Consider the following 57,317-nt stretch of genomic DNA (forward strand, 5'->3'; position numbering starts at 1 on the left):
TATGTTATCAGTGTGTAGTCAGCTGGTTTTTGTTAATAGTTAATATTGTACAGGGGAATTCAGAAATCCTATTTTTTTTATACATGCGGTTTTAAATAAAAATGAGTTACTTGATCTAACTGGAGGCCTTGCTTCTTTGGAGTGGAATAGAGCTGACGGCTTCACAGCGCACTAAACAGAAGAGCACGCTGAGCCTGGGAGGTTCTTGCTACGTGATACCGACTCCAAGAGCACTCCCAAAGTGAATGTCTTGCTCAAAACGGAAGATGAATAGCTGCAGTTAGAAAGGGCAGCCAAGCCTCCAGGTCTGGATTTGGCTTTTCTCAAGCCTGACTTCTGCAGGTGCTTTGGTTTCAAAGGAGCCAGCTGTATTGCCCACATCCAGAGAGTTTGGTTCTGGCTGTTCCCGGATGCATGCTTGGGAGAGCTCAGATGTGGGTGGGTGGGTGGGTGGGTGAGGCATGTATTGTTTCACCCTTGCTCCATACCAGAGGCACAATGCCTGCATGTAATTGGGAGTGTGCGTGAGAGCAAAGCAGGTAAACATCAAAGCTCAAATGGTGGCGAAATGCATTGCACACAACACGCTGGCTGTTAACACCCTGTTGGGGAACCCAGTAACACCGGTCCTGTGTCTCCAGCTGTAATACCTCATCATGTGTCCATTTTGGGAAATGCTGCTAAGTGTGGGCTCATAAATCTGACTCATCCAAAAGGCTACACCGTCTTCAGACACTAATCGGAGCACAGGTACAGGGGCATTTGCTCTCTAGTGTTGAAAGAGCTCCGCTGTCTTCCATCCTTCACGCTATAGTTTGACTATATGGGGTTTTCTTTTATTCTCCCATTGTTAGATGGAAGCCTCCCTCAGGGCACCAGCGGCAGGTGAGTTCCCCAACATGAATCGTAGCTTTGTTCAGCACTGACATACCAGCAACTTTGTGCGTGCCCTAACTGGAGATCCTGTCCCTCCAAACGAGTTCTTTGCCAGCCAGTGCATGGTTCTTCAGCATCTTTGACTCATTTTAAAACCCTTCTTTCCTTGTCTATCGTGGAGCTGGGATCTCTCCTGCCCATCTCATGCTGCCAGTTGCAGTGAAACACACTAGTAGGTTCTTGGGCTGCGTGCATGGCTTCTTGCCCCATCACCTCTTCCTCTTAATAATCACTGTCCAAGATCCGCTGGAAGTACTGTGTCTGGGCTGAGAGGTTTCAGGGAAGGCGGTGAGGTATTTCTAGGGCTGAGAAGGATATGCGAGACCAGGCAGAAACCTGAAAGCATCTGAACCATCACTACTTCCATGCACCTGCCTGTGTGCTAGTGCTGTCTTCAGAGAGGTGTTATTGGAACTGGTCCATTATTTGCAAAGCTCTTTCTCTCTTGGAAGACACTTCAAAGGCAGAGTTATGGAGAGTGAGCTCCAACAAGAGAAAATGATGAGTCATTAGACAGATACTCAACTGGGGTGGCTGAGTCAGGGCTGATCCTGCCTTGAGCATGGGGCTGGACTAGATAACCTTGTGAGGTCCCTTTCCTTTTCCTACGATCCCACGAACCATGCATCTTGCAAGGGTTCTTTTTAGCTTCCTGATGAACAGTGCAACACATCCGCCCCGTCTTTCAGTTCTAGAAATCTTCGATGCCTGCTCTCGAGGGAGTGTGGGGAGGTCTAGAGCACTAAGAATTGGCTCGCTCTGCTATGTGGGTCGTGTATGTGTGTGTGTGTTGGGGAGGGGGGGTTCCCCTTTCTCTTCCTCTTCCCTTTCCCCTTCCCTTTGCTTCTTATCCTGGCAAGAGGCTTTTATGACTTTACTGTTTCTTTTCCTTCCTGAGTTTCACCCTGCACATTTTGCTGTTGAGATTTGATCTTGAGCAAAGGATCAGAGCCGTGAGCTCTTTGCACAGTGCATCTCTAAAAACCTGCCAACTAGTACTGTGCCAAGCCATTTTACTTTCTCACTTCACTACCGGCCCAAACCTTAATTCAGGAGTTCATCTCCAGCAAGGTACCTACCACCCCATAAGAATTGGCAGTGCCCTGAGACTTGGACAGTAGGGCAGGTGAGTGCTATTCTTGCTCTGTCGGCTATTTGCTGTGTGACCCAAGCTAGCTAGCTTCGTCCGTGCCTTGTTTTCCTCATCTACAAAATGCCATCTTTAAAGGGTGTCTAAAGCTCTCTGAGGTTATTAACCCAAGTTACTTTCCAGGTACATCTCTGCCTTCTCGCTCGGCGGGGGCACTGAATAAAGAAATTTGGATCCAAATGTTTTCATGGCTTGGGGTTATTTTGATATGTGGTTAGGTTTTTTTTTCTCTCTTGGCTGTGTCTTCTCACCGGATGGTCTGTAAACCTCTTTGTGCTAAACCGAAACCCCCTTTGTAGCTTTGAGAAGAAAGGCTATGACCCCTTGCATTGACATATTCTTTCATAGCTGCTGAAGGAGAGCTGTGCTCGGTTGCAGTATCACAGCACGCTGCCCCGCATTTTCGGGCTGACTGGGTCCCACCCTTCCAGTAAACACTCCTCAACTGCTGCTCCACTTCTTAGAAACCTCACCACAAAAAGGACAAGTCAGACCAGAGCATAGGGCCTGATGGGCTGATAGTCACTTTTAGCTTCCTGCGGTAGCTTATTGGCCTAGAAGCCTGCTGGGCTAGATCACTATGGGGAAAAGGGCCAGTTGGGTCATGGAGACGCAATAGTCTCATTTCACAGAATACCAAAGAAAGCACGAAGTCCAGTTGTGTCCTTGCTCGGATCAGCATAACTCCTGCTGACCGCGGGGGCGAGATCAAGTTATGGCTTAGCTTCAGACAAGTGTCCACATGTACACGCAGACACTGTGCATGTGCACTTACGCATCAGAGCAGAGTGGGGGACAGTAGCATCCTTGGGCTAGTGTTAATCCATCCAGCTCAGGCACCCATAGCTGCAAAGAGACAGGAACACAGCCTAGCAACCAGGAGATGTACCCAGGCCCCATGAAGGCCTTGTACTCTGATTCACTGTCTTCACTGCTATCGATGCCCGAGCTCGCTGGAGTACAACTAACAAGAGGCCAGATCATGCTATACCCACATCTTTGTTTTGCTTGGCACACCTACCCAACGGGGCTTTAACAGGCGTTTTCCTGAACTAAAGGCCAAGGATGGGAATACATCCCAGGATCAGATTGAGGCAGACATGCCCCTGATCAGCCAAGGCACAGAGACGCGTTCAGCAGGTCCATAGGCTGAACTCTGCTGAGCATGTCAGACTTGCATGGAGAGCCAGGCGAACCTCCCAAAGTCTTATCCCAGCATATCCTGGGACAGGGCCTTTGGAGTTGGGTCTCTATATAGAGTCATGGAAGATGAGGATTGGAAGGGACCTCAGGAGATCACATCTAGTCTAACCCCTTGCTCCAAGCAGGGCCATCCCCAACTAGAGCATCCCAGCCAAGGCTTTGTCTAGTCGAGTCTTAAAAACCTTGAAGGATGGAGATCCCGCCACGTCTCTGGGTAACCTGTTCCAGTGTTTTACTACCTTCCTATTGAGAGAGTTTTTTCCTAATACCAACCTAAACTTCCCCTGATGCAACTTGAGCCCATTGCTCCTTGTTCTGTCATCTGCCACCACTGAGAAGAGTCCAGCTCCATCCTCTTTCGACCCTTCAGGTACTTAAAGGCTCCTATCGAATCCCCTCTCAGTCTTCTCTTCTCCAGACTAAATAAGCCCAGTTCCTTCAGCCTCTCCTCAGATGTTGTGTGCCTCAGACCCCCAACCGTTTTCATTGCCCGCCACTGGACTCTCTCCAACTTGTCCACATCCTTTTGGGGGCCTAAAACAGCTTTTCCTCCTCTGCTCCAAAGTAGTTGGTCAGATGCCTGGTGGGGCTGCCCACAGCGCAGTACATGTACTGCTAATAAGTACCAGAGGTTGCTCTGGTCCCTCAGGAAGTGCTTTAATCAAGGTACGGTGGATCTCTAGGCTGGGCTTGCTCTTATGTTCTACAGAGCTCCAGCTCCCAGCTCTTCCCCGCTGTGAATATATGTACGGTTTTCTAGGTAGCCATGAAAACCCCTTTGCAGGGGCCTGTGCCCTGTATACGGGCAATGCTGCAGTCGAGTCAGTGCTCTGGGACTGTATTTGTTGATTTTTGCGTGGCAACTGCTGCCAAGATTTAGCCCAGCTGGATGCTGGGGCGTGTGGGGGACAACATACATCAGAAAGTCTATGGGGCTGCCGTTGTAGTTGGAGAAAACGGTCCCAATGTTTCTTCCTTCAGTTGGAGGGTGGGCAGAGGTGATTAGCACTGCCCTGACTGTGCTGGCGGAGGGGTCATCTGCTTGAGTACATCCACTCATCCATCATACGGCTGCCCCTACCTATCTCTTAGTGGAAATCTTAAAAGGCAGAGGTAATGCTGCCAATCCCCTCTTGAGAGGGAATCCCAGGCATGGGGTGGGGGGCACCAAACCAGTGCCCACAGCTGTAGTTTATATCTGCCAGCACCAGCTTGCTAGGCTCAGCCCTTCTGCCATCATCATGGGCACTGGCAAGGCACTGGCCGCAGGTTTCTTGTCTCTGGAGTACAGCTTGCCTTTCCCGGAGGCCTTTCAGGGTTTCACGCCAACACTGCACATCACCTCCTTTGCAGGAAACACAACCTTATTTTACCTCTACCATTTCCTGGCTCCCCCAGCCACAAAAAACAAAAAAAAAGAGCAGCAAGTATTTTTATTTTTTGAGCTTCTAGCTGCTAGAAATTTGTACTGCGGTTAGTTGTTTCCTTGACTATTTACCTGCTTCTTATTCTTTCTTTCCGCTTCCTGGTTTTCTCATTCTTTCTTCTTTTCTCTTCTAATGAGCCATGGAGCCCGTCATTTCTCCCCAGGAAAAAGGTTAACCCATCTACACAAAGTTGCACCAGCAAAATGCTCCTCAGCAAGTGGGTCATTGGGTTCCTTGTATCTCATGGTGAGCAGCTGGGAGAACCAGCTCCCTCAGGAGGCTGGTATGTGATCCCACATCAGGAAGGATGGAATAACTGAACTGGATTCAGTGCCCAGATGGCTGGTGATGATGCATCAAAGTGCTCTTACACCCTCCCCAGAGCAGGTGGCAAATCCTAAGGATTAGTGTTTGGGTTTCTAATGTTTCTTTCAGTACCATCAAGGTGTCATATATGAAGCAGAAATAACACAAAATCTAGTTTCATTGGCGTATTTCAATCCCAAGGTGGGTACAAGTGCTGCGAAGGGATCTGTTTTCATACCACTTTAGCCTCCAAGTAAGAAAACCTAACAATGTCAATACTTTGCATTTATACCTGGCCTTTTATCTATCTGTCTCGCAGTACTTACAGATGTATCGTTGTGATGGTGCCATGAGATTTTGCAGCAAACTAACTATTGAAACCAGGCTTTTCATCAGCCAGTCCCCAAGACCCACATAACTATCATGTATGTCAATATTATCACCCCCATTTTAGAGATGGGAAAACCAAGGCACAGAGCAATGAAATGGCTTGCTCAGGGGGAGTCTGTTGCAGATCTGAGAATAGGACAAAAGGATTCTTGGTTTCCAGTGGGATGGGTGCCCAATGCAAAATGAAAGCCTAGAAAACACCATTTACACCAACAAAAAATATTTTCTATTTATTTTGGGACTCAAATTGGAAGACAGAACAAGAGAAACATCACATTGAACAACGGGGGAAAGAAACCTCCAAAATGGCCTGATGTCTCCAGGCTCTTGCCGATGGAACCCAGTCTCAAACTCCGGTTTATGGATGCTTCCGGATCTCATTGCTCAACCTAAACCTGGGCGGTTCTGCCACGCTTCTAGAGATGCGCCGGCCCTTAAACGATATCCGGTGCTGCGTCTTGCTGTCCATAATGATCAGGGCATACGTGACAACAAAGGAGAGCCAGAAGCAATCCATGAGGAGCCTCATTGCCAGCCCAAACCACTCCAAATGGCTTATAGAGAACAGAAGCTCCTGCACGGTCTTGTGTGTGAGAGGCACAAGAATGCAGTTGACCACGTCATAAAAGATGATCCAGCCCACATAGACGAACATCCCTCTGTGAAGCCGCTTGATAACTGAGTAGATAAGGAGGATGCACACTGGATAAGTTATGATGGCCAGGGCAATAGCTATGTAGTAGAAATATGGAATCATCAGCACCCGGCCTACTAAGACCACGCTTTTTTCCATTTCATTTCTAGCTCGCGCTAGATGGCCAGTCTCAAAGATCAGGTACATGTTTGTCATTAGGATCATGTAGATGGCAGCTAGAGAGGTGCCTGTTCTGGGGGTCATGCCACAGAACCCACCAGGGCACAAGAGATTCATGGTGTCTGTCTTCTTCGTAGGCACCTTCGCAAGCAAAGCAAATGGACTGAACAGCTCGGAGTGAAAAGGGAGGCTGGGAAAGAAGGCGTCGGGTCTTGTATTAGGAATGAACTCCAGTGAGCTGAAACCTGCATTGGACAAGAGAAAGATTAGGCACAAGCATTCTCAGGGTGGGGGTGAGAAATGGTAACGGGGGGGGGGGGGCTGACAAAGGAATGTGACAACAATTAATTGCACCCTTAGTTTTAGAGTATCATCAAAGCTCTTTACAGGGAACAAAGAGGGAGAAGTGAGAGAGGGTGTGTAAATGCGTATGAGAAAGACGTGTCTCATTTCACTGTAACTTGGCTATGTCCTTCGTTAGCCTTTCCAATGAAGCCTGCATTCCCTAACTTCAGAGTGCATTGAAGAGGTCTCTGGACAGGCAGCGGCTGGCTGGCTCATGGGATACATAGCTGAATTCCTTGGGCACCGGGTTGGGACTGAAGGGAATTGTATCACTGCATAATCACTGTTTGCGAACCTGGAGAGGAGTCTTTACTGTGTGACTACATAAATAATGGATACTTCAAAGAAGCCGTGTCCATAGCAGAGCTGGTGGCCCTCTCAGTGTGCACTAAGGGGATGAGGCATTGGCTTCTACTCTCAGCTCTGCCACTGGTCTCCTGGCTGGCCTTGAATACATTATTTGACTGCCCAGCCCATAGAAAAAGAGGTCCTGATTGTGACTTCCTTTGTAAAACTCTTTGTGGACATCTATGGAGGAAAAGTCCACATTTGCACGAACAGTCACCATAAGTGTCTGTTGCACCAGTTTTCTGCTCTGACAGAGACCGGATCTTTTATTTGCTGTGATGTAATCCCTTGGCTTGGGACTCAGGCTTCAGGCTGATGATCAGGCATCTTGGGAGAACCATACATTCACATACCATGTTTTAAAGTATTACAGACATAGGCGGGGCAAACCCTAGGGGGCCTGAGCACTGCACCTCTCATGGTACTCCGTGATCCAAAACTTCACCAAGGACCTGACATCCAGGAGCCCGGCCACCAGCATCAGCACTGGAGTTTCAAATTAGCTCAGTGTCCTTGTGACACCACGGTAGGCAGAGCTCAGCCCTCAACCTTCCAAAATAAGAGTGGAGCTTTGAAAATCCAGCCCTGATTGCAGGTCCTTTCTGGAAAACTTGAACTTAGAATGCAATCAGCTCCTGCTGAAATCAGCTGGCCAAATCCTGACCCTTTACTTGCCATCAGCTTCAGTTTTGCTTGGATGGAGTTTGCAACCCTATGCTTCAAGCTTTCCAACCCTGGAGAGGAACTTTTGTGATGGAGACGAAGGAGCTGGGCTGATGAGGATGGAGGGTGGATGAGGGTGACAGCGATGGAGCCATCAGCCCCTTTGCTCCGGCTATAGAAGAGAACATCAGTTACAGCCCTTTGTATTTTGTCTCCATCCTTCATTCCCAAAAAGTGGTAGTATTTCCCCCCACACCTCACAGGTTTGCCAAAGAGATCACATCAATGCTAACTTACCTCCTTTTCCAGCAGGAAATGGCGTGACCTCCTGATGAGGGGGTCCCTCTGCAGTGTCCTAAGACCAGGTGGATAGGACACTGTATACGCAGCTGCTAAAGTGCTGAGGGGGATAGCACAGGGGATCCTCTCACTGTCTGGATGAACAAGTTAGTCCTCCAATGCTCTGCTTAGCCAGGACCCTAAGAAACAAAGACAGAACTTAGGAACTTCCCGCCCGGGTCAGATCCATGGTCCGTTTAGCCCAATCTCCTTCTCTGACAGCGCTCACATGTGGGACAATCCAACACAGTTACAATCACCTGGGGTCAAACAGAGGCATCTCATCCTGACTAGGCCAGAAACCAACTGGGCGAACCAGAAAAAGGGGTTGCCTTGCTTTGCTAAAGGCCAGCACCTCAGAAAAGGACCAGAGGCAAGCTTTTTCTCTAGTGACAGGATACCACTGGCATCTCCCAGCTCTGTTCTAGTAAGCGAAATCCCTGTGAAGTGCTCCCATTTCTGATCCCATCTGAAAGGGAAACACTTATGGGCAACCCCAGACCCTGGGCTTGCGATGGGGTTGGATTCTATTTCGCCTTTTCACTTAGAAGAGTCTCTGTGCCATAAAGATTTCAAGCAGCTGTGCTCAAACTCTTAAACAGGTCCAATGCTACCAAACCTGAGGCTTTCACTGAAAATCCCTCAATGGTAGGGACATCATTATTGTCAACTTCCATTATTGTATTGCTATCCTCATGACATTGGGTGCTGTTCTGAAAGCCTCAGCACCTGGAGACATGTGATTTGGTGAGACTCTCAGCTGTGTAAGCCATGTGCGGTTTCTAGTCCTCATTTTTGTCAAGAAAAGCCTGAAAAGGCTCTGGAATAAGAAAGCAAAGGAAAAGAGCCCCCATTTATTATTTAAATAAAAATCTCTTGATTGTTGATGTTTTGTGTATTGGAGACTGATGCATGATTTTTTAATGCTCGGGGTTGACGGTGCTAGAACTTCCCTTGGACAGTGCCTAGCACAGAAGAAATCACAGAATCATAGAAAATGAGGGACCTCAGGAGGTCACATCCAGTCCAACCCCTGCTCAAAGCACGACCAGCCCCAGCTAGATCATCCCAGCCAGGGCTTTGTCCAGCTGGGTCTTAAAAAACTCCAAGGATGGAGCTGCCACCATCTCTCTAGGTAACCTGTTCAAGTGTCTTACTACCTTCCTAGTAAGAAAATTCTTCCTAATACCTAACCTAAACTTCCCTTGCTGCAACTTAAGCCCGTCGCTCCTTGTACCATCATCTACCACCACTGAGAACAGTCCAGCTCCATCCTCTTTCGAACTAGTGTTGCCAACTGTTTAAATCTATCCCAGGAGGTTTCTGAAACACCAATGTGTCCGTGACACACAACACAAATGTGCCCATGTGCTAGCACATATCACTTACGGATTATGGTGCGTAGACTTGACATGAGGAAGGCCAACGCACATTACTATTACATTTTTAAAACCTACTGGATTACTGTGTAAATCAGATTCAACATTTAATATTTATTTTTAATGAATGCCTTCTTATTTATCTGTTGGGTACCTCTAAGCAATCTCCTGGAGATTTCTTTCTAATTCCTGCAGACTCCAGGGCAATCCTGGAGGGTTGGCAACCCTATTTCGAACTCCCCTTCAGGTAGTCGAAGGTTGCTATTACATCCCCTCTCAGTCTCCTCTTCACTAGATTAAATAAGCCCAGTTCCCCAGCCCTTCCTCATAAATGTAACCATTAGCAGAGCCCAAGATCACTCAAAATCGAGAACACTTTAAACATCCCATTTGCTTTGCACCGGTGTTGTGTTTGCAACTACTGCAGCTTGGACACTTCCACTTATCTAGCCATTTTCACTTCCTGTTTCTTAGCCGGCAGCTGCAATGTTTAGGTTGCAGATTCAAAGGGGAATAGGTGACGCCCACATGATCACGGCTTTCATTGTAGCTTTGAAAAAAACAAGTGTTTGCTATTGAAAACCTGACATGATGAATTTTTGGTTCCTCTCACAAACACTTTTATATTATCAACAAACAAAATGTAGGGACTAGCCTAGGTTGTGTATGGGGATTCCTCCCCAAAGGGACTCAAATGAATGGCAATCTATTAGCGAATTCATTAATGCATGAATTAATTCATTGCCTGATAACACCAAGTAGCTGCAGTCTGGACCAAATGCTTGCATGTGTGTGTATGTTTTTGTCTGTTGGGTAGATACTATTTTTATTATTTTTATTTATTCCTGTTTGCATTTACAGGAATACCACCAGATGGGACTCCATTGTGTCAGGTGCTCTACATATATAAAAATAACAGCAGATAATCCCTACCCCAAAGAGCTCACAAACAAATGAGATAGAAAAAGCATGGGAGAAAACAAGACTATCATTGTGCCCGTTTTACAGATGAGGAACCAAAGACTTTGTTTTACAAAGACACTGTTCACCTTGGGGAGGTTTGGGGGGAGCTGATATCATAAGAAAGACGGCCACTTTGTGGCATTGCCAACCTATAAAGCATGGTATATCATAAAGAGTACTGATTGGAGCCGTATACCAGCATAGTAAATGGCTTCTTCAGGCTTTAAAAAGAGGATGTGGGAAACAGTGCAGTAGTGAGTAGTGTTACAGTAGATTGCTTCCAACAAGAGGCTCTAAAATAGCATATTGGTATGTGTCAGATGATATCTAGGAATTTAGATAGCTTTACTGTCTGAAAGCACCTTGTGAGGGAGGACAGTACATCTGGAGGAAGGAACAGTGCCCTGTTCTCTCACTTTATGCTGAACAGTAACCGGGGAGCACTGGTTTGAGCCAAGGAGCACTCTTTTGCTCTGTTTGTACAGCCCCTAGCACCATGTGCCTCACACCTGATCTAGCTCAACGGGGCTCTGAGCATGGTGCTACCTTAAATCAGATGATGAATAATAGCAAGAATAGAGTCCACATAAACAGGCCCCTGCTCACTCACACACATGGTCACGGTTCCCAGATGGTATCTTGTCAACACAGAGTCTTTCTAAATGCAAACTCTGCCCAGATGTGGCTTTCAGCTACACTGGCCTGAGTCCAACATGACTGTACACACTTCGCTGGAATCTCCATGTGCCGGCTGCTTCTTCCCCTCACGCCCATTTTAGACCAGAGAGTTATACCCTCAGTCACTTGCGGTTTACATATTTGCATCACTGAGAACAGAATCTGGCCTGATACCTATATGAGATGCACTGAGAAAAAGCCAGAAATTCCCCTAAATTTTAGAGGTGGGCGGGTTTTGTTTTGTTTTGCTTTTTTATTTTTTTTTTAAGCTAATGGTTCAGTCACCAGGGGGGGAAAAAGGCAGTTTGAGGGAATCAAAATGATCTGGGAACTGGGAGCAAAATCAACCAGGAGCTTGGACTGCAAAAAAAAGACAAATGAAAAGAAAAAAAAAAAAAAAAGGAAAAGCCCAAACATTTAATTTCAACATGCTCATCGCAAAACACGTGGATGTTGTGTTTTGAAGGCATGGTTTCATTTCAAAGGCCCAGGAGACTTCTTTTTACCCAGGGTTCAAGTACCCCCCAAACTGAAACAAACCTTCTCATTTCGAGTGGAACAAAAGATTGCAGTTGATCTGAAGTGAAACCGTTCTGCCTTGCTTTCTCACCATGATGAGAAACCTAACAAGTTCTCATTTTGATCAACACAGGCCCACATTTTATACTTATTTTTCAGTTAAACCAGCAAACTGAAAAACACCTCTCTGTATATTGGTGCCAAACAGTTGTGCTTTCAGCCCTTGTGAGCATCCCCAGGGCAGAGTGCCCCAGCGCCAACTTCTACCTGCCCTTTTATTCTGTTATGGGACGTGGAACCAAAGGCATTGGACCTACCATAAACTCGGTAGTGCTCACTCCCTGGCTCTTTGCTGACTGAAGGGAGGCCTGGGACACATGCAAACAGCCTTGTGACCCTGGGAGGGTTCGGATCTAAGGCCTGCATTACTTTCTAGTTGTTTTAGAGAGATCCTCTTCCCTTCTGTCTGGCTCTGCCCCAGGCAGCGGCTAGGTGCCTTGCCAATGAGCATCCCCACCTGCTTTGCCAATGAGCCCAATGAGCCTGGGCCCAAGAGGGATGTTCAGTCTCAATAACCCCTTTTGGTCTTTGGTTGACGCACCCAACAGAATGGCCTGAGTTAATCAGTTGTGCTGCTTTGGGTGACTGGCTGCTGCAAACTGGGATCACATTAGGAACAGGAGCTGCCCTCCGACGATGGATCCTGGCTTGCTCTGCTGATTTGTGATTGTTAAGCGATATCCTACATGCAGCAAGAAAGATGGCACCCCCTTCCTCTGAATTGTTTCCCTCCTTGTCTCCTGCCCTCCATTATAGATATCACTAGGGCAAAGACTCCCATTTTGAGTGCTGAGCCCCAAGTGGTTGAATGTTCAGCCCTGTGTGAGCTGGCCCAGGGCTGTGAATTCACCTGTTTGTGGTAAAACCAGGAGTCAGGCTAAATAAATTCTTAAGATGCTCAGTGTTTCTTTGCTTTCCACCTGATCTGGCAGGCTAGATCTTAAAAACCAAGCACTATCTCCCTTTGGGGGAGGTGGCTGAGCTCTTCTGTTATCACATAATTTTTTTTATATCATTAAAATAGATCTATATCTATATATATTTAGGTATATATATGCATCCTCTATCATAGGCTTCCACTGCACCTTTTCTTATCCAACTACCTTAATAAACCCGCGCACCCCTTACAATAACCACACCCGTTCCACTGGGAGGAAGGGAATGGCTTGTAGACATTCCCATTCCCATGGGACGTTCCCATACACATTCCCAGATGGACTCGAGGAGGAAAGCCTGAGGGGCCTGTGAGCTGAAATGGAGGAAGCTGACATAAAATTCCCGAAGAGAGGGATTGCTGCCTGTCTTCCTGTGCATGCAGCTCTGATGGGACAGAAAGGCCAGGCCTCCTGTCCCTAGATAGAGGGACTGTTCAGATGAACAGTTTTTCCACTGAACAGACTCTAGGTACGTAGAGCTGGTTTTTGAAGGTGTCCCTTAAGTGGAGGTGACTCAGTTCCTATCTGCATGTTACGTAGACCTGAATTGCAGAAGTGCGGAGCAACCGCCCCCTTGACATCAGAGGAACTTTCACATGCTCAGCACATCGGAAAACCCAGCTCCAAAGCGTCATAGATCTGAAAGTGGCCCCAGGTAGGGGCTGCTTTAGCCAAGGTTGTGTTTAAACTCTATGCCTGCACTTTCTAGTTCTTTGAATTGGGAAGAGTGGCACTGGCCTGGCTTCCCAGAGATCGTGAACTTGGGAGGTTTCATTCATTCAGGTATGTCGAGGGCTAGAAAGTGCTATCGGTATAGCCTGGCAGTGTCCCTCATGTGGGGTGTCATGCCCAGTGAGTTTGTTAAACATGTGGGGGAGAGAGATGAGATCCAGGTGCAGATGCAGATTTTGACTCTGATAGGGTTTCAGCAGGCAGTGTTTGAAACATGAGTCCTTCTCAGCTCATTATTAAGAGCAGGGCCATTTACAAATTCCAGCTGCAGAATTTCAGCCCTTCCAGCCATAGGGGTGCCAGTGCGTGACTCAGGCCCTTTTTGTCCAAGACCTCGTATGACGATGGTGACCAGAAGGCAATCATCCTCCATTGCACGAGCTTGCCAAAGGTGATGATAGTAGCTCCTAGAAACCCCAGGGCCCCACTTAGTACAGAACAGAGTTGGCCTCAGCCCCAAGGAGCAAACAGTGACTCTGACTCAGCAAAACACTTAAGCATACGCCCAAGAACCGTGATGACTCAGGGGTTATAGATGCCACATCAGCATGACTCATCATGTTTACAGAGAAAAACTTCAACAAGTAAAAATAAATGGAATTTTTAGCCCATCATGAAGAAGACCAAGGAGTGACTCAGGCACAGTGTATAAATGCTTTCATGGGGAGAAAATACCACATAATGATGAGCCCATTAATCCAGCATGGAAAGGCATAACAAGAGTCTATAGCTGGAAGCAAAATGCAGGCACACTCAAGTTACAACTTAAGCAGTGTTTTTAACAGTGAGAGCGATGAATCCAAGAAAACACTACTGCGGGAAGTAAGGGATTCCTCATCACTTTGTATCCAGACTGGATGTCTTTGTGCATGATGTGTTTCAACCAAATATACTTTCCCCCTGCCTGGGAGCTCCTACACTAACTTTCCATTTCTTGCTTGGTTTTAAGTTTCCTTTCCTCTCCTTAGCCTTGAGGGGAAGAGGGAAGTGATTCTTGCCTCTCCACTTGCATTCTTGCTCAGAATCGAAAGCTGGCCTTTGTCTTCAGGCCACTTCTGCCTTGGGAAATATTCTCTGATGTCCATTGCCCACAGAATGATTCATTCAGATACAATGGAGGTGTTGCTACATGGGGCTTGGGACTGACCAACACTGATGAACAGCAGAATCATACTGCCCTCTAGTGTCAGCCAAGCCAGCTGCCTCCATTATCCTTTACTATCAAAGGTGAGATGTTCAAAAGACATCAGAAAGTTGAGTGCTTGGTCTTTGGAAATTTGGCCAGACCTGGGGGACCTGGGCCCTAGACACAAAGGTCTGTAGAAACCTATAAAAAAGTCTCCTCCTTAAGCATTTCACTTGAATGTTAAGCTGAAAGGCAGAGTCCCATTCTCCTTAGCCTGGCCCTCGTTTTGCTGGGTGATTAGCGACCATGCATGGTGCAGACTGTGAGAGACTCAGACCTGTTCTAGGAAGGAAGGAAGGAAGGAAGAAAGGAGTTGCAAACAATCATACGTTGCCCTTCTCAAGCATCTGACTTCTGAGGGGCTCAAAGTGCAGCAGGCATTCTGGGAGAAACCTTCATGGTTATTCTGGGATATGGGGCCATAAAATTCTCCCTATCTTCCAGAGGAGGCAACTGAGGCACAAAGAGAGAGAGGCAGTGACTTGTCTACGTTCATAAGAATATGCTCTCACTTGAGTCATTTTACCCTGAGCAGGTTGATTTTTAGTTGACAGGAGGCAAATGATGCACCTGTAAAGCTTTATTTGATGAAGCAGGCCACCGTTTACACCAGCATATGCATCTTGGATTTAGTTAGTCTATAAGGTGGAAATCTACCCTGCCTTCAAGCTTACTTTGGACATTCTACGTGACTGGTTCAGGATACAAATGCCTGATCTACACTGGCATATTTGTGTAGCCTGGGACAAAATGTCTAGAAAGTGTCTAGATAGGCCTCTACAAAGGCCCTAACTATCTTGATTACCTCAAAGTAAAAAATATGCATGTAGACCAGCCCACTGAGAAAGGCTGTCAGAAAGACACAGAGTGTTCAAACCTCCAGCACTTTGCTTCAGCACGCTCCATCCCTCTCCATGTATTTGTGAAATAGCGTAAGAGAAATAAACCAAGCTCAACTGAGAGAGAGAGAGAGAGATGTTGGCCCTGAATTTGAGAGGTTCTGAGCCAGTAGAATGGGACCATAGCATTAAATCTTCAATCCCTGGGCTGGTTTTCAAAAGAACTCAGCCCCTACCCAGACACTTGGATGACCAAGGTTTTCAGGGAGAGGAGCTAAGTGTTCAGTATTTCCAAAGCTTCATCCACTTCATTTAAGTGGCTAAAGGGAGCAGGATGTGGGGGATGAGTTCTTGAAAACAGAACACTCAACATTTTTTCAAATCTGACTAGTAATGAGGCAAAGGACTAATTTAGCTGGCTTGTGCAACTGTGAATGTTGGTATTTTGTGTCTTCAAGAGCTTTGCTTTGTACCTTTGATGTCCTCTTGAGTGGAGAAGTATTTGCTAATGTGCTTTTAAGGTGTTGCTATTTATTTCAAGGACGAAAATCCATACCCAGAACTAGTTATGTGCAAGAATAATGTATCGTGACTAGCAACACTGGCCTGATCCAAAGCCCTGAGGTCCCACTGGAGAAGACCAGTGATCTGGTGGACTTAGCCTAGGACTTGGGAGTTGTAAAGTCAAGTCTCTACTCTGACACAGACCTCCTAGATGATTCCAGACAAATCACTTTCTGAGCTCCAAAATGACTGCACTGCTCTACCTCACCAGGAGGGTGTGAGGTGCTCAGAGGCCACACTAATAGGAGCTTTCTAAATAACTGAATGAGCTGGTTGGGGGATACAGTGTAAGCACATGGACAGACGGAGTACATGCAAAGTGCTTCAGATCCCACCCTGATCTGAGACTCTTCAGTTCCATGTGAACATACTGACTTTTCCCAGCTGAAGTGGCTCATAAGTGCCAGAGTCAATGCTGCTGAGACACTATGGCCACAGGGGCTAGTGAGCAAGCGTCTTAACGTGGGTGTCCTGAGGGAAGGCCCAGCACACTACTTCCAGCCAGCCAGACCAGGCTGTGGGGCAGGAGCAGGGCTCCATCCAGTAAAGCCCAGCCAGAATAAAAGACAGTGTGTTAATTTGTTTTTAAGCTACAAAAGCTTTGTATTAAAACTTCAAAGGCTGGGTGCTGTACCTTTGGAACACAGCACACCAAGGAAGCTTGGTGAAAGAAACTACGCGCTGTGAGGGAATCCTACATGAGATCTAGCCCTGCCAGCAAGGGGTCACTTTGTCCCTTAGGAAGGAATGAGAATGTCTAACAGCCCCCTCCAGGCTTTACACTGGCCCTTTTCCAGCCCTCCTCTTGAAACTGTCTCTCTGCAACTTGCGCTGAATAGTCTGGGAAGGTGTCTGCCCCTCTGGGAGCAAAGAGCCAGGCCAGCATCCATCTCACTGAGGCAGAGCCTCTAGCTTGCTCCTTTCCTCCTGGCCCCATATACCTCCCACTCTCAACTGTTCAGGGGGCCAGCTTCAAAGGGAGCACTGGAGAAAGACCTAGTTAATGCCTGATGTGCAGCATGGTGATTGGAGCCCTGTGCTAGAAACTGGAGAGAGGCAGCTCCAAGCCCCTCCTGAGTGAGGTGGGGTCTCTTACTTCCTGGGCAAGTGGCCTAACTACTTGTCTCCTGGGGCCCTCCTGCACCCACTAGTCATGGGCTTTTGCCAGGTAGAATGTCATGATTTCTGCTTACCCAGCATACACGTGTATGTACCGATCTAATTGCATCCCTGCCTAGACAATCAGTGTGTAGCCTACTGTGTATGGTCAGTAACATGTGTGTGTCCCCAGTGTATGAAAAGCAGGATCACAAAGTATGCATCAATGCCAAAAATGGCAGCTACATGGCTGGAAAACTGTAAGGTGAAACAGGATTCTGCCCTAAACCCACAGATTTTCAAATACAAGTGCTTCAGACCTGGAATCCAAACCCACCCTTAAGCCCTGATCTTTTACATTCTGCAAGAGGGTTCTGTGCGTGATTTCAGAAAAGCAGATTACTCACAGATCTCACCAGAACCATAGGAGCTGCGGCTTTCAGTGCCTCTCAGAAATCAGCTTGACCACTTAGGTGCCTACATACCATTTGGATGCTTAATGCTCAACACACCAGACTCCAGAAACATATGTGCTTAACTTTATGCACTGTAAATTGACTCTGCGACTTTGGTGGGAGCACTCAGACTGAATGGAGTCATTTTGTAAGGTAAGCACCTTAGTTTGAAAATGATAGCCCTGTTCACTACCAAATTTAATCAGGTTTAATATTAATATTAAATTAATAGCATCCCATTCTCTCAGTCATTATTAAGCTCTGATAGTCTTCTATTATTGTCATTATGGTAAGAGTCACCAGATGGCACTGTTATACACATAGTCTCATGTCATGAGTTCCTTTTACTGGTGTGTAAGCAGTGCAGTCTTGGGAAAAATGTTCTGTTGTTAGATTTGTAGTGATATTTCTTTTTGGTGGTGCTGTTGCTAACAGTAGTAGAATTTGCACTTACTCTTCCTAGAGTCGATGTTTATGCCAGCGTTGTCTTCAGGGAAGTGGGTTTTGATTTTCTTGTTCAGATTCCTGAAGCAGTGGATTAGCTTGCATGGCGTTTGGTCATCTTTGTACAGGGACAGTCATACATAGACACCTGTTGGAAAGTATTTGTTGAAAGAAACTTTAGTGGGACATTGCTCTTTTTCAAAAAGAAAAAAGGTAGAGATCTCCAAGTGTCAGACACATTTCATTGAAACCATTTTTTAAAATAAGTTTGCTTTTTCTTTTTTTCCACAAAAACCAAACTATTCAGAGGAAATTTCAGTGAGAAAGAAAAAAAACACAACATTTTTTAAAACATCTCCAAAAACTATTGATATATTAGACTAGCTCCAGTGCAGAGCGTAAACCAAAAAACATCCCTGAATCTGCATCACTGATTTCTTTTTCACAGTGAAACCAAACTGTAAGGCCCTGCTTTGTTACCATTTCACAGAGAGCCAATGCTATTCAGAAACATTTCTATTATGACTTAAAAGCCTCACCTGAGATCAGGACTTAGTGATGCCAGGGGCTGTACAAAGAGCAAGAAACACTCCCTACCGCAAAGAGTTTGTATTAAAACTAAATAAGACAAAAGGTTATAAAGAAAACCAAAGCAGAGATGGGTGAAGCAACGTTTTTTACCAGGGAAACTGGCAGAACCAGGAATATCACCCACATGGGTGGATCTAAAATTTTTAAAAGGGGAGTGCAGATGGTGCAGTGCATCATCACATCTAACCCAACAACATATTTTTTTCCAGTTAAAGAGAAACTAGAAGCTTTATTAATATGACAGGGGCTAACACTATATTATTTGGTTTAAGACCAAGCAAAAAACAAATACAGCTCTTGGAATGTGCATTAATTTGCTAGAGTATATATAAAGTTTAAAACTCCAAGGGCTATCAGATCCCAGTATAAAGATTCATGTCTATCCAGAATTGGAGGAAAAGTTCCCAGCAAAGCATCTTGATGCCCATGTTGCTGGGGTCATCTGACCCCAGTGGCTTTTCCTGCCCAAGTGCAGGGGGCTGGACCCGATGATCTGTAAGGTCCCTTCCAGCCCCTACCATCTATGACACTAGGCAAAAAAATAGTCACAGGATACTGTATTGTCAGTCCTGTAGTCATTACAGTTAAATGCGTGTCTTTTATTCAGATACATTACAAAAAATAAAAATCTAGCCTTCTTGAGCGCCTTGACAATGCCTCCAATACTTCACTGTCATTCGTTTTTCTACCTCCGTGTCCATATTACCTCACCTGAGTTCAGGTTTTTAGCTAGAGCTGAAAACAGGCTGCGGGGCTGTAAAATAGGAGAGACATTACCACAGATCCTGGTTTCCTCTGATTTAAGATAATCCCCAATTTTCAGTTAAAGAAAGTAACCCCACATGCCCATTTTTCCGTGAGTTTAACAAAACACCATCTATATAGAGATATAGATATATATAGAGAGAGAGAGAGGTGTGTGCACATATATATGTGTATATGTATATATATGTGTGTGTATATATATATAGATGTGTGTGCATGTATGTGTGTGTGTGTAATGGTGTTTTGTTTTAATCATAGAAAAATGTGGATTTGGGAGTTACTGTTTTTTAACCGAAAATTGGGGATTTTTTAACTCAGAGAAGCCCAGGGTCCCTGGACATTGCCAGGAAGTTAGGCAGCTCGCAAAGGGAAGACGTTCTTCCTCAGGTGTGAAGACCGGAAGCGGGGCGCAGCTGCCCAGCTTGCTGAGGAACCACGTCTGCCATTCGGACGCTCGTCCAGCTTTCTCCCAGCGACGTAGCTGGTGCAGTAACAGAGAAGGCCCTAAGAAATCCTTGCCCCCCGTGTCGTTTCGGGCCCACCAGGGCTACAACGTCTCTATTTCACTCCCATTACCCGGACGGGATAACAGACAGCAAAAGCGCAGAGGAACGGGTAGCTGTGTTGGTGGGACGTCAGGACCATTGAAAGGGACGGAGGTTGTTCACCCCGGCGGAGTGGAGAGATTAACAGGAACCGGGAGAGGACAGAGTCAAGGGGCTCTCTCAGCCCCTCTCAACAGAAACGCGGCGGTGGCTCCTGCCGGGCGCTTGGTTTTAAACATTTGGGTGGAGCAGAAATCAAAGGGGGGCCACGCAGCTCCCGATCACCCGCACAGGCTCCTGCGGCAGCTTCCCCGGCGGGCTGCGCAGGGCCCGGCTGCTCTGGGGGGGCCGTTAGAAAGCTTAGGACAAGGCCCCACGTGCAGCGAGGCTCACGTGGCGAGTTCACGGGCCAGCGCAGTGGACGTGCAGGGATCCGAGCGCCCCGCGGACCCACCCCACTGCGTCCGCCTGGGCCTCTGCCCCTCCAGGCTGGAGCTGAAGGGGTTAACTGCAGAGAGCCCCCTCTTACCCACCCAGAAATAACAGCCCCTTCCCCTCAGGGGAAATGGTTTAACCCACTCCATCTCAAACAGCATTCCACCCCTCTTCCTCGGGGCGAGTGGTTGGACCCATCCTGTCTCCCCCCCCCCCCCCCGGCAGGTTATTTAACCGCAGCTCATTCCTCTCCGGCGCAGGTGGTTTAATCCGCTTTCCCCCTGCACTTGGTTTAAACTGTGCCCGCCCCTTCTTCCCAGGACAGATGGTTTGCCCCTTTCCCAGCTTGGTTTAAACTCCTCCTCTAGCAAGTTGGTTCCTTCCAGACCACTTCAAGGATGGTTCGCCCCACACGCACCCCGCCCCGTCCTCCTCTGTGAGAATGGCTTCGTCCTTCCCTTCCCGCAGATGGTCTCTCCCGCCTGAAGCGAGAGGCTCCGCCCTTTCTCCCGTGCCCTCGCTTCACGTCCCCGCAGCATCACAGCTCCGCATTGGCTCGGCGGGAGGCGCCCGAGCCGCGCAGCCAATGGCCGCGCTCTGCCTTCCCGCACCCAAGATGGCGGCGCCGGGGTCGGGTCGCGGGGGCCCCGGAGGGAGGCGGTGAAGCGGCCTCGGCCCGCGGCTCCGGGACCCGCCGCCGCGCCGCTCCCGCCCGGGGCCCGGCCGCGCCATGGCCGCCGACAGCAGCAAGCAGTTCTGGAAGCGGAGCGCCAAGCTGCCGGGCAGGTGAGGCCTGAGTTGCCCCCGGGCCGGGCCGGGCTTCGAGGCCCCGAGGCGCTCCCTCCTCCCCGCCCGCGGCCTTCCCGGGCCCTCGTGTGGCCCTGTGTGCCTCCCCCGCAGCCTCCAGCACCGCAGGCCTGGGCGCTCCCAGTCAGGCCCGCAGCCCCTTGGCTCCAGCACCGGGCCCGGGCCGCGGTTTCCACGGGGGTGACAGAGAGCGGCCTCGCGCTCGTCGCTCCGTGCGCCCACGACGCTGCCCTGCCGAGCGCTTCTCCTCCCTTTCCGACTTGGTGTCGAGAGATCCGCCGGCCGGGGCCAGGCGAGCCCGAGCCCCGCGCTGCAACTTCCCGAGGGTGGAGGTTTGGGAGAAGTTGCTGGTGGCACACCGCCAGCCTGTCATGTCTGTTGCAGAAGATAGGGGTAGCTCTGTCTCTCGCGTCTTCTGTGCAGTGATCCTTTCCCGGCCCTGCAGCATGGTCCGGGCACGATCTCCAAAAAGGAGCTCGCGCAGAGAAAGGGAAGTTTCTTTTACAATCTGCTCGCTTTTGGGATCTTCCCTTGCGCGTTCACTACCTCCGCCTCCATCTTCCTGAGAGGGAAGAGACGAGCCTTGAAGCTTTCTGTAGGCGCCGGGTGCTCGTGGCGGGGTAGTTCGTCGGGACCGTACCCTTTCAGAGGCATCCTTATTCCCGTCTTAGACGCGCGGGAGGGGACAAAGGTGTGGAAGGGAAGCGAGTTGCCCGCTGTCACCTGCCCGATGCAGTCGAGCCACTCATTGCTTTTTCCTGTTACTAACAACACTTCCAGCTGGGGCTGTGGGGAGTCTGAGCCCGGCCATGTCTTGCTGAATAGGAGGAACCTGGTTAGTTTCCCTCGTGTCCTGCCCAGTGGTTTATCGAGTCCTGCTCTAGGGAGAGAGGCTCAGCAGGACACCACATTGCTTGCCCTCCATGCGTAGGGCCTTACTATTAATAATAAAAGTGGGTTATGCTGCTCTGTGGGAGTAGCAGCGGCTTGCTTTTTGAAATGTCGTTGGCAGGCTTCTAGGATTTACTTTCTGCTGCTGCATTGACACTAAACAATTCATCTCTTTATATGCAGTAGAGCGGATGGACCGCAGCAGAGAGCTGCTTTGTGTTGAATTGAAAGAGACCCTGCCTCAAAGAGTTTTTGTATCTAAATTTCAGTAGGTGAAGGTGGAAGGAGGGAAGAGACAGATGGACAGTGACTGCTCCAAGGTCACCCAATAGGTCATTGCCGGAGTTGGAGCAAAGCCTAGGTGTCTGCTTCTGGTCCAGTGCTCTCCTCACTGATCCAGTGTCGTCCGCCAGTGGAGGAGAACGACCAGGTGAAGCTGACTCAATCCAGAAAGAGGACTTGCGCAGACTAGTTTCACTAGCCAAACTGAGCTCCATTTAAGAAATCAATAGTGTCAGAGGTGCTGAGAGATCAAGATTAGTGTATTCTATAATAAATGTGGGGGATTTTTAATGATAGTCACCCCCAGAGCCACTTGTCCTCTTTCTGCCTTGGTTTGCCCACTTGCAGTAGTGAGGATGGGCTAGCCCAGGTTTGCATGCTGCTTTCGGATCCTCTGTTGAAAAACTTAATATCAGGCTTCTTCGCCTGATCAGGCAGTGGGGATGAAGTTTTACTCTCAGACCCTCCTGTGTAAGCTGCTCAGCTCTTTCACAGTCTTGTTCAAGCTTTTGCTCTTCATGGTTTCTGATGTCTAAGCCAGCCAGCAAGAGCTAAGTCAGCCACATAAATGACTCATAAAGCTGTTTTTTACAGTTTTTTCTAATCATATCCACCCCTGGTAGCTCTAACCACTACCAAGTAGGAAACAGTCACCTACACTTCCTTCAAAAAAAAAAAAAAAAAGTTTGCAGTAGGGCTGTAAGCAGTCAGGTTGTGTTGTTAGAAGCCTGCAGAGTTTTCAGCCACATCAACTTGTGCTTATCAGTATGTTCATGACTTCCTGGGTAGAGGAGAAGCACAAAGAAATGGAGCGTTTGCTGGCAAGTGGAAGCTTGTGCGATCTCCAATGTATCCTTAGAAGTTGCCCCACTGTAGTTTCCTCCCTGTGAGCATTGCTGGTTCTCTTTTGCTTTGTTCTGTCCTTCAGCCTGTCTTTAGAAGGACAGCCAGGGCAGGGGGTTATCCAGTGAAGTCAGTGGCAGAACATGCCTGCACGCACGAGTTGTATGGCACCCTCTGAAACTCACTGTTGCAAGGAGCCTGCATCCAGTTCAGGAGCTGCCTGTTCAGAGAGGCTAAGAAATAGCAGGCCAACACTAGAGGCTTTTTGAGTGGAGTAAGATGATATGGGCTATATTGCCAGAGGTGCCTTGGGTGGGGATGATGCTGCCATAGTAGAGCGCACAGCTTTGGGCTCTTTTAAAGGACAAACATTGGAAATCTGAGCCTTTTCCAATATCTTGTGTTAGGCCAGTCTGTTTTGGATGTTCAGGCCTGCCTTTCTGAGCATCTCTCACTGCCCAAGGGCACCAGAAAGGGGCTTCTTGCTCCAAGGTTTAATCTTAAGAGCACTGGGTACTTAACAGATCTAGAGGTAGGATGCCTGAGTTGGGGATTAATGGTCTGTTCCCCAAAGGACTCTAGCATTTATTCCATTCTAGCAGCCTCCCATTAGGAGCAGAGGAATCTTCCGTCCTGTGAATCCAATTGTTGTGTAGAGGAGCGGGCTTATAAGACCATACAAACCCCACTTGGGCTTTGAGAGCAGCTCAACTGCCTCCCCCAGGCAGCTCTAGCAAAAGCTGCCCTGGGCTGTTTGCAATCTGTAGCACTGATCTTGTTTTACTCTCGATAATCAACTTGTGATCAGTGCCCACATGGCCACCTCCATTTAATAACTGTCTTGGTGCGTCTGTCTTAATTAGTCTGGAAAAAGTGCCAGCCCAGCCCGTTGCCAGCCTTTTCAGAGCTCCAGGCTACAAACCAGAAGCTGCTGCACAGCAAGCCACCCCTGGTGAGGCTTCCGCACTGCTGCCCTGGTGTGAAGGGCCTATTGTTGCAGCCTCTCCTATGTTGCAGTTGCCTCTGCCTGTGATAGCTCTGCTGTTTCCTTGCATCTGTGGCACTGCTGCCAGCTGTGTCTGGGCTGCTGCCTCCCCTCAGCCAGATGCTTCCAACACTCATCGCGTCTTCCAGCTGCAGCCAGGCCACCCTCCACCCCTTCCCTCCTGTCTGGGATGGCTTGGTGCTGCTGGCTCTGTATGGAGCCAAAGGGCTCTACCTACAGCTGGTGGGAGTGGGGACAGTTGCACCAACCCTCACGGACGTGTTGCTGTGTCGGCCAGCTCTGGATGGGCCCTGTTGTCCACACAGTCCCATGCAGAGAAGACATGTGCGCAAAGGGACTGGCTTTGGTTTGGGCAGTCTCAGTCCTCCAGGAATGCTTGGGCTTTTCAGGCTGTTGATACAGTGCTCATCACATAATGCATTAGCACTTACAGGGATCCTGGAAATACACCTTGTTATGCCACGTCCCATCCTGTGAGTCACGGGAATGTCAGCCCCACTTGACAGGAAGAGAAACTGAGGCATCAAGGCAAAGTGACTCATCATGGGATCACAAAGCAAGTTGCTGCCTGAGTTCGGCTGGAGTTCCATTTGGGTCTTCCGTGTGCCCTTTTGCTCCTGGTCATTGTCAGTTGGAGCCCAACATCAGCCTCTTACAGCCAAGAGCTCCCCTGTGTCGTGGCTCAGTACAACTTCTCTGAGCATCTTCCTCTAGGGACTTGAAAGCATAACAAAGGATGCCTCTCCTGCCCGACTGCTATAGGGGAGTGCTTCCCTGGTTTATTCAGAGGGGAAATGGAGATGCAGCATCACTCACCCAGTGAGTTAGTGATGGCCTAGCAGAGACCCCTGGGACCAGGCTGAGCCCCTGCTCCCCTCGCCATAGCCAAGCCATGGAACTGTCAGGAGTTCAGTGTGTCAGGGCAGGGAGGCAAGGAGGTGATGTCTGAATCCCATTGAAGCTGCTTTCAACCTGCGTTTGGATTGCAAGAATGGCTTAGCAGCACAAGCTTGTCTGCACCTGAGGAATCTGTTCGCAACACTTCTGTGGCTTTTGTTTCCCCTGCAGCATTCAGCCTGTCTACGGAGCCCAGCACCCGCCACTGGATCCCCGGCTTACTAAAAAGTAAGTGCCGGGCCTCACCGCTCCCTCTTGGGCAGGCAGTGAGGTCTCTATGCCTCTGGTTTGCAAGGGTGTTTCCTACCCTGTCTTGCACGAAGGATCTTGGACCTTCTTCTCCTCCTCTGCAGTCTGGCAGCTTTGCCCCTCCGGTTTGCTAGACTGAATCTGCCTGTGTTGTTGGTGAGCAAAGAGTGGTGTCAGCTGTTTGCTGGCCTGTGTGAAATGAGCTGGCAGCCACGCTATAATTTTAGTGGTTGGACATCCACAGCTCTCAGCCCACTCATGGACACCAGCTTGGGCCATCTCAGCTGAAAGTCTGTGAGGGATACTTTGAGTCATGGAGCCTGAGCTCCTGAACAGGAGGAGCAAGCAGTGTGTGGGGCACCAGCAGTGTGGCATATGGGAAACACTTAGTCCCAGTGCCTTCAAGTCAGCACCACTTTTCCCCAGCCCTTAAAGGGAGATGTTATCTCCTGGCCTTGCCTCCTTATCGTGTTGCACAGTGGTGTCTGGGCACACTCTGGCACCTGGACTTCGATTCCTGCAGCATGAAGAGAAGGCAGACACTCTGGCCATGTCTGAAAACATACCCAGGCTCAGCTCTGACAGGATTGCCACAGCCATGGGCAGAAGCACATACACACAAACCTGCTGTGCTTGCCTCTCCCTAGATTAAGTGTGGCTGCTGATCTCCCTGGTCTGTGTCTGTGAGCCTGGCAGCCACTTTGTGCAGCCAGGAGTTATGGGAGTTTGTTCTCTTTGTATTGCTGGGCAGAGGAGCCAGACTCTCTGGCACCTCTCCTGCTGGCGCTCAGCTTTTACCAGCTCAGGCTAGAACTCTTGGGCAGCCTGCTTGTGACGGGGGTGGGGTTCATGGAAGGATTAATGCATTCCTTAGCATAGGCTGAGGAAGAGGGCAGGAGGTCATACCTAGGATAAAGAAGCTGGTGTGGTGCTGTACTGGGCGGTCCTTGGAAGGGAAAGAGGATGGAACCCTTGGGAGGGGTCATGTGGGACTGAGGGCTGGAAGAGGCCAGGCTTACCTCGTATCCTAGCACTGACGCACTCTCCCCATGGCCCTAGCTTCATCAAGGACCGCTCCAAGGTCAACGCACTGCCCCTGAAGAGCAAGAAGGCCTCTAGCTTTCATGAGTTTGCCCGCAACACCAGTGATGCCTGGGACATTGGCGATGATGAAGACGAAGACTTCTCCTTCCAGACCCTGAACTCAAAAGTGGCCAAGGCCACAGCAGCCCAGGTCCTGGAGAACCACAGCAAGCTGCGGGTGAAGCCCGAGCGGACCCCATCTGCACTGAACGAGCTGCCAACCAACTGTAAAGTCATCAAATCCAGCAGTGAAGCCCAGCTCTCCAGAACATCTGGTGAGTGCCTCTTGCCAGTATGCTTTCTTGAGTGGTTGCTGTTGATTTGAACCTCTCACTATTGCCCACATAGAGGCTTACAGAAGAATTGCCACCCCATGGACCTTGATTTGTCCCTACATTACTAGTCTAATGCCCCAAATCCAGGCCCAGCAGCTACCTCTCCACCAACAACATGTAGCCTGGGGTTCTTTGGGGCTCCACATCCTGCTTATAGTCCTTTGCCTGTCAGCCTTGGGTCAGCATCCCCCAGGATTGTGAATCCATCCTTCCAGGCTGTTAAAGAAGCCCAGAAGGTCCTTTACAGCTCCAGGTTGGTTGCTCTGAAAGTAAATTTATAGATCTCGGCAGCCAGCAGATGGCAACAGAGTCTGTGTAATGCCTGTTGTGTTCTGCAAGCCAAGGTGCCTGCTCCTTGGCACAAAGGAGGCCCAACGATGTAGGCTAAGTAACATTGGTTTTGCTGCAATCCCCAAGTGCCCTCTTCTGCTGACACACAGTGGTCAGGTTCTGAGCAAATGGCAGCCTAGCGTGTGGAATGCAAAGGGGAGGAAGGAAGGAGAGGATGAATAAGGGAGTAAGAGGAAGGGGTTGAACAAGAGGAAACAATGAAAACAGCAGCAGGAAGCTGGCTGTACTCCATCTTGGACCATGGCTTTGAAGTCAGTCTGAGTTCCCATCCTGTGATGTCCCCAGGCTGTACAAGAGTTTCTAGTAGAGGGAATTAGAGCTGGCAGGGTGAAGCGCTGATGTTGGTTGTAGCTTCTATTTTTCAAGTGCATTAGGGGAAGGGGGAAGGCAAGCCTAGGAACAAAGGAATGATGGGAGACTTTTGAGAGAGGTCTTAATGCTTGCCAGGGTGCACATAGGACCAGGGCTTACTCTGGACTATCCAGCTTCCTGAAGTATTAATGTAATCCCAAGGACTAGAGAAGGCACCCCTACTTGGGCAAGCCTCTCCTTTGTTAGTGGGTTGGAGAGATCCCAAAGCAGTGTGCACACACTAGCAGACAAACCCAGAAGTAGGGCTTTATCCCTCTGTAGGCAACGGGAACCTGAGGCCCAGTTCAGGAACAGAAGAGATTCCCTGAGTCCCTGTCCTGTGGTTGACTTCTGCTGTGATGTTGCTCCCACCCTGCTGGCTCTCTGACTGTCCTCTTGCCCTCTGACAGAGGACACCTGTGTGCGGAACCCACTCCACAAACAGCAGTCCCTCCCACTCAGGCCCATCATCCCGCTTGTCGCCCGCATCTCTGACCAAAATGCCTCAGGGGCTCCTCCAATGACTGTGCGAGAGAAAACCCGTCTGGAGAAGTTCCGGCAGCTCCTGTCCAGCCACAACACGGACCTGGGTGAGTGCAGGGGAAAGGGGTAGTTCAGGGAGGTTCGGGGTATGTCATTGGGGTCCTACAACATCAATCAAATGTGAGCATGGAACAGCACCAGTGGGAGCTGGATGCGGTTGCTGCTGGGCGGACTGGGCTCTTCTGTGGATACTTGGTGCTAATTGAGCAGGGATCAGCTGGATTGGAGCCCCCTGCACCTGCTGCTAGTGATGTTGGGGACACAGGTTCTGGGCTGGCTGGGTCCAAGCCCCTGTGGCCCTACAGCGCATCCTGTGTGGCTAATGCCAAGCCTTGCTGGGGACACGGTGTCTCTTGAGCCCACAGGAGCAGACTGGGGTTTCCTCTCCTTCTAGGTGTAGTCCTGACTAGCCGTGGACCTCACTCAGGATGTGCCTAGGGATCTAACCCACTGACACCACTGTCCGTTTGCAGATGAGCTGAGGAAGTGCAGCTGGCCCGGTGTGCCCAGAGAGGTCCGGCCCGTGACATGGCGGCTCCTGTCGGTAAGTACTAAAGCAAAGGCCTGCTGCAGCCTTGTACAGACAGCTGCACTAGCCATTGGAACTACATATGTGGGAGCATGTGTGACTGGGCTGGAGGTTCATAGATGTTAGGGTTGGAAGGGACCTCAGTAGGTCATTGAGTCTGACCCCCTGCCCTGGGCAGAAAAGAGCGCTGGGGTCAGATGACCCCAGCTAGGTGCTTGTCCAGTCTTCTCTTGAAGATCCCCAAGGTAGAGAGCACCACCAGAGGTGCCTGGCCCTGCCTTATAGCACGTGGTCAGTACAGAGATTCTGTTCAGTTCCGTATTCCCCTACACAGTCTAGCCATCTCTGTGCTCCCTGAGAAGTCAAAGTTGCACATCCAGTTAGCAAGGGGGCTGGGGTTAGAACAGAGGTGTCTGAAATGCCATCCGGCAGGCCCTGACTTTGACTCCAGTTGGACATTCAGACTGCTGGCTGCCTACTTGTCCCATCTCCCCCTGTGCCAGGGAGCAGGCATGAATGATCTGAGCTCTGAGACTGCCAGTGAGGTCATCATCCCCCATGGTGGCAGCCACCACCCTGCACCCTGGCTAGTCAGCCTGCACAGCTCACTCCTGTAGGTAATTGGTGTCTTGCTGCAAGTTTGAAGAGCAGCTGGTGCTGAGCAGCTAGTCAGCTTTGTACTGACCCAGGCCTGCTGCTGGCAGATTGCCCCAGGTCAGGAAGGGGGGAGACCAGGCAATCCTGTGTTGGCAGTGTTGAGGCCCTTGTGAGCTGCCCCCACGCAGAGCTTTGCGCAGGCTGAAAGCACTGCCTGGCAAGCTTCTCGGGCACTGGCCCCGCTGGGTCAGGAACAAAGGGGAAGGGGCCTTCCTGGACACACTGCCTTTCCCCTCCAGGGCTACCTCCCCGCCAACATGGAACGACGGAAGCTGACTTTGCAGCGTAAACGGGAGGAGTATTTCGGCTTCATTGAGCAATATTACGATTCCCGGAACGAGGAGCATCATCAGGACACCTACCGGCAGGTATGTACTCTCCTCCAGTTGCTAGCTCCCCCCTGAGTGGTTCTTCTTTCATCTCCTTCTCATCTGTGTCATGGCATGTTGAGGGGGTCTGTTTTACCACCCCCACTGCCAAGAGCAGGCCATGGAGTTCCTTACAGATCTCTCTAGCTGCCATGTTGTCTGATTCCCCTCTACCCGAAGTCCATCCTCCCTTAAACAGCTCACCCCTGCACCAGTCACTAAGTCCAAAGGGATTTCACACTCCATCTGCTCCCACAGAATCAAGCACAGGGGCTGGAGGGTATTGCAGGGAATTTCCCACCCTGGGTCCCAATTATAGATGTTTCCTGCTGAGCTCCTCAGCCTCCTTGCTGTTCCTCTGGGCCTGCAGAGGGAGGCAGCTTTCCCCTCCACCGAACAGCCCCACAGATCTGTGTAATAGCTGATCCCTCTGACCCATGTGGCTGACATGCACAACCCGCTCTCCTTTCAGATCCACATCGACATTCCAAGGACCAACCCTCTCATTCCACTCTTCCAGCAGCCACTAGTCCAGGAGGTGAGGAGCTGATTCTTTCTAGCCTGCCTGTGGTGGGGCAGGCCAGTTCCTTCAGGTGACCATGGGCTTCCGCAGGAGATACTCCTCTTCTTAACTAGGGCATCAGGGCCCTCTGGCTTCGGCGTGTCCTCCTTGGACCACCTGCTCCCTGCTGTGAGGATCATTCCAGCAGGTCTAATCCAGTCGCATTGATTTTTGGAACTTACTTCTAAGCAGGGTGGGGCTCCCTGCTGGCCAGTGGGTGGTCAAGGACAGTCATCTTGCCTGGCTCTATGGAGACGGTTGTGTGGGTGAAACTCCTCTTCCTTTTCTACTCCATGGTTCTTAAGGTAACTGAACCAAACTCATGAACATGCTTTAAGCATTGATTCCTTGTGAGGGGAAGGAATCTTGCAGAAGTTTTTGTTTTATTTCTCCTGGGGGGAGCATTCAAGGTGGTAGTGATGTGATGTGAAATGTTGGAAACCTCATGCGAGGGACCTGAGCTATGGAACCATGTTGTTAGAGATAGGGAGGCCAGCCCCAAAAGATGGGAGGGGAAACTGAGGCACAGGATGGCAGTGACTTGCCCAAGGTCACACAGCAAGTTAGCAAAAGGGCTGAGGTTAGAATCAGGCTGTCTGGGGCACTGTCCTGTAGGCCTTGATTTTGACTCCAGTTGGATGTTTGGGCTGCTAGTTGTTCACCAGTCCCTTCTTCCCCTGTGGCAGGGAGTGGGTATGGGGCATAACTCTGAGGAACAAGTCTACAGTTGGACTGTGTCAGACTGAAAGAAGTGCCAGCCACAAAGGCAGCAAAGCCCCCCTCGTTCTGTCCATATGGACACCGAAGCCAGTCTGATGTTGGAGTAGAATGGCAGAAGGGTGAGAACAGCTCCCTGGATCCCAGGGTGTGAACGTGAACCTTGCTGTAGCCTCATCCTAGAGGCCCCTGGTTAGCCCAACCATAAACGGGCTGAGTCGTTTCTGGCCGAGGAGTTGAAAGGGGCTGGACATGATGCCAGCCACGTCCTGCCTTGTGTGCCTTAGCTGGAGACTAGCATGCCTGCCAGCCTGTGGGGCCATTTGGGGTCAGGCTGACTTTGAGCTTTGTTTTCTGCTTGTGATTGATTAAGCTTATGTAGTTTGCCTGTGACCTTCCCCATGGAGACAAGTCCTGACACATTCTACAACTTGGTAGCAACTACTTTCCTCAACCTTCCGGGCTCCTTTGTGCTGGGCGAGAGATCTGGGCAAGAGCTCTAGCTATAAAGATCAAAGCTAATCATTTGCCAAAAGCAACTGTGGGTTGATTAGGAAGGGGAAGTTCCGTTTGACACCAAGTCAAGGCCCTGAAGCTAGAACAGGAGCTCTTATGATGGCACATGGGAGCTGTCATGCGACTCATCTTCATTGTATGACTGGGAGGCTTTCTAGAATGGCCTGGATAGCCTAAGAGAAGGTAAAAACAGTTGGGGAAGTGTCCTTTCTTGGGCTAGAATACAATGCAGGGTTATGAGTGTTCTGGTTTCCACAAGGATCAGGATACATTGGAGAAGGAACTCCAAGACGGGGGCCAGACTCCTTGCTAACACACTCTGTCTCTCTTCACACTGATCTCTTGAATCGCATCACATCCTGTACACCTGTGGCAGGGAGTGCACTTCCGGAGCTCAGGGGGAAGGGAATATCTATGGAGGCAAAGAACAGTTGGGCATGTAGCACATGCTGCCAACCCTCTGGGAAACTTGCCCCACCATGAAAATGATTTCAATGACTGCAGCTTGCTGTGGCAGGAAATAGAGGCCAGGGTACTGTGCCTAACATGTAAGTTTAGCTGTCAGGTGCTGGCTTGGTTAGTGGCACTGTCGCATCACTGCCATTAGCTAAATGTCTCAAGCATGTGTGTACAGATAAGTTTCTGCTTCCAGTGCAGTTGGCTCTGATCAGATGCTGATAACTGCCTGAAACCACAGCTAGGGCTGCATCTAGGTCTTAGAAAATCAGGCTTCACATCAACTTAATTTTGAGCTTTGCCAAAAAAAACAAACCTTGTAATCCAGGGAGGTTTGGGCAGAGCTGATGAGGGATCTGTAGATCACATGCAGCAAGGCATCTGGATGTTTCCTCCTGTTCAGCCTTGATCCTATCAGTGCTGCTTCTAGAAATGGCTCTGCTAAACCATAACCCCACCCACAATTTATCTGATGTGCCCCTCTGCCTTTCATTTGGAGGTGGTTGATGCGAGTATGTGGCTTTCCTTCATTCTTTCCCTAGATCTTTGAAAGAATCCTGTTCATCTGGGCCATCCGACACCCAGCCAGCGGCTACGTCCAGGGAATAAATGACCTGGTCACTCCGTTCTTTGTCGTGTTCCTCTCCGAATATGTTGGTAAGTGACGTCTAGTGCTTGGAACCTGCTATGGCCTTTCAAAGCAGCATGTGGCCATTTATAAGTTGCTGGTATTTTGCTGGAGAGGTTCTCCTCTGTGTGACTATCATATGAAACTAAATTTTGAATCTTCCTTAACCTCCCATCAGTTTTCTTTCCCCTTCTGAATTGGCTCTAGCCACATATCATATACAGGACTCAGCAGAAGCAAAAGTGGATTTACATTTGAATGCACTTAATCTGGTTGTAGTTTTAAACAGAGCAGAGCCCTTCAGTCACTTAGCATTAACAAAGCCTTGATATATCAATTTTTCTTGGTCTTATTGCTGGAAGTCTTGAGCCGGCACCCTTTCAGTTCCTGAGCTTTAAAGAGACCCTGTCCAAGTACTAATGCATTTCAATATGATCCCTGCCCTGTGCTCTCAATTGCAGACTCAGCCGGGTGCAGCTCAGATCTTTTAAAATGTGCATTGGTTTTCCACTCCTGCTTTTTTTTTTCTTTCTTTTTTTTAAGGAATGTCCAGGGTGCAGTGCAGAGATCTGAGAGCTAGTACTTTACTAGAGTAAATGGCCTGGATGGAGCACTGCACTGACAGGGCTGTACTCACCCCGTGAAGTTCCCAGCCCTTCCCTCCTGACTTCATTGTGCTTTGGCTCACTCCATCTAAGCCTGTCTGGAGTTGAGCACCCATTTCCCAGCACCTTCTCCTTTGAGGGATTGAGCTGTCTCCATTTCAACTTGTTGGGAGATGGGAGTGCTCAGGCCCTCAGAGGATTCAGTTCTCAATGTACGGGGCTGTGCAAAGCAGTAGCATGAAGCCCAGGGCACAAAATGTGCCTCCTACATGCCCCTGGTGCAACTCCTTTAATCTGAGCCTCTACAGAAGGAAGGAACTTGTCCTGTGAGTGCCCAAGCAGATTCCATTTGAGCAGTAATGGCCTGGTCTCCTTCTCTCAAGGCATTACTGGTGTCTGGTAGGAAAGGCTGTGAAGCCTTTGCTATTGCTCAGTGTCACCTCAGAGGCTGAGCTGGGTGTATTGGGCAAGTGCCTCAAAAGTACAGAAGTAGTCCAGGGTTTTCTGGGAGGCTGCACATGTTACCTGTGCAGATCAATGTGACCTCTTGTGAGTGCAGCCCGGGATGCAAGGCCACCTACATTGCATTTCCATATGTGGCTCTGGTGTTGGCTGTTCTGGACACTTGGATCTGACCTTCTGTTTTGCAGTGACAGGCTCGTGGGGCTCAAATAACCAAAGCTCTTTCACTGCAAGCCAGATCTTCCTCCCAGAAGTTGTTAGAGGAGGGTGTCCTCTTCCTGAAGAGCCATCCTCTCATGGAGTTGGGTCCATGAACAGAGCAGTTCCTAATGCATCAGCCTGTTGCCTCTTAAGCCTTGGGTTCAAATCTTCAGATCACAAGTAGTAAAATGTGCTTTAGTCTCTGGATAATCCTCTCTGCTTAGGGTTTGGAGCAGATCCAGCCATTCTTGTTATGTGACTGTAGAGATGAACTTGCCCAAGGAGTGTGGACTTGGTCTGATGCCCAGCTTGCTCAGCCTGTTGCTCTATAGTGCTCCATGCTGTCCTCTGTAAGGAGCATGAAGTTTACCCACTTCATCACCATATGATTGTTGGGTGGAACCTTGGCTGTTTTCCTGCAGCATCTCTTCCTGGCAGGCACCAGAGCAGCTAGCACTTGACTCATAGAAATGTTTGCTCTGTTGCTGCCCACCAGCTATCCTGAGCGCCAAGCCCCGTGATTCTGAGGTTAGCAGGGGCTGGGCTGGCACTTGGACTCTCGCAACAAGGAGAGTGCAAAGGGGTTTGACTCTGATCCCGCATCTGTTCAGTGTGTTAAAACAAAGATGTTCACGCATGTTACACTGAGGCCTCGCCAGGGCAATGGCAGGGTTCAGTGGAAGGAGGGCCTTGCTTTTTGCAGGTAGTTCTTCCTTTTTGTCTCCAATGTTTTGTTGATGCCTGCTAGCTAGGTGTTGATCCCTGTTAAATACATGTTGCTGCCATAGGAAGTTGGCTGAATGCATGGTAGGGAAGATGTTGCTTATAAGCAGATGTTGCCTTTATCAGGTGTTGCAGTGAATGGACTTCAGCTATATGCACCAGAAGTCTGAGGTGAATGCAGTGCATGCTCAAAGAGCTGTCTGCCTGGAGACGGTCTTTATCATAGTACAGACGTCCCATCAGGGCAGTGGTTCTCGACCTCATTAGGTTCGGGGCCTCCTTGAAAAAAATCTCAACTCTTTGCTTTCATTCATTTCTTGAGTACAGAAAAAATATCAGTTCTGTTGCAAAAAACTTGGAAAGCCTGGAGCAGGGCAAAATGTTAGTGACACTCTGGATTCTCACTTGAAATCTTTGGGTTTATCTTCTGAATCATGTAGGTATTTGCACACATAACAGGGCTAATACTGTATGGCATCCTACAGAACCCTGAAAAGGATCTCCCGGCACCCTAGGGTGCTCTGACACCCTGGTTAAGAATTACTGGTTTAAGGAGTCTGACCACAGTTGGAGCATGCCTGCCCACTCTAACTGTTAACCAGCTCAGGTGACAGTAGCAGTGCAGCCATTTCAACATGGGCTGCCAGTGGTCCAGGTTGAGCTCTTCCAGCCTGTGCTGAGTTCATGCTAACACAGCTTGGCCGATCCTGGTGCCTAAGCTGGTGCAGGTCAGCCTGCTCTTGCTGTTGTGCAAACCTAGCCCTAAGGCCTGCTGCCCTCCCTACAGCATCAGGTGCTGCTGAAGGGAACATGCTCCATGGCCCAGCTTGACTCAGTGTTTGACTCACCCCAGAGTGGACACCCAGGGGAGGTGGGGCTGGGGGTTAAGTTCCAATTGTTGGTTTCAGATATTGTCCCCTACCCCTCTGGTGATCACCAGGCCCATCTATGTAGGGGCCTTAAGGAAGGAGTAGCCTACCTGCTTGCCAGCCAGACAAGGAGAAGCTGAGATGGTTGAGCACTAGATAAGTAGGGTTGTTGAGGGCCCCTGACCTGGGCATGCCACCCACAGAGGCAGCTGCAGTTGGGAACCTCTGCCCTTATGCAGACACAGACATACACTTGTGCAGGCACTTCGCTAAGGCACCTTTAGCACTGCCCTAATGACTAACCCTGAGTGATGGGAGTGTGATTTCTGTTGTTATTTATTGGAGGTGACTGCAAATTGTCTGGTGCAGGGGTGCATGGCACACAGCCTACCAGGACCATCTCAGTGGCCTGCCACAATTCCTCATTCACTTGCATTACTACAATAGAGTTCTCACTCCCCGGCAGCTCATTAATCTGCCTCCTGGTGTGGTTCAGCTTTCCTCTCAAATACCGAGGGGTCTCGTTCCATCCATGTGGAATCCATTTGTGGTGGCTCTCCATTGGAAAGCACTCCGTCCACTGGGTTTCAGTTGTACCCCCCTGGATCAATGCAGGGTTGTACCTTGATCATACATTGCTTTGCCCAAGTTGATGTTCAGTTAGGGGCTCCCATCACCTGTTCCTCAGCCAAATAGATCTCCACAGAGTTTCTTCGTAACTTTGTCCTACTGCTCCTGCCTTCTGGGATCTTCCCCTTGCTCAGCTCTTAAGTCCTGCGCCCCAGCACAGTCCCCTGGTGTCTGGCTCTTGGAAGCAGTTCCAGCTCTTCATCATTCATTTCTGTCTGTCAAACCTGTCTGCACCTTTTGAGCAATATGCTGTCTGGGACAGTGCACGCCATGCCAGGAATACAGTGACTGTAGCCGTATAGAGTGGTCCCATGCCCCGCTGTGGGAACATAAGACTGGAAAGGACCTGGATCATTGAGGCCAGACTCTATCAGAGGCAGCCAAGTCATAAATGCCCCTCAAACTTTCCAGGCTCTGTCTGAAGCCTAGGCATGTCCCTTGCTGCTGTTACTCCTATCTGAGCAGCCAAGGGCTTTTGTCTTCAGGCCTGTTATGCAGCCTTAAAAAGCCATCTTACTGCCACCTTCCATTGCGAGCCCCATCCCCCTCTGGGTCTGACTCCATGCTGTTCAGCTCCCCCGCCCATTATGGCAGAGCCTGGAAGAGCTGAGTCAGCAGGGCCAAAGCCACTTCCAGGCAAAGTGTTTTGTGTGATGCAGGAGAGAGGCTGCCAGCCTGAGGCAGGAGTCGTGGAGCTGTTCACTACAATTAACTGTTCAGCACAAGCTGGAGCTGACACCACAGCCTCTCACTGTTCGATTTCCTGGTTTTTCCCTTGGCGTCACCTCCAGTAATAGATTAGCCCCAGCCGGCAAGGGCAGGATTACTCGTTAATTCATGTTATGCATGGGCAGGTATTGGGAGCCAGAGTGGCAAACCGGCAGCAGCTTCCATATTGATCAATTAAAACCTCTCCCCTCAGCTGATCTGCTGGTTAGCGCATGTCTCTTCCCAATTGGCTTTTCTATCACAATTGATCAAGAACACAGCCAGGAGGTAAAGCGAGCAGCAGGCAGCACTGTCTTCCCAGGGGGCCTTGTCTGGCTTCAGGCCAGCTGGTAGGAAGAAGCGTGTGCAAGGTTCTGGGTAGAGTTGGGCCTTGAGGCCAGTGGTGTGATAGCACCAGTCACTCAAGGTGCCTCTACTCCTGTGATGGCTTTTGCTGTCAGAAATGTCCCTTCCACCAGCTCAGATCCAGCAATGCCCTTCTAATACTGTTGCTCACAGATGATCTGTGATTCGACTGCCTGAGGAGCTGTGCGAGAGGCAGAAGTGAACTTGCTTCAGGAGGTAGGGTGACCTAGTGGCTCGAGTGAGGAGTCAGGATACTCAAGTTCTGCTTCATGTCCCTTCAGTACCATGGAGAACTCCTGGTACTGTTCCTTGGGACAATGCTCCCACCCGACTCAGTGCAGGAAGGGGACGGGCATTGGTAAGGGTGACAGACTTGAAACCCTGTCTCAGATCAGCCAGTGAGACAAACTCTCGTGACACATCCTTGGCCTGTGTCTGCCCTTCTGGTTTATTCCAGGAAACCTGGGAATAACGTTAAGGCCTGCTGGAGAATCTGCCTCCGCCTCAGGATTTGTGAGGAGTGAGCAGCCCTTTGGCGTAGGAGTCCCTGGGCCTGGAGCAACCAAGTATAACTATTGCAGCTAGGACTTGAATGCAGAGTCTGTTTGCTGTGGTTTGTGTCCAGTTCTGGCTGAGCAGGTGTCAGCGCCCAGCCTCTTCTGGCTGTTTGAGCTCCCAACTCTGTCTAGTTCCCAACAATCTGAGTCTCTTTTGCAACACTTGCCATCCCAGGTAGCTGTGTGCCTTGTTGCCAGTCTCAGGTGGCCCATGTTGATGAAACGGCCATGCCACTGCCTCCAGACATACAGTGCACTGCCTGGCATGTCTTGAGATCCAGTGCCCCACCTAAGGACCTTCCCACAGATGAACAGGATATGAGTGTCCCTGGGCTGTTGCTCTCATGACCTTTTAGCCTATAAACAGCAGTAGCATGTGCAAGGTTCTCCCAATATATTGGTACAGTCTGGCAGTATCATGCATGGAGCAGCAGGTAGCATCATCCCTGTGCCCTTGGTGGTAGGGATGGAAATGGTCCCCAGGGGAGATCTGATGGGGAATGGACTTCCTGTCTCATGCTTAGCTTTGATTTGGGAGACTGTGTTCCCAGCAGAACAAACCCAAGACTTTTGAGGAGAAAAACCCTTCCCCCATAGCCTGGCAAGTAGGGCACTCCCAAGGAATGTGAGACACCAGGGGACATGACAACCCTTTCTGCTTCTCCTAGCCAGGAGCAGGGACTTGAACCCTGGTCTCTGCCCTCTTGTCTCAGCCAGGTGCTGTTCTGGGCTAGGAGTGTCTCCGTTATGGAGTTGAGGGATGAGATCCCATGTGACTCCTTGACCCCAGCCCCTTTCTCCCACTAGTTTGGGTTTTCCAGCCAGCCCCATCTGGTCACAGTCACCAGGGCCCAATGCAGGGTCATTCCCTGGAGTTCACTCTCTACCTTCAGCTGCAAAGTGTTGTATTGCCCCTCTTCCAGTACCTCCCTTTGGGCATAAAGGGCACTTGCATGCTTTACCATGGCCTCTGGGCACCAGAAAATACCAAGGAGCTATGGGCCTTGCTGCCACTACTATGATTTCTAAGCTTGCTGCTTGCTATAAGTCTTGATGCCTACCAAGGGGGGGCTGGCTAGGGTCAGGCCTGTTTGGTGCCATCTTCTGCTCTGTGGTAGTGGGGGACTGGGGAAAGGGGGGGTTGAGGGAAGACAATCTGTCTTGGTGCTTGGTGCTACAGCTCTGCGTTGTGCTTCTTGCACATCCCCATCCTGCCAGCTCTAAGCTCTCTGGCAGCTGGGCTGGAGCTGAGCCCCTGGGGTCCCAGCTCGCCCCCATGCTGCCAAGCTGGTATGTCCATTGCCAAGGCATTCTGTATCAGTCTGCCACACAAACGCAGCTGCCTTAGCAAGCTGGCAGGGTGCGGGTGCTCCTGGGCCAATGCCAGCCACAGATCCACGTGTGGAGCGGCTGCTACCCCTGGCTGATCAATGGCTTCAGCTTAAGAGTGCTGAGCTCTGCTAGTTTCAACTGGCACGCGCTGAGTGGGGAGCGGGTGAGAGGCACCGAGGCTGCAGTAGCAGCAGCTGCGCAGGAACCCACAGGTGGAGCGGGTGGCAGCTGGCATTCGGGCTGGCATGGCAGATCCAGCGGGGGTGGGAATGGCTGCGGGGAATGCAGACAGGTGTCTCACTGCACATGCCAAGGGCAAGAGGGCAGGCAGGGCAGGAGATGCGCATGCAGCCAACCCATGGAGGGCTTGCTAGGCACAGCTCTTTGCCCTACCAGAAGTCAACAGATTTTACACATTGCTTCTTTGGGATGTGGGGTAGAGGAGGACAGTGCCTGTTCACCAGCTTGGAGTGAACCAAGGTGACTAAAGCAGGGAGTAGGGGCTGTAGCACCAGCTGGACTCTACTGCTGTTCAACTGCCCCAAGAGCACTGATGTATCTTAGGCATTGGCTGCTGCACCAAACACCAATAGCCTCTTAGTTGCCATGTCCATCTATGGAAAGGCCCAACATCCTGCCGTTAGCAGTGGGATGTTGTATTCTGTTTGTGGCAATGGTAGGGTTTGGATCTGTGCCCTTTTCTGCTTGCATAGAGCTAGCCCCAACCCCACCTGGCTCACCGGGTCCACTGGTTCCTACTGTAGCATTTCTGCTTGTTTAATACCACCGTGTGTATGGCCCTTGGGTTGCAAAGTGAATCTGCTGGTTGGTATCAACTGTGTCTTTACCATGCCTTAAAAAGGAAGCCTTGCCTCTTAAGGTTGTGCCTTCTCCCTGCTCATCTCAATTAGCAGTATCCGGAGGCCCAGTTAGGGGTAAATTAAGACATTGATTATTTCACTGCTGATCATAGCAGACATCTCGGACTGTTGTGGGCAGAGCTTGGATAAACCTGGAGGAGCTGGGTGCGTCAGGTGGGCCGCTCAGCCAGGAGCCAGCCAATGCCAGGAGCCCTGGGCTAGTAATCCTAGTGAATGTGCCCACTGTGCTACAGGCCTGTAAACAAGGGGCAGATCTAACCCTCAAGTAAGCAGCTTGCCCCAGGCCACAAGAGGTGTGAACAGCTCTTGCCATGGCAGGGGAAGGGGGGATCAGACTGAAGTAGCTTTGAGGGGAGCACATGAAGGTGCAGATACTTGGGAATGTCCCTGGCCACCCTGTCATGCCCCCCTGTGCCCTGGCTGTGCTCACTTGGTTCCAGCCACCAGTCTTGCCTGGGAAAAAACATTGGGGTGCCCCACACAGCAGGGAGCCAGGCCTGCTTCCCCGCTGGTGGCCGTGCTCTGCAGCAGGCTGTGCTGCCGTAACAAGCGCCCCTCGGCCTGGGCTGGCACGGCTGCCGTGGAGTTGCTGGCTGGTATTCAGTTGCTGGCAGAGCCATATGCTGCCTGTCCAGGTTCTTTATACAAGGCCGTTGTCGTGATGCTACAGAACAGCTGTTTGCACCAAGCGATGCGCACCAGAGAGAGCCTTTTCAACACTTCCCTCTGCCAAGCTGCTTTTAGCTTGTGCCTGAGCTCTCAGTCTGGGGGCCGTACGTACTGGAGGGGCGAGCTGGATGCTTGACAGAGGCTTTTCCCTTCCACAGACCTTGCCCAGAGCTGGAGAGTGCACAGCTGGGAGCTATGTAGGCTTCCTCTCCCCTCAGCCCTTGCATTCGCCATCCTCACTCCTGTCCCATTCAGGGGGTTTTCCTGCCGCCGCCTCCTTTCTGCATGTTTTGCCCTGACACTCACAGTTGCTAAGCTGTCTCCTTCACCTTGTCAGTCTTGTCTCTCCTGTGTCTGAGCCGCACCATACGTCCCCTCGGGCAGACCTCTCAGGCAGCTGGACTATAAAGCAGCCATATTTTATAGAAACATTAAAAATACCAGCTTCCCTAGGGAGCAGTTGGGAGCTGTTTGAGAGGCAGATGACCCCGGGGTGGAACGGAGCAAGTGTTGGTGTGCAGAAGTGCCATCCAGGCCTAGTTTCAGATAGAAACAGACGGCTGCATCCAGCCACAGCTGCAGGGTGGAGCCAAAGGTGGCAGACTCCAGCTCCACGCATTGCCATTCCTACAGCTCTCAAGTGGTGAGAAGTGTCCTGACCTTATCAGTGGCTGTCGCCTATCAGGACCTGGCCGATAGCCGCCATCTGCAAGTGGGTACCTTTCACCAGGCAGCTGTTGCCTCTTCTAGCCTCAGCCCAAGCCAGCTGGCACAGTGCCCTCCTCCCTGACTCACGAGCATCGCTTCTCTCCTCTGATGCATTGTAACCCTGAGCTGAGTGAAGGAGAGTTGTGTAGGAAAGAGGCTGGGCTTTAAAATATGCATGTCATTCTCTGTGGGTCTCTGAGCCTTTCAGAGCTATGGATGCCCAAAGGAGTGATCCTGCTGCTTTTGACAATACCAGCCTCCTTCCTGCTGTTCCTGGTGCCTGGTGACTGGCAAAAACTAGTGGAGCATTAAACACAGGTTGCTTGAGACCTTGGCTCCAGGGCAGGCTTCTCTTAGGGCAGGGGGAGGGCTGGGTGAGCCTGACCTGACTTCTAAAGGGAGTTTGTGGTGAGGTCCCCCTCCCTGGGGGCAGGGCATCTTCTGCTCTTCTAGCCCAGCGGTGCCCAGGGCTCCAGCATTCAGACAACTCCCCAGTGCCCGAAGGGGTGACCCGCCTGTCGTGTGTGTTCTTACCTCCCTCCACCCAGGCTCATGGAGCATGAACCCTAGGGGAAGCTGAGTGTATCAGCCCCAGTGGTTTGTACTGCACGGTCCTCCGGACCCCATCCTGTTAGATGCTGGGCACTCAGACCAGCTGAGGTCATTGGTAGAGCACACAGGTCTCCTGGCCGAGGCTGGTGCCCCAGCCCCTGACTCCTACTTCTACCACCTCCAGGGGTGTCCACCAAAGCCACAAGGCCCTGGAGGAGCCACCCTGTGTGTCTGGGCCATGCAAGGCCGTGCACATGGGTCAGCATTCTGCTGTTTCGCCACAAACTCCTGTTTGACACACTTCTCCCAGCCTGTTGGAAGGGAGTGCTGCCTTTCACATGCCATGTGCCCTTCAGGGACTGAACTGACAGCAGCAGGCACCTGCTGAGCTCCTAATTAGCTGGATTTGAAAACCGAGTCTGCAAAAGAGTCCTGTCCTCCCCTCCCCAGTCCCCCAGAAAACCTGCAGCTTCTCCTGTGTGAGGCAGCTCTGTCCCTTGGCACTCCACTTTTGGGTCAGCCTAGGGAGGGGCAGCAGCTGTCTGAAGCTGAGCAGTTTCCCTGTGCAGAAGCGCTGCCATCAGTACCTCAGCACCCTGAGCAAGGCTTTTCAGTTGTTTAAGAGCCATTAATGCCTTCACAGCTCTGCCCAGACTCTCAAAGCCCTCCTGCTCCACCTGATTGTATGTTTTTGCAGGCTCCAGCTGCCAACTCAGCATAGCCCCCATCTCTTCCTACCAAGCAGTCACATTTGTAACTCCTGTCCCCATTCCCCTCCTGCTGCTGCCAGGAGGCTTGACACTGCCCGTGTGCCAGGCTCCTGCAGTGGAGTGGTGGTGCCCATGTGGTAGAGCCCACGCAAGGAGCCACTGCACAGAAGCTAGTCCAGTGCGAATTCCCAGCCCTGTTTTCCACACACAGTGGTCCCTGCTTTGCCAGGTGCTGGGGGAATAAAGAGCCTCCTCTTCCTTCAGTTTCATTGGGACTTAGGTGCTTCTTTATTAGTTGTAGTGTGGTAGCATGAAAATCCCCTAGCCATGGTCCCTTGGGCTAAGAGCTGTCTGAATTCAGAACAATCCCAACTCCCGCATTTCCTTTGAAAGGCCCAGCCTCTCAACCTGGTTTCCAAAGGTGCCTGCACTGGAAAGCCCAGAGAGATGCCAGCATCCACACCTCTGAAACCCACATCTGCCACAAGCCTTGGGGACAGGATGGTGTGACCTGACCCCCTTTCCCCCCCCCAACTACAGATGGGGACCCTGTTGCAGTGAGGGGTGCCGTGACTTGCTCAGCTGTGCAGGCCCTGGCTTTAACCACAAGACCAGTGGTTTTCAACCTGTGATCCACAGAGCCCTGAGGGTCCACAGACTGTCTAAAGGGTCTGCAAAAAATGACTATGGTCAATCAAAAGTATGTGACTACCCACACTTACAATTCAAAGGGGTGTGGACCTCCATTTGAAATTTCCAAAGGGTTCCACAATTGAAAAAAGGTTGAAAATCAATGCCTTTCATTCTAGAGCCTGCCCCAGGTACTGCTGCAGCGCAGTTGTCTTTGAGATGAGGCAGAACAGGCAATAGCAGCATGGAGGGCAAGGAAAAATTTTGGCTCCTGTGGTTGGGCTGCTGCTGAGAGTGGATCTGACATGAGCACAGAGCTGCTGAGTCCTTGGGCACGTTCCAGCTAGGGCTGTTTCCCTTGGTGTTTCCTCTCCTTCCTGCCCTGCAGTGCTGCTGCTTGCTGCTAAACAGCTGCTGCCCTCCACCTCCAAGCTGGGCACGTTTCAGCAGCAGGCGCCTTGCTTTGGCCTGCAAGGCCACCTGGTAGGAAAGGCACTTTGAAGCTACCATGGCCCTTGCTCTGAGGAGGCAGAGGCTGCAGTTCTGCATAGCTCCCCCATCCCCTTCCTGATTTGTGCCTGTAAGGTTTGCTGCTCATTCACAACCCACAGCTGCCAAGCCGCTTGGAGCTGGAGCCCTCCACCCATCTCCACTTCATCACCCACTCCCGCAGAACTAGGTCAGCTGCACAGGAGCTGCTGCCTCAGCCTTGTTCTTTAATGGCCTGTTGCCACCTGTCCAGTGACTGTGTGCAGAGAGCCTTCTGCAGCCACCTGCTCTGCGCAAACAGGAAAATCAGCCCTTCAAGCTCTGCTGGCAGGGCACTTGCTGTTGAAGGCTGGGCGCCGGCAGGCGGGGATGGCTCAGCTGCCTTTAACAGCCCTGGTGCTTTCAGCTTAGCAGCCAGCACAGGAGGAAGGAGCCTGAGGAAAAACAGCTACAGGCAGCAGCTGGGGGAGGCCAGGCTCAGTCAGACTTGCAGGAAAGGAGAGTACTCCTGCAGCCTTGGCCTTGGGGCTGGCAGCATTCTCCTCAGATGGACTTTAGATGTGTTCTCAACCCACAGCTGTTGGGACATCTCTCCCAGCTTAATGCAGGAGTCATTAGGTAAGAATCTCTGGCCTCCTCATCTGTAGGATGTTGAGCTGGTTCTTCCACATGGTTCCTTGGTCCATGTCTCCACAAATCTGGACCCTAAGTGCAGTGGTGAACACACTGCCTACTCTCACCCCTGCCTTCCCTTCTCAGGATGCGCCCTAGGGATTCTCTTGGCGTTTTGTTTTTCAGAGGAGGACGTGGAGAACTTTGACGTGACGAATCTGTCGCAGGATGTGTTACGCAGCATTGAGGCCGACAGCTTCTGGTGCATGAGCAAGCTACTGGACGGGATACAGGCAGGTGCCCGGGGGCCGCTCCTAAAAGCAGAGTTCACCCTCCCCCTTCCTTCTCACCTGGTGCCAGCCCCAGCATCCTCTGTTTGCCAGGGAATAGCCATCCATCCCTCACTCAAGCCCTGCCTCCTCCTTGAGTAACTCTCAGTAACTGTCCTGTGTTGAGCTTCTGTAATGACAATCCCAGCATGCCTCTGATGTTGAGAACCCAGGTGATCAGCTCCAGGGCCTTCCAAGTCCAAATCCTACTCTGCCACTGATGTGCTCTTGTGGCCTTGTATGCATCACTTATTGGAGTCTCTTTCCCTCTCTGGGCCCCACATCTCATCCAGGTCTGGGGCATGGGAACTGCTCTCTTCTATCCCAGCAGCCCCTGAAGGAGGAGGAGGGGCGAGGGCCTCTCAGCTACGTTCCAAGCCACACAAGTGCTTTCCCTGTCCTTTCTGCTGCTACTGACACACAGTGTCATCCCGCAGGACAACTACACCTTTGCACAGCCAGGGATCCAGAAGAAGGTCAAAGCACTGGAGGAGCTGGTGAGCCGGATCGATGGTAGGTGGTGAGGAGATCTGAACAGGGGCAAGGTGGGGGCCACGTGGCTCTCGTCCATGACTCCCACAGCTGATGATGGTGGTCTTGGGTTGTGGTGTGTGGCAGACCGTTTTGGGCAAGCATGGTTTGACAAAGAACAGGGATTGGCTGGTGGGGATGTGGAAGGAGACATTGTAGGAGAAGAATGGAGGTGGCATGCTGGGAGTTTTGGTTTCAGGGCTCATTTTGGAAGCATGGAGAGCCCCCAACCCCCTAGGTAAGGGTGCCATTGGTGTCTTTGGGCAGAGTGTCCTGTAGTTGTGTGATATGGCTGATAGTGGAATTTGGGGAATAAGTCAAGACAAGCTCTTGTCTGGGACGGTTTGGATAGGGCTGATCCTGCCTCAGGGGGAGAGTTGGAGTAAATGACTGCCTGAGGGCCCTGCCAACCCTGCTTTTCTATGAATGGGAGTGGGGGGTGGCATAGAAAGCACCTGGGAAGAGCGGGAGTGCGGTTTGAGCCAGGCAACATCTTAGCCCAGGGGCTCAGGCCCCGCTGTGACCCCAAGGCGCCAATGGCATGTGCTGTTTCAGAGCAGGTACACAATCACTTTAGGAAGTACGAAGTCGAATACCTGCAGTTTGCCTTTCGCTGGATGAACAATCTACTAATGAGGGAGCTCCCTCTGCGCTGCACCATCCGCCTCTGGGACACCTACCAGGTACGCCACACCCAGTTGCCCACCCTCCCTTTGTTTACCTTAGTGTGGGCATCCAGCACAGCTGTGCCACAAGGACCTGGCATTTGCAGTCCAGTGCTGTTGTGGAAATGAGCAGCAGCAAAATGATCAGTTCCCTCATGCATCTAAAGTACCTTGTGGTGAAGCATGTCCTGGAGTACCCTAGGATGGGCTGGGGACAAAGGCAGGTGAATCAGACCCCATTGGCACTAGCTTCCCCTGCCTCTGCGTTAGGGACTGACCCGGGGCTTTGTGTCCTTTGCAGTCAGAGCCGGAAGGATTCTCCCATTTCCACCTGTACGTCTGTGCCGCCTTCTTGATCAAGTGGCGGAAGGAGATCCTAGATGAGGAGGACTTTCAGGTGAGTCCCTGTGGAGTGACACCACTGGATGGGGGAGGGGGCAGAAGCATTGCCCCCAGAAGGTGAGTGGCATGTAAGGAGTTAACCCTAAGCAGTCAATAGTGTCCTGTGTGGCTGTACATGTCTGGTGATCATGCTGGAGCAAAACATCCTGGCATAAAAGCTGCACTCAGCTAAAACCCTGCAGCTCCTCCAGGAGCCAGGTAGCAGGAGGCACTGACTGGTGGCAGGGAGCCCTAATGCCTCTCCCTCTGCTTCTGTTCCACCAAAAAAGCGAGGTCGGGAGTGCCCAGGTTTAATAGGGCTTTGAGGATCAGTTGCTTTGTGTCTCAAGTGCTCTGAGACTCTGATGATGTGAAGCTGGGGAGGGCAGGGTGCATTCCCAGGGGCAGCACAGTTCAGTGCAGAAGTAATGGCTGCTGTAGGGTCTGCATGCGGCTGCTGAAATCATGAGCATCCCAGCATAGCAGGGCACAGAGCTGGGTGGAGTGGGAGCGAGCATGTGATCCAGTCGGGCTCAGTCCCATGAGGGCATGTGTGCTGCATACAACATGTAAAGGCAGCAAGGCATGAGGGTTTGTACCCAGGACAAGTTCTTGGATGAGGGAAGATGACTAAATCAGGCTCCTCAGCCCCCCTCTGTATTGGCAGCAAGCGTGCAACCTGATATGGTTGTGTCCCTGTGCAAAGGTTGGCAAAACCTGAGCCATGCAGCTGCCTTTACAACTAGCTTCAGACCTGGTGTAAAGGTGCAACTTTGTTGACTTCAGCCAGGCAGTATGGCAGAGCGAGCAGGCCACTGAGCTGGTTCTAGGGCAGTGGTTCTCAGCATTTTCAGACCCAAGGCCCCCCTTGTTAGACATGAGGCCCCCTTGATGCACCCCTCTGAAATGCCAGCTCTTGCTTTTTACTTGGTTTTTGACTACAGAAAAAACACTAGAGTAATTCTTCAGTTGCAAAAAACTCAGAAAGCCCACAGTAGGGCAGAATAGTTTTGACACGATGGATCACAGAATCATAGAAAATGAGGGTTGGTTACATCTAGTCCAACCCCTGCTCAAAGCAGGACCAGCCCCAACTAGATCATCCCAGCCAAGGCTTTGTCAAGCCAGGTCTTAAAAGCCTCCAAGGATGGAGCTTCCACCACCTCTCTGGGTAACCTGTTCCAGTGTTTTACTACTCTCCTAGTGGGAAAGTTTTTCCTAATCTAACTTAAACTTCCCCTGCTGTAACTTGAGACTATTGCTCCTTGTTCAGTCATCTGCCACCACTGAGAACAGTCCAGCTCCATCCCCTGTGGAACCGCCCTGCAGGGAGTTGAAGGCTGCTATTAAATCTCCTCTCAGTCTTCTCTTCTCCAGACTAAATAAGCCCAGTTCCCTCAGCCTCTCCTCATAAGTCATGTTTCCCAGCCCCCAAACCATTTTGTTAGGATTCCTGTTTGAAATCTCTGAGTTTAACTTGTGAATCAGGACTCTACGCTTGTGGGGCACCCTGTGGCACCCTTAAAAGGATTTCATGGCACAGCCCCCTGGTTGAAGATCACTGTTTTAGGAAGAATGTAGGGATCTGGTCCCTGTTGTGCACCTGATCTGCTTTGTGACTTTGGGCAAGTGGCTTCTCCTTGCCCTTCCTCTGTTTCCCCATCTGACCCCCCTGGTGAAGCACTGTGGAGGCAGTGGACAGGCACTGCTCTGTCTGGCAATGCTGGATTATTCAGTGCTGCTATACCTGGTTGTACAACCCTGAATCCAGACTGCAGCTTAGATCCTGCAGCCACTGCCCTCGCAAAAACCAAGCCCCCATCCTTTTCTTCCTTGTTTCAGGGTCTTCTCATGTTATTACAAAACCTACCCACAATACATTGGGGCAACGAAGAGATCGGCCTCCTCCTCGCTGAAGCCTACAGACTCAAGTACATGTTTGCGGATGCCCCCAATCACTACCGCCGATAGGTGCCAGGACTCAGCCCCTCCCCCACACCCGGCCCCTTCTTCTGGCCCGATCTAATCACTGTGGCATTTTGTCGTGGAAGTCCTCAGACACTGGCCAGGAGCCACTGCTCACTGTACAAAGCTCCCATCGACTTGTCTTAACTCTCAGTGTGCCTGCCTGCCACTCCGTGCACGTGGATGTGCCACTCCAGCTACCATCAGTATTTCATACCGTGCCAGTGGCCTGAGTCTGGGGAGGAGCAGAAAAGGAGGCAGGAGGGGGCAGTTCCTGCAGCTTGAAGACTAAACTGAGCCGAGGACTGGAAGGCCTCAGGCCTGGTCCAGCTGTGACCGACTGTCTTAGCCTTGCTGACTCTTGTTAACCCACTCAAGCACAGACACCCCATCCCCGCACGCAGCACTCCCCCAGCTGGGTCCATTCCCTCTTCAGATGCCGTTCGATCCAGCTCCCAGATGAAAATGCCTTACCAGAGACTCACCCTGGCTGGAAGCCTTTTCAGCGGATGGCCACGCTGTAGGACACAAGCAGCTCTCAGGGCCTCGCTTTGCTCCACATGTCTGAAGAATCGCAGCACTTCAAGGGTTAACAAGAGCCACACTCACACTCCCTTCCCGTGCAGCACACCAACACGTGTGTGGCATGAGTACGCGTGTTTGGGGGAGGGGGGAATGGCTGAGCCACCCGCGCGCAGTCCTGGATGACGCGCATCAACTCCTGTGAATAATCAGTCGAATAATCAGCCCCTCCAGGGCAGGGGAGGGTGGAGGGGCTGTGCCACTGGAAACCCCCTTCCCATGACGACACTCCTCCTCCAAGGCGTTCTGTGTATATGGTGTTCTTGTGTATATGGGTATCAGATGTACAATATACGTCCTCTGTTTGTAGCAGATATGATTTTATATTTATAATGTGCGTCCCATGCGTGTAAAGCCAGCCTAGGTACAAGTACAGTAGGGCTCCGGTCTCCTCGGCATGGCGGGTTTTGGAGCTGTAGGCACTTCTGCACTAGCACATTTGAAGAAATGAGGGTTTATTTCCTATCAGGAAAACTTGACTTAAAAATCTGTCTCGAGGCCCCCCAAGGTGCAAGAGGGGTTTCGAGGAGAGAGGGAGGAGCTTGCCACGGCTGGAAGAACTCAGTACTCAGCCATGCCCTTTTCAGCCCGGCCTCCGGTGATCTCTGCCCAAGTGCTCCAGTGTGGCTCTGGCCACCTCTGCTGCCTTGGGTCATTACTGTACCATGCTAGAGGCCTCTTGTTTGGAGAGCAGCGAGCATCAGTCTGCTTCCCCCAGCTTTTCTCCCTCCCCTGCCCCACGGTGTTGTCCCATCAGGTCTTTAGGGATGTGAAGAGAAAGAGCCGTCCCCTCTTGCACGTCTCTGCACACTCCCGGGGAGCAGTGGGAACAGCGGTGGCCTCTCCCCAGACTCCCCACCCCTTTTCCTGACCCCCGCTCCTTGCCTCCATGTGCTTTTAAGGAAACCAGTTTTGAATGTTTTAAGGTAACACTTTAGTCCTGCCCGGAAACGGGATCCCCCCTCAGTGCCAAGCAGTGTGGGGCACTTTCCTCCCCATGGGTTGCTTCCTGCTGGCATGACCTTGGCTTGTCTCCACAGGAGCCTCCGATAACTGTGTTCCTCAGAAAGAGGCAGTCCCAGGGGCTTCAAGTCAGATAAGCATCCCCGGAGAGGCCGGAAGGTGTGGGCGCGTGTGAGAGAGCCTTGTTGCCAATAAAACTCCAACCAGTGTCTCAAGAATTGCTTTCCTAACCTGGAGTTGTTTTCTCAGGCATTTGGACTTGATTTTGTGTGCGTGCGTGCGTGCGTGTGTGTGCCTTTTGTTGTTTTCTGGGAGAGAGCGACCTAGTGGTCATTAGTTTAACATGACTAATTAAAAAACCAACAATGAGCCTGCGTTCTGGGAGCTCTTTTGTTTGTCACGGTTGGTGGGGACCAAAGCGGGGCTGGTAAAGACCTGCCTCAGGCCAGCTGGGTGACCTTCGAGACTTACTGTGCTGCCCCTCCATCCTCCCTGAAATGGAGGTGGTGACCTTGACCTCCCTTGTCAAGCACTTCGCAGTCTCCCGAGCAGAAATGTTCACAAGGGCTCATGATTGCTTATTACAACATTTTAACTAGAGGCAGTGCTGCTGCTTCTCTCTGAATTGACATTCAAGCCCTCAGTCGCCAGCCTTCATTTCAAAACCCCGGCTCTCTACCTGAGGTGCATTCTCATTGAATCCCGAATGGTTGGGTTTGATGCTGGAACTGGTGGTGGAGCTGCTGCGGCCTGGCTTTCTGTGAAAGGTCAGACCAGGTCAGGTTGACTGTCCCATCAGACCTCGCAGCCGCAGGTGCAGAGTCCAGAAAACCCAAGTCTCTTGGAAATGAAAGGTTCTGCTGAGGAGCTGCGCTGTAGAAGCAAACATTCTCCTTGCTCAGACAAGTACAGCAGGAGACACAGGAAAAGGCCAAGCTTCCCTTGGGGCCCTGCCAAAGCACTTCAGTTCTGATCTGAGAGCGGGGCAGTTTATCTTGGGATCACAGCAGAGTCCCATCCAACCCCCAGGGGCCTCTGCAGAGAACACAGCACGGAGGACAGCATGCAGGAGACACAACCTGCAGGACCAGTTCACTGGGCTACCTAATGGCCACTGCCTACATCGCAGTAGTCCTAGAGGTTCCCTATGCTCAGCATGGCACACAGCTATTGAGAAGAGTTCACTGTCTAAATACACGACAGGTTGGGATGGGTGAGTGACATGCCGCAGCTCGCATGGAGGGTCGGTGGCAGAGGTGTGAGTGGAGCCCAAGGGGAACTCCCAGGCCAGGCCCCGACTTCTAGCTCCTGCTTTCTCCTGTCAAGATGGTAAAAACTTTGGGCTGCCACTGACCTGCGTGGGGACTGAACCGCACCTTCAAGGGGAAAGCTGTTGCCTTATTGCCAGTTCCCCTGAGAGATCCAGCCTGCCACTTCCAGCCTGCGTGAAGGCTTCCTCCCTCGTCTGCCACAGCTTGCTTGCTGTCACTCGGGGTCAGCAATGAATTCTGTGTGCATGAGGTCAACCCTGTAGCAGGTCAACCTGTTGGACAGCCAGTGCCAGGCCTGCACCAGGTCAACCCCATGCATCTCTATGGGAGGTTGGCCTCTTGTCCAGACAGTCCCATCCAGTCCTCGTGTCCCACCTTGCATTTCTGTGGGGAGTAACCTATTGTCTGGGGAGCTGCAGGTATGTGACAGGTTAATCAAGTGAATTCCTATGGAATGTCAATCCTGTCCAGGCGGTACTGCCGAGGCACCAGGTCAACCCCGTGCATATCTATGGGAGGTGGCAAGGGTGGCCTGACCCCAGGGATTATTTAGGCAGCAGGATAAGGCTCCCAGGATGATGGGGGCAGCTAGCTGCTGGGCCACTTTGGCCCCAGGCACTGGCAACCATTGGAGTGGCAGAATCGGGCCTCTGGGGTACTACCATGAGCATCACTTGAGGAAGGGGCAAAACAAGTGGGAAGCTGCAGACAGTTTACTTTTGGGCCACCAGGTCACCCCAATACATTGCTGTGGCGGGTTGACCTGTTGAGCAGTCCTGGCTGGGCACTGGCGTGCTGACAGATGTGCAGGCCCCTGCTCTAACTCATGGCACTTTACATAAAGCACCATCAGTTAGAGCACACCCCCAACCCAACAACCATTTCCCCGTTGGGTCAAGGGGCCAGGCTCAAACCTGCTTGCAGGGGTGGGGGGAGCCAGCCTCTCCCCAGTGCTGCCTGCGACCCCCCCCCCAGTTCCAGGACTGTCATCAGGAAGGATGGGGGAAGGGCGAAGCCAGAAGCAGTGGAGGTTTGCCCAGCCTGAACTGGAGGGGGGCGGAGGACTCCAATCCATCTGTGCCCCCCACCCCTCCCCAGCCCCTGGATGAATTAATCCTAGGATATAGAAGTTCCCTAAGGTGCCCTAAAGATACCTCATTTGATGGGGGTTAATTTTTTGTAACATCAGCTACTTTAAAAGTGCTCTGCAGCTATGCACGTGTGTCACAGCACAACTATAGGGCACTTTCAGGGGGCTGATTGTGTGCAATCTCTGTCTGTGCCGCAGGTCATTATCACTGCATTTCTGCGGGAGTTTGATCTGTTGTTTGAGTAGCCCTTGCTGGGCACCAGGTCACCCATCCGCATTCTTAAGGGAGGCTGACCTTGTGTCCGCAGTCCCACCCAGGCCTCGGGTCATCCACTTGCATTTCTATGGCAGTTGTTCCTGTTGTCCATCCAGTCCCAGGCATGCACCAGGTCAACTCCATGCATTGCTATGAGAGGTTGACCTGTTGTCCAGGGAGCTGCGGGCAAGCTATGGGTTAATGTACCACAGCAGTTTTCAACCTTTTCATTTGCAGACCCCTTTGGAAACTTCAGATGGAGGTGCAGACCCCTTTGAATTGCCAGTGTGGGTATTCACATACTTTGATCGTAGTCATTTTCACAGACCCCTTTGATATAGTCTGAAGACCCCTAGGGGTCCATGGACCACAGATTGAAAACCACTGATCTACTGTATTCCTATGGTAAGTGGACCTGTTGCCTGGGCAGTACTGCCAAGATACCAGGTCAACTTCATGCACTTCTATGGGAGCTGGCAGGAGCAGCTGGCTGTCCGGGTGGCTTGGGGCCTGGTGCCAGGGACCACTGGAAGAATGGGATGAGGCTATGGAAAGCTGGGGGGGTTGGCAGAGGTAGCTGGATGCTTAGCCAATTTGGCCCCAAGTGCTGGAGACTGCTGGGGTGGCAGGATCAGGCCCCAGAACCCCAGGGCACTTCGAGCTGCACCCTGGATGCACACACTTCTCTGGATAAGGGATAAAGAGGGTAAAACCAATACCAGGAACCTCATTAGAAGCCTCCTCTGGCACTTGAGAGGCCTCATTTGGCATTTTCAATAGCTGCTCTCTTTGAGTAAGTAACCCCGCAGGCCCTGGGAGCTTGCATGGAGGACTGGACTAGCCCCAACAGCCTTGCGCCATGGCAGAGCCTTGGGGTTCCTGTCCTGGGAGACCCCTGGGGAGAAACCTGATCCAAACACAGGTCTGTCCTCCTCATACTCCTGTACAGGAGTTTGGTAGGGAAGCTCCCAAACGAGGCAAGAACCTTCCACTTGTCATGCAGCCTGGGCAGGTCACAGCAGGTCATGGAAGCCTTCCCTCCCCACCCCCACCCCCCATTAATTACTATTAAAATAAAAAGTTCACTGGAGTGGAACAAACATAATTACTTTTTGGGGAGCCTAATTATCTACGTTTATTGCCAGTGCTTTGTTGTAATTGATTGCTAATGGCTTGCTTCGCTCCCGCATTATCTAATTAATGCCCCTGCAGAAGACCGGATCTCAGGCTTCTCCGGAGTCCCACTGGCCCAGCGCAGCTCCGCCTCTGCTTGTCCCAGTGGGCCCTCTGCGAGCTCCAAGCTGCCTCGTCTTCCAGCTCCTGGCTGTGCGGTGCAGATCCCTCTCTGACTGCTTGATGCACTTCCCTGTGACCACTGGCTCAGAGCCCACCTCCCACATCTGGTTGCATCCTCTCTCTAGTCCTTGCTAACTGCTCTGACTTCTGGCATGCTCTGGCCTGCTACCTCCAGTGGCAAAGTGACCCGGGGGAGACCTGCTGCCTCAGTGCACAGCCCTGTCAAATGAAGGGTAGACCTGGTTGGAAAAGGGACTGAAAGCCCCCTATTCCCAAGTAGATCCATCCCCAAGGGATCCTCCTGGTTGTGGTGACAGATATCTCTTCTGCTTTTTGCTCTGTGAGCCCTGCACTCATGAGAGCATGCATGCGAGCGTGTCCTGTGGGTGCAACAGTGATGGCATCGCCTGCCAGATCCCAGCGCACTCTGCCGGGGATGGTAGCAGAGGGTATGGGTGTTGCTGGAGTATGCACAGAAGAGAACAGGGCTTCCAGGGGAGCTGGGGGTGGAATTTGTCCCAGAGACTATTACTGGCACTGGCTCAGGATGGTCCTGCAGCCTCATACCAGGGGAATGTGACCTGATTCCAGCCCCTGATGCAGTTGCCTCAGTGCTGCCTTCCAGTGCACAGACTGGGGAAGCTTGCCCTGGTTTCAGGCACCAGCGCGTATCTGGGAGCTGCGGGAGTTCAGTTCCCCCGGGCTTTGTAAAAGCTCTTGCTGGGGGCAAGCTGGTTGTGTGGGAAGTTCAAGCCACCTTGCTACACAAGGAGGAGGGAATCCAGGGGTTAAATTGCTAAAAAAGCAGCCAAGGAGACAGACTCTAGGCCTCAGGGAAGTGGGGTGGCTCACCAACTAGGCTAATCTTTTGGCTTATTTCTCCCATGCAGCAGGTGCAGAGGTGGAAGAAGACAGGCTGGCAGGAGTCCCTGTAGGGAGCAGGAATCTGCTGGCTGTTTTGACACCTCTCAAGCATGCAGGAGCCCCTGTGTCGTTCAAGGGCTGAGGAGTTGTGCTGTGCACCAGAGGAAGACGGATTCACCTTGCAGGGACGGCAGGAGCCCCCCGTGAGTGAGTACTGCCCAGGGCTCTCATTACTCTTCCCCCTGCCTCCCCAGGGGGTTGACATGGGCGTGCAAGAGACGGACATCCCTGGAATTTCCATTTCCAGTATGCAAGGGCCTTCAATCCTTCAATGAATTGTATTCCCCAGCAAAGCACGGGGCCAGTGCAGCCAGGCTCAGCAGGGACAGCCGAAAGGGTCTGAAGAGCAACGCCGGCAGCTGTCTAGAAACGCTGTTGCAGCAGTACAGCAGAATCCAAGTCTGTCAAACCACCGGCAGTACATGCTGGGCATGTCCTCAGCCTTGTTCTCCAGGGCTTGTTTCACAGCAACCACTGGGGGAATTCTCACTCCCGGACGTTCAGTTGCGCTGAGACACACCGACCCGGCTGTGCTGGTCTGTACTTGAAAGTGCCTGTGCTGAAGGGCTCACAACAGACCTGGGCAGGGCAGAAGTAGAAATGGTGGCAGAGGCCAGATCTCTTGAGGCATCCTGGCTTCAGGGATGGGGCTGCCCAGAGACAGGGCACCTTGAGGCAAAGCTGCCTCTGGGAACTACCCTGCATTGGCACAGGGTGATATTTCTCAGGCAACAGCAGATTTGCCTGGATTCAAGGGGCTACGTCCGGTGGGCCCAATTTGTTTGTTCCTCTGGGGTTTCCCAAGATACCCCATTCCCATGTGTACAGCTTTAGGCACCTAAATACCTTTGGGGCCCTGGCTGGAGCTGCATGGAGCCTATAGCACAGCTCAAGGTGTGCTGAGTCGTCCTGCAATTCCCTAATCTCTGGGCTGCTCCCTTCCATCTGGAGGCTGAATCCCTGCTGTGCCAGGAGGGAGCTAGAGGTGAGGCTGCATCTCACTGCACAGCCATCAGAGCTGCCCCTCGCTCAGAAATCAGCCAGTGTCTCAAACACGATCTCTTCACTCGCTGACAGCCACCAGAAGGCAAAGGTATGTGAGGGGCTGCTGCTTCCCCAGTCGCACTCCCCTGAGGCTGCGGGATCGGGCAAGCAGGACCTGAGAGTTTAATTATCAGCTCTTCAGCCCCCTGACACTCCTCTGCAGGCCTCAGCTTCCTTTGAAGCTGTGAACACTCCAGATTTCTTTCCGCAGCCCTCGGAGGCGTGGGGAATCCAGGGCAGCTGCTCTGGGAGGCAGCTCCATATGCGGAGAGCCACCACCTGGTGCACGGAAGCTGCTCTGCATTGCACTGCTGGGATCTAGGCTGTGAGGATGCTGCTTGGGGGTGGGGGGGGAATGCACCCTGTGCATCATTAGTAGATGACTTTTGACTCTCCAAAGGATCAGTGACACCTCCCAACCTCTGCAAAGGGTGGTTACACTGAGCAGTTTTACTGGAGCTCAGCCTGACCTTGGATGCCAGGGGGAATGGCCAGGCAGTGGAGCATCTCTTCTGCAGGGCCCTGTGAGATGGAATCACTGGTGGGGTCCCTGGGTCTGGCTCGGCTCCTGTAAGTCCCAGGTCACCCAGCTTCAAGAGATGCAAGGCCCCATTGGTGGCACCATGCCAGCCTGCCACACAGCCTTGCAGAGCTGGGTCTAGGGGAGGAAGCCTGCCAATGTCAGGGAAGCAGCCCCCATCCACTACTCCCCATACCTTGCCTTGCCACGCACTGCCATGTCAAGATGCTCCAGCCCCTTCCCTCCCACACTCAGTCAAGCAGCTTTGATTTCTTCTGACATCCTGGAAATGTCAGTGTTTCTCTGGATTAAAGGTCAGATCCCAACGGGTGGATTTCCAAATGTCATCCCTTTCCATCCGCACTGTGCACCATGCTGCCTGCCTCCATACAGGGAGAGCACATGGCCCAGGGGCACTGCCAGGGGGAGCCAGCTGTGCCCAGGTGGGGCACAGCTACGGCACCCCCCACCTCACCCAGGCTGGGCCATCCCACTTGCTCTCGCTGGTGCTACTTGGCTGGAGATCTCCACAAGGCTGGAAGGTCTCAGGATAGAAGAAGGGGCAGGCTCAAGGCTTAGCCATTAGCCACAGGGAACAGGCCTTCAGGATCTTACAGCAGCAGGCTCCACTGCCTAAGCTCTGAGGCCTGAGTCTGCAAGCCAGAGGCTCGCTGACCTCTGTACAAGCTCCAGCCACCGTTGGAGAGATCAGAGTGCCCTGGTGACGGGGCTGGGTTGCATGCCCCTGCTGAGCAGGTTCTTCTGCAGCTGTCCCACTGTTGGCTGGGGTCCCACCAGCTATCATCTGTGGAGAAGTTTGGCCTCGTCCTGCAGAGCACGGGCAGTGGAACCAGGCCGTGGGTGACCCGTGACCTCCAGGAATAACCAGGCAGCCCCTGCTTCCTCTGTGCTGCGACGTGCAGCCGAGTCCCGGCACCGCAGGGGCAAGGGGCTTTGCTGCTTGGATGCAGTGAGACTCTGCTGGGCTCAGCTGCTCAGGCTGGGGAGCCTCCAGCGAGCCTCTAGTGCAGTGGACGTGCCCGGCAGCCCCAGCCCAGCTGAATCCCCCCTGCCACAGGCCCTGCCATTCTCCGGGCAGCCATCCAACCAGGGTAGGAGCACTTGGGGTCACTGCTGACACCCTGACTGGCCAGGCCTCGGCCTGGGATTGCACCCAGCCTGCCTGAAGTCTCTTGCTTCCCACTGGCACTGGCTGTGGTGTCCTCACTGCAGCGCTGACACCTGCTTCCCCCCAGAGGTGACAGCAGTTCGGTGACACGGGACATTCTAGCTGTCCTCCCTCCACCACTGTCCCTCTGTCTGCAGCAGAACGGGCGTCCCTCGCTGCCCTGGCATGGGTTGCAGATGGGTGTTGATTGGGCAGTCTGGAGGACGGGAGCTGATGAGAGTGGACAAGCTGCCACTCCCTGGCCATGGCTCTGTCTTGCCCAGTCTCCTGTGTCACACAGGGGCAGAGAGTGGCTACCAAAAGGGAGACCAAACAGGGAACAGCTGGGTTTTCTCCCCTGCTCCACTCCCGCTTGCAGCCTCCAGCTGCCAGGATCTGTGCAAAGTAGTTCAGAGGCGCTGGTCTCTTCTCCCCTTCTGCTCCTGTG

At 51.6% G+C, this 57,317-nt stretch overlaps 3 protein-coding genes across 8 annotated transcripts in view; 2 read left to right on the forward strand and 1 right to left on the reverse strand.

The window, feature by feature from the left end:
- PIM1 (Pim-1 proto-oncogene, serine/threonine kinase) overlaps positions 1 to 114 on the forward strand; it is a 5,505-nt gene extending 5,391 nt beyond the window's left edge. Inside the window, exon 6 of the mRNA XM_006266190.4 lies at positions 1 to 114. This exon is cut by the window's left edge and continues 1,453 nt beyond it. The gene's annotated coding sequence lies outside the window, so the exon portion shown is untranslated.
- Positions 115 to 5,629: 5,515 nt separating this feature from the next.
- TMEM217 (transmembrane protein 217) lies at positions 5,630 to 20,687 on the reverse strand. Of its 6 annotated transcripts, none has more exons than XM_019492530.2 (4): positions 20,528 to 20,687; positions 17,784 to 17,921; positions 7,880 to 8,061; positions 5,630 to 6,471 (listed from the first exon to the last, which is right to left on the reverse strand). In XM_019492530.2, exon 4 carries the CDS (start codon positions 6,341 to 6,343, stop codon positions 5,771 to 5,773), a length of 573 nt encoding a protein of 190 aa, XP_019348075.1. In that variant the 5' UTR covers positions 6,344 to 6,471; positions 7,880 to 8,061; positions 17,784 to 17,921; positions 20,528 to 20,687; the 3' UTR covers positions 5,630 to 5,770. The 6 variants fall into 6 exon arrangements, with proteins under 6 accessions (XP_019348075.1, XP_006266251.1, XP_014460924.1 ...); XM_006266189.4 differs by lacking the exon at positions 20,528 to 20,687 and adding an exon at positions 20,254 to 20,323; XM_014605438.3 differs by lacking the exon at positions 20,528 to 20,687 and adding an exon at positions 20,208 to 20,312.
- Positions 20,688 to 20,742: 55 nt separating this feature from the next.
- TBC1D22B (TBC1 domain family member 22B) lies at positions 20,743 to 49,669 on the forward strand. The gene is made up of 13 exons (XM_006266188.4): positions 20,743 to 20,895; positions 25,007 to 25,063; positions 26,144 to 26,442; positions 27,615 to 27,794; positions 28,221 to 28,291; positions 29,173 to 29,301; positions 29,774 to 29,839; positions 32,095 to 32,209; positions 44,071 to 44,177; positions 44,651 to 44,726; positions 45,300 to 45,427; positions 45,711 to 45,806; positions 47,633 to 49,669. The coding sequence occupies exons 1-13, from the start codon at positions 20,840 to 20,842 to the stop codon at positions 47,759 to 47,761; spliced, it is 1,509 nt and encodes a 502-aa protein (XP_006266250.1). The 5' UTR covers positions 20,743 to 20,839; the 3' UTR covers positions 47,762 to 49,669.
- Positions 49,670 to 57,317: the final 7,648 nt, after the last annotated feature.

The sequence above is a fragment of the Alligator mississippiensis genome, chromosome 14 (assembly GCF_030867095.1).
Source record: "Alligator mississippiensis isolate rAllMis1 chromosome 14, rAllMis1, whole genome shotgun sequence".
Lineage (NCBI taxonomy): Eukaryota > Metazoa > Chordata > Crocodylia > Alligatoridae > Alligator > Alligator mississippiensis.

What these genes read in the sequence shown, in the direction of transcription:
- TMEM217 (XM_019492530.2), bottom strand. Translation starts at nt 6,343, where the DNA reads ATGAATCTCTTGTGCCCTGGTGGGTTCTGTGGCATGACCCCCAGAACA.
- TBC1D22B (XM_006266188.4), top strand. Translation starts at nt 20,840, where the DNA reads ATGGCCGCCGACAGCAGCAAGCAGTTCTGGAAGCGGAGCGCCAAGCTG. An exon ending in CCAGCTCTCCAGAACATCTG is followed by an intron (nt 26,443 to 27,614) that starts GTGAGTGCCTCT and finishes GCCCTCTGACAG; the next exon opens with AGGACACCTGTGTGCGGAAC. An exon ending in ATCAGGACACCTACCGGCAG is followed by an intron (nt 29,302 to 29,773) that starts GTATGTACTCTC and finishes CTCTCCTTTCAG; the next exon opens with ATCCACATCGACATTCCAAG.